Source organism: Zonotrichia leucophrys, chromosome Z (assembly GCF_028769735.1).
Source record: "Zonotrichia leucophrys gambelii isolate GWCS_2022_RI chromosome Z, RI_Zleu_2.0, whole genome shotgun sequence".
NCBI classification, from domain to species: domain Eukaryota; kingdom Metazoa; phylum Chordata; class Aves; order Passeriformes; family Passerellidae; genus Zonotrichia; species Zonotrichia leucophrys.
The window spans coordinates 29,257,703-29,329,791 of record NC_088200.1 but is presented as its reverse complement, the minus strand read 5'-3'; the positions used below and the strand labels follow the sequence as shown (position 1 = coordinate 29,329,791).

Below are 72,089 nucleotides of genomic sequence, written 5' to 3'. Positions count from 1 at the left end.
TGGGTGGCCTGTGGCTTCTGTCTGGTGTTGAGTATTTGTTCTCCTGATGGTAAGAGTTCTGTGTCTCAAATACAAGAGGCTATAGAGCTAGTTACATCAAATGTTTGAAGCAGCTGCTAGCTTTTTGTCTAGATACTTGTTGGATGAGGACAGAAAGTAAGGTGTGTTAGGATAGACACGCCTAGTCTTCTAACACTAGTTCACCATAACACAGGTGCACACTTACTCCACTTTTCCTATGCTAACTTTCTTAATAAAAAATACTTTTTTATCAAAAGAGTGACCTCAAGTACAACAACTTCCTCCTTCAAAAGATATAAACATGCAACCCTTGACTCTCCTCTCTGTCTTATACCTCTATTTATTAATAGAGCTTTCCTAGCTTCATGAAATGCTCTTGCAGAGCCTAAAGAACATGATGCTGTTTTTTGCCCTTAAATCTTCATGGTAGTCTACCAATGCATTTCAGTTTTATTATTGTCAGGTAACTATTTAACTTGCTGCTTAGACAGATGTAGTGTTTTTAACATTGCACTAGTGATGTATCAGCAATATTGGTTAGGGGATGTTGTGTAGTTCTTAACAAATGTGAAATTTGTTTTCTTTTTAGCTTCAAGTGGACTGGTGCAGTCATGTGGTCACATCATCCCAGAGTCACCTGTCCTGGCCCTTGGTTCCAATTTCACAGCATTATGCATTCTGAATGAGAGTTGTCTTGACTTCGGCAATATCTATGCCAGTCAGATTATCTGGAAGATTAAAAATAAAGTGGTACCCAAAGAACAGTATCGTGAAATAAACAGAACAGTTTCCAGTGTCACATTCAATGACACTTCTACACTGGCTACTCCTCTGACGTGCAACATTTTAGCAGATGGACAGATTGAACAGAACATTTATGGAATTACAGTTACAGTAGGCTGTGAGTATCATTTTTTTTACATTTTATTTTGGTCTTAAGAAAATTGCTTCTGAGAAATGGGAAAATGCAAAAAAATAGAAAATGTGCATATCTTTAGGCACTTCATTTTTAATCCCTCAGTTCCTGGATAATTGAGTAGAAAATAATCAAATTACATGCCACCACAGCTGCTCAATATGCACTGAAGAAAGTTTTCTGAAAAGTAGAAAGTACTCTGGAGTATTTCAGTGTTGAAACAAGACAAATGAAACAACAAAAAGCAGCAGATTTTACTTACAGAATAAAGTTGTGTATTTAAATGAAATAGGAAGTAAGAAATTAATTTTTCCTTACTTCTTGATTCTGTATCAGAGTTGGAGGAAATACTTTTAGGTGACATGTCCTGGTTTCATACTAACATTTTGGAAATAATGTTTTCTTCATTAATGGACTGAGCAACATTTCGTTCATCTGTATCACTAAAGTTAACCTGAATTGTCTTAAGGATGGAACATATTATTTGGATTCCTTTACCTCTATACCAAAGAAATTGCTTTTAGCTAGTTATAAGCTTCATTTATTCTAGAATGATAGCACTTGCATGGTTCAGACCAAGTGCTTTTAGAAAGACTGACTTGAGAAAGTCACGTGAATAAATGCTACTTCTTAATTACTTGGTATCCTGCTAATAATAGGACAAGTGTTGTAGTGTCCTAAGTATCATATGATATGGCTGATTATCCATTATCATATGATATGGTTGTCTCCTAGTGATGGCAAAAGGTACTGCAGGTGTGAATGGTCTGCATGCAAAAGGCCTGCTTGAGTTCACAATTTAAAATTATATGCTTCTAGCATGACTTAAAAAATGCTATCACAGGAAAGTAATGTTTTCCATTTCTATTTCTGAGGAATAAATACTGTACTAGAAAAGCTAAAATAAATGTTTTAAAAAGGTAAAATATATGGAAAGGTGAGGACAGATAAATTATTCTAAGATTATAATGTAATGACAGTGCAGATGACATTCCACACGTGTAATTCATGTTACAATTCTTGAGATGCATTTTTATTTAAAGCTATTGTATTTTGATGCTATCAATTAAAGAAAACTAAATAGTGAGACTAGCAACAGATTTGAGAAGAATACAGTCATTCAGGAAGAAAGCAATAAGGTTTTTCTATTGAAACTCACACTCTGCTTGAAAGCAAATAAAATTCTCTAAGTACACTATACTGTTGTAAATAGTGATATTATAGGAGGTAGAAACAAATTTGTATGTTATAATTTGAGTTTATGAAGGGAAGGAAAATAGTTTTGCTGCATTCTGAATAAGTTCCTTACACACCACAGTGCATGGATGAAGATCTCTTAAGCTTTCCTGCATGGGTTTGCAGCTCAAGCTTCTTCCATACCTCAGCTGGGGGAAAACAGACCTATGAAATTGCTTATACTGCTCAGGTTACTAGCAAAGTCAGTATGTGCCAATTCAGTAGTGGTTATTAATTTTTCTTATGTGTGAATTAAAATATATTTAGATGAGAGATGGTTAATACAAGGTTTTCTGCCTCAGAATGACAAGTCTTTGTTGTTCCTTACTAGCAAATGCTTAATCCTTCCATAGCCTACTGTTTGTCAAAGCAGCTATTTAAGCTTCCTTACTTTGATTGCAGGATGGTATCCAGCACTTTTTGCCACATCCTTTAGAGAGAAATTAATTAGATACTTCTGATGTTCACAGAAATCACCCTAGTGGCCCAGTTAAAAGGATTCCAGCTGGATTGAAATGCGTGTATAGATTAATTATTGCTAATTTTTTCTGTACAGTGCCTCCAGAGAAGCCTAAGAACTTAAGTTGCATTGTGCATCAGGAATCAAGATTCACATATGCTATGACTTGTACCTGGAACCCTGGCAGGCATACATTCCTGGATACTCAGTTCAGGTTGAGATACAGGTGGTAAGTAGCGCTCCACAGAATATCTGAATTACTCTGAAGAATATTTTTATGCTAAACCAACAGTCCTTGAAATTCCTGATTCTTTGGAGGAGTGCTTAAGGTTAAGTCCAGTTTTCTGAGGCATTGCTGTCTGTCTGGTATGAGGGGGAAGGGAAGAAGCTGGCATTCAAGAAATTCTAAGTCAGAAATTCTAAGTTTTGTTGCTGAACTTGTTTGGAGTGACAGTAATGTCATATTTTTCTATTCTTCAAATACATGATTAGTATGGCTTTAGTACAATACATCTCATAATAGGGGGCTATACCCAAACTCTTACACTTTTCTGGGTTGATGCATTTGTAGTTACTGGTCATACTGCTTTTGAGTGATTGTATCAGTTCTTGTTCTTTTCTTTTTTAAGCCAAGTCAGGTTTTTATACAAATTTGACAGTGCTCGAGCTTGTGCTTTTGAAGATATGTGACTGGAAGTCAAGAGATGTTGTTTTAGTTTCAGTTCTGATGCAATCATGCATTTCTGGCTGAAAAAGCCATTCCCACTTTTTCTTCCCCTCCCTCTGCTTACAAAGTTAAGGCAGAGGGGAAACATACAAGATAAACCAATTGCTCACTCTGATTTACTTTAAAATATTCTCTAATGGAAACCAAACTTACTGCTTTGAATCTTGTTTTTTCTTTCTCTTTTATTTAGGCCAGAACAGATCTTTCCTGACTGTATACCAAAAGATGTTAATAATTCTTGCACCATTGATGATTCTCAGTTCTTTGTTAATACGGAGATCTGGGTGGAAGCAACAAATGCACTTGGGAAGGCTGTATCTGATCCTCTTGTTGTTGATCCCATTGACATTGGTAACTATATGCCCCTTAAAGCTTTGATAGAACATAACTGCTGCTTCTGTATATATTGTTGAACTGGTATGTTAGTGTTTCTTCACTATAAAAATTATCACTTCATAAGTGTTGTTGACTAGAGCTTGAAATGTGCTAGACAAGGGTAGAGATGGTGAGAGATTTTTTTCACAATTCAGATAGCAACTTTGTGTTTAGTAGTCTTGTTTAGAAGATATTGTAAAGTAGCAGCCATTTCAGGTCCTGAAAGACTTTAATAGTAGTCCTGCAATATCATGTGCAGCTTCTAAAGGCATGGTAAAGTACAGCTGTTGAGTTAACTTCAACTTCTTTTCTTTTAGTTAAACCACTGCCTCCACAAAATGTATCAATCACCTCAGGATTACTACCTACTGTTCTGCAACTTGTCTGGGAGAATTGGATTTCAGACGCTGTGATGACGCTGAAATTCAATATTCGCTACAGAATTGTTGGCAACACAAACTGGATGGAGGTAATACAGCCAATGTTCCTTGCCATGATTCTGCCGTAATCCATATGTCTGTCAAACTGGAGTTCCCCCTGTTCCACTTCAGATAATTCAGTTTCATTTCAATATGTCTTACATGGCCACCCAAGGAAGTTTATCTGGCCTGTTTGTGGAGGCTGTAATCTAGGTAATTTTTGGCACAGTCTGAGTGTGGTGACCTTTTCATATCTTCATGGACTTCCCTGCTGTCCTTCCTGTCACAGTGCAGTATGTTTGTTTTTTAATTTTATTTTGCACAATGTGTAGAACATCAATGAATTTTCATCTTCTCATGCATGTGCAGAATGGGTGATCATTCAAAACTTGGGTAAATACTGTATCATACTGGAATGCTTTTTATAACTCAGTCTGTCTGCAGGTGGGCTACAAAAGGTCCAGACAGGGCCACAGGCTGGGTCAGAGTGGCTGGAAAGCTGCCCAGTAGAAAAGAACCTGGCAGTGCTGGTGACAGCAGCTGAACATGAGCCAGGCTGTGCCCAGATGGCCTAGAAGTCCAGTGGCATCCTGGCCTGGATCAGCAATGCTGTGGCCAGCAGGGCCAGTGATTTGTCTACCTTTATTTGTCACTGGTGAAGCTGCACCTAGAGTCCTGCCCTGTATACATGCCTCAAGTGTGAGGCAGTCAACAACAGGAAAAGTGTAAGGAGTAAGCCTTACCTGTAATGTACTATATGTTCCTGTCATCAAGATCTGTGAGGGTTTTTTTCTTTATAGATCAATCTTTATACATCAATCTGTTAACATATTTTTAATAGCTTCTCAGTTTTTCCTTCCTTTAATCCTTTTCTCAGAGCAGTAGTACTCCAGCAGAGGCCCAAATGTATTCTGAATTCTTTGAGTTCTTGGAAGGAAGACTGCTTTCGATTTTACCAGAATGCTCTATTTGGAGCAGGTAGCCTTAACACAGGTCTTTGTGACTAATGTGGCTTTAGATGCAGAAACTATTTGTTAAGATCTCCTGTACTGATATTTTAAAAAACACTGGCTTGCACAATCTAGTTTGCAACTCCTGGATTATGTGTATGTTGTCCTGATAGGACAGTAGGACAAGTTCTTCTAACTTGTCTTGCCCTTTTAACATACACACAAAACAAATGAAATAGTAGCTTTTAAGTCAGCTGAACTTGCTTAGCTGTGGTTAAATTGGACTATTTTGATAATTCTTTACTCTCAGGATTAACCTCTTAAGTGTTCTTAATCTGTAGTCATTCCTTGCAGGGGTCTCACTGTAAAAAGCCCTTAGTTGCAAGTGGAATAGTGTGAGGAGTCAGTGTGTTACCTACTTGCATCCGTTCTCCACTCCACCCTGCTTCCCTACATACATACTAAGAATACTCTTCTGGCATTTGGTTGCTCACCTAAGAAGAATAAAAGAGCTTATGAAAAGAATTTATTAACACGACTATAAGCTCCTCCAAAACTATTTTCAATTTCACTCAAGAAGTACTGTTCTGGATCAGTGGAAGCAATGATCCTGGACTTTTAACTTGTAGTAATCAATAATTTTGCAGTCAGTAATCAAACAGGTCACCTACCAAAGTTCTGAATTGTGAGACAGGGTACTACAGATCCGTAAGCAGCAGAATTATGTGGAAAGGAAGGAGAGAGATGTAAGCTTATTATCAAATAAAAGATGAAATTGTCCTGAAATAGTTGCCTAACTGTTCTAGTGTACGTATCTTCTTATACCTGGTCAAGACACACAACTCTGACTGAACCTTTACCAGACACTGTTTGAGAATTGAAGTTTTTGGAAATGAGAGGGAAGGAAAGCTTGTTTTTTTATGTGTGTGGTGGGGAGCCTGCTTGGATGACAACTGAAGGAGCGTGGAACTCAGCTCTACAGTATTTTGATCATTGCTTTTAAAATCTTTGTCACTTTTGCAGGTTCCTCCTGAAGATACTGCTTCCCCAAGAACTTCATTCAGTATTCAAGGTCTCAGACCCTACACAGAGTATGTCTTTTCCATTCGTTGCATGAAGGAAGATGGAGTAGGCTACTGGAGTGACTGGAGTGAAGAAAAGACTGGGATTACCATTGAAGATCGTAAGTAGTACATAAAAGTAGGTCACTGACTTCTCAAGTGTGAGTGCTCTGCAGTTTGGCGATGGCCACCAGAAATGGTGTATCCTCGATTGAGCTGCTTGCTTGTATAAGCAACAAAGCTCTCCTGAGTTACTTTCAGCACTAACTGACTTGACCCATGCATTCCAAGGAGCATAAGACTAGCTTCTTGTTAAGGTGGTGTAGAGGAACTCCCTGAAAACAGCTAGAACAGCAGCAGGGGAGAAGAGCCTTCTTCACAGGAAACTGTGTTCTCAAGGTCTTCTGGAAAAAATCTAGGCTTTATGCTGGTTTTTTATTCTGAAGGTTGTTCTCTGTAACAGAAGTTATCCTGCCTAGAAAAGGTTGTCTTAGTAGACCAACTGCCTTAGTTTATGAACAACTTGATGTTAAGGAGGCTTGTAAAAGTCATAGATGAACAATCATCAACAGTTAAGAAACAGAAGATCTTAGTCATAGGGTGCACAGATTTCTTCACAAACTTAATAAAGCAATAATATAAAATAATGTGCACGTGATAAGTGTAGCCTCTTATGCACTGAAGCATCCAAATAACACATCTTTTACATTTCAACAAAGTATTCATTTTGATTTCTTTTCCACTTCAGTAGCCTGCAAGGTTGGCTTTGTTTTTGGCTTATGCTGATACTACCCCATAGAAAGCCACTGTTGTGTACTTAATACTCAGTAGGGAATCTATTCTTGCATCCAATTGCTATAAGTAATTTGTAATAGCTATTTAGCTTCAGTGTCAAGCTGATTGGTATTTTTCTGGTTTTTAAATGTGCTTTAGCTTTTCTTGCTTACATCTTCATAATCTTGTTTCTGTAATATCCTGTATGTCCCAAGGCGTGTCTTTTCTGGGCAGTCTGTTCACTGCAGCATTTCAGTGCACATAATGTTAAACCAGTACAAGTTCTGTTATTAAAACAGATGGAAATCCTTTTTTTATCCTCATTGAGTTCATTTATCATCTTAGGTAAGGAATAAGAGGGATTATTGTAGTTTTTGTTTAAAACAAGTGGAATTTGTATCCATGTTTGCATTGCTTCAGTTCTGTTACTTCAGCTACTTTCTCTGGGGCAGATACTGTAAAATATGTCAATATACTCGTCTCTGATTTTCAACTCCTAATGATAGTATGACTGCATTTTCTGTTTCCTGTCTCAGGCTGAGCAATGATGATTTCAGGACTGCCTGCCTATTTAGATTGCATTGCTGTTCTGCTGTGGTGACTGGCTTCGTAAAAACACTGCTAATACTAAGTACCCATGTGTTACTTTAGCCTCAGAACAAAAGTTTTATAGTAGCAAATAAACATCAGACAGGTCATGTTAGAGTCATGATCTCTATTAGGCAAGATGTACAATTGCTTCTCTTTAATGTGAATCAAATTTGGATACTCAAATGAGTAGAAGAGCTCCCTTTGCCTCAATTCATAGTTCTCCTCTCACGATGTAAAGTATAAAAGATGCATGCTGTACACTTGGTACTAAGGGGTGTTTGAGGTTAAAAGTCAAAACTTCATAATAGACTAAATGCTATGAAAGAATTCTGAGAAGAAATAGGCTTAAAAGATTAAAGATGTAATTCATTTTGAGATCAGCTTTCTCTTGGGGCTAAGACCCTCACAAAAGATTGGGCACTTTTTATCGCTTTTTGCATTGGTTAGTTCATTTTACTTTGAAATGGAATTTGTTGTGGAGGTACCACTTTTTCATAGTACAGATGCCAAAGTGTACTGTAATATTATACAAAGGTACTGCAGTTTTGTTATCCTTTTAGAATCAAGGAGTCTTACTGCTAGGAGAAATTTGTCTCCTTGTTTTTACTCTTGTGCACTTTCCTTTTTTCGGGTAACTTGATATTGAGGGGTAGGGACAGTGTTGGATGCAGGCTGTAGCAAGGTTTGCAGGGTGCAGGGCTGTGCCTCTGGATGCAGGCTGCGCGGTGTAGGTGTGATCATGCCTCACTCAGCGTTGTCACCTTTAGTCTAATCTTGCAGATGCCCACCATTGTGATTCATACTTTTTTTGATACTGTATATTTAAAGCAGAACTGATGTCTTGCTCATCTCTTCAGGAAACTTTCCACTTAATATGCCAAGCATTATTTTCATTGAGAAAGCAACAAATGCTTTTTAATATGCTTTTATTTTTTTAAGAAAGCAAGCATATAATGATAATCAAAGGATGAATTCAAACAGATTAAATAAAAATGATTCTACTCTCAAGCATTGTTTGTTTCATCAGAGCCATCTAAAGGACCACCCATATGGAGGATCATTGATACATCTCAGTCACCAGCTTGCTGGACTGTGCATCTAATATGGAAGGTAAAGCAAATTGAAAAAAATTGAGCATTCTTTTAAAAACATGTGTTTTTAAGTGGAAGAATCTACCCAATAGCCTTGAGAGATGACTGGGATAGTATAGGGTTTTTTGATATGAGAAGTGACTTTAGTATTCTTATGCTAATACCTATGAAAAATTCAATGTACAGATGTAAAGGCCATCATTTAACTGACACCTGTGACCTGAAATACCCAGAATATACTCATATTCCTCATTTGTTGACCTTCTGTGGGTTTGGAGCTGTCACTTGAACAAAGCATAGCTTCATGTCGTGTCTTCTGCTGTAACCTAAAATGTGGCAACGCTGTCTGGACAGTGATACCCCAGCTGCAAAATCCATTAAGTCTTGAGGTACTGCGGAGGCCAAGGTTATTAAAAACAGCACTGTGCATTTGTGTGCAGTGAGGCTGCTGTGTCCAGCTGGATGACTAGTCCAGCTGAGAAGGGGAATGTAATTATGGTCACTCCCCAAACCCTGCTTTGTTTTGGTCCATAAACTGTGCCATGTTTGTCATATTAACACAACCAAAGGTGAGATTTCTTTTATGTCATTGTGTTGTAAAGTCATGTAAAACAGAAGTTTTGTCAACAACTTCTGCAGTCCTTACAGAATAGCTTTTATTAAATCACTAGGTATGAGCAAAGAAAAAGAGTATTTAAACAAGAAATGGACTTTGGAAGGGACTGCTTTATAGAAATACGCACTGGTTATTTTCCTTAAATGTGCAGGTATTTGATCTATGGAACTTGCCTTGTTCTCATATTTTTTAATTGTACCATAAGGACAGTAAGGGTTACATCACATTTGTTCAGTATCAGCTTAATCAAAGATGTTTCTGACAGGCACTGAAGCCATACGAAGCCAATGGAGTAATCTTGCAATATGAATTGACTGTCAGAGATAAATCATCCCTTTCCAGTCCAGTGAAGAAATACAATGTTACCAGCACCAACTATACCTTACAGCTGCGGGAAGGAACCTACGAAGTGACTCTGATTGCCCGTAACAGTGTTGGGCCATCTCCTCCTTCAGTTTTACTTATCCCAGCAAGTAATTCAAAAGGTGAGTGTCCTAGTAATGTTTCTGTCAGGTAAATCTGCATAGCCCTTTTTATAAGAAATCTTCAGTGTTGTAAAATAATACCTTTTACATGGGCACATAAAGTATTACTAAATTATCAGTACAGTCTCATGCCTTTTGTATATACTGCCATTATGTGCCAGGGAATGTGTGGATTTGTGTATTCACAGTGTCATTTGAAGCTGTGTGTGTTGTTCTGCTGGCTTTTGATTCTTAGAGCTTCTGTGTACTATATTCCTTGTTGTTTCTTTTCTTAGCATACCAGGCATTTTTGTGTCTTTCTTAAAAAAAAAAAAAAATCAAAGGGTTGGTATATGCTTACATATATACCATTCTGCCATTGTTCCTCCTTTAATTTTCTGATGTCCCTCCCACTCCTTTCCTTGTTTGTCCCAGTCTTCTCCTACATTTTCAGTATCTTACCTGGTTGTTTTGTCATCTTCTTCCACTATTTCTGTACTGCTCATGTTCTGTTTTATGTTTTGTTCATTACTCACTATAGTAAGGACAGGCTGGTTTATCCTTCTTTCCGGCCTTTTCTTAGACAATCCCAACACTACCAGGATAGGAAGCAAAAAAATAGGTATATGGATAGGTGCAGGTAAACTACCAAGGGAGAGCAACTGGTTCTAAAGCTATTAGATGAATTAGTGAAGAGTATAAATTCACACAAAGTAGTTTTGCAGCCAGGAGGAAGTACTTAGTAAGGTATAGATGTGTGGTATATAAGCATATAATATGTATAATAAGCTAAGATGGGAGGCACACACAGGTATCTCAGAGGCCAACTCCTGGCCCTGCACAGGTCACCCCAAGAGTCACACTGTGTACCTGAGGGCATTGTCCTAGTGTGTACTGTTGCTACTTGAACTCTTTCAGACTTGGTGCTGTGAACACTTCCTAGGGGAGCCTGTTCCAGTGCCCAGCCACCCTCTGAGTGAAGAAACTCATCCAGCCTAAACCTCCCCTGGCACAACTTCAGGCCATTCCTCAGATCCTGTCACTGGGCACTCAGAGAAGAAATCAGGGCCTGCCCCTCCTCTTCCCCTCTCAAGGAGGTTGTAACTGCAGTGGACTCTCCCCTCAGTCTCCTCCAGGCTGAACAGACCAGGTGACCTCAGCTGCTCCTCCTGTGGTTTCCCCTCAAGGCCCTTCACCGTCTCCATTGCCCTCCTTTGAATGCTCTCTAGTAGTTTAGTGACTTGATTATACTGTGGCACCCAGAAGTGCCCCCAGCACTGGAGGTGAGGCTGCCCCAGTGCAGAGCAGAGCAGGACAATCCCTCCCTTGCCCGGCTGCTGATGCTGTCCCTGATGCCCCCAGGACACGCTTGGCCCTCCTGGCTGCCAGGGCACTGCTGGCTCATGTTCAGCTTGCCATGGACCAGAGCCCCAGGGCCCTTTCCATGGCACTGCTGCCCAGCCTCTCATTCCCCAGTCTGTCTGTACATCCAGGGCTGCCCCATGCCAGGTGCAGGATCTGGCACCAGCCCTTGTTGAACTTCACATGGTTGGTGATTGCCTGGCCCTCTGATTTGTCAGGGTCTCTCTGCAGGGCCACCCGCCTTTGAGGGAGTCAGCTGTCCCTCCCAGATTTGTATCATCCGGGAACTTGCTTAGTGTCCCTTTCAGTCCTGAGTCAATATCAGACCACAGGGCTGATGATGGAGCCCTGGGACCACCCCAGTGAAGTCCCTGGAACAGGTCCCAGGTCCCCAGTCTGGTGTCACTGCCTTCCCTGTAACCCTTTGTGCCTGACCCATGAGCCAGTTGCTGCCCCATCACAGGATGTGTTTATCCGGCTCTAGGCTGGAGATTATATGTACTATTTACTTCTGTATGTGCACACTATACATACAGTATAAGTGCTTAAAAAGGTATTAAGTGTAACTGTTTGATACACTTGTAAATTCCCATTTTAAGTCTGATTTCTCTCTTGAAATAAAGCATTTTTTCAGAAGAAAGAAACATAGTGTCTGTAGGAATAGAGAAGTTGAGTCTAGCTTCCAGTTTTTAAATAGCCTGATACTGCTTTTGGTTCTCTCATACAAAGATCCATGTGTAAATCTCTGAATTTCAGAAAATGGCATCTACATTTACTTTAGTTTTGTCAAATTGCTACCATTACCCGAAAGTATCAACCTGAACAACTCCTATCATGAAAGAATTGTCAATATTCATCACTTTTTTCTTTCATTACAGCTCCCGTGAAGAATCTCAGAACATTACCTAAACATGACAAGTTGTGGGTAGGGTGGACTGCTCCTAACAATTATGTTCTTAAATATGTGATCGAATGGTGTCTGATGTCCAGCAGCTCAGACTGCAGCATAGAATGGCAAATTGTACTAGGAGATGTTCAAGGAATTGACTTAAAAGGTATTTAGCTCATAAATCTACATATAGTTTGTAGAACACTCTAAAAACTGTTTAGTGGTTGGAAGATGAGAAACGTTCTCAGTAATTAGAATTTTATGGTAGAACAGGGTTAGTGCTGAGGGTTTCAGTTAGTTTATTGGGAGTGGATGGAAGTATTTACATGTTTTTGTCAAACACACAACTCTATCTGATATTGAATTTTGAAATTTATATAATGTAAGAAGGGGTTTATCTCCATTTTGGTTATAGTATTGTCATTCTTGGAAACTGTTAAAATAGTGAAAAGGCTGAGTTCTTTCAAAATCAGTCAAGTTCTTTGGTTACTCAATTCAAACAGTGAAACTTGATCAGCTCTATTCTTTTGAGATTATGGTCAGTATCTAAAATCAGTAATCTAGGGACTTAATGCTGCACATAACTAAAGGCTTTCTATTTAAAATAATGTTTAAAAAAACCTGACTTGTCTAAATTCTACTTTTTAAATTTTACATTTGAATGTGAACCATTATATTGTTCTTTTAATTAATATTTTGAAGCAGTGTTTTTCCTTTAGTTAATATTTTGGAGAAGTGTATCAATGAGCTCTAGAAAATTCTCAGCTGCACTAGGCACTAGTCCTAGTTAGACAGTGCTCCTTTGAGAAGCCTGCATTTGAAGTAAATGGGAAGGATAGTAAGCAGTTTGACTGTCTGTGAAACACCAACTTTTAAATTCCTTTTATTAGATATATATTTCTTCTTTATTCCTTTTATTAGGTATAAAGCCTTTCAAGTGTTACTTGATAACTGTGTACCCTCTGTATGCTGATGGTCAGGGAAGTGGACAGTCTGTGAAGGCTTATCTTAAGCAAGATCGTAAGTATAAAATTATCACCTTGAAGCACATACACTGACCCTTTTTGACAAAAAAACAAAGAAACCTTTGCTTTGATGTGGACTGTGTAATGAAAAATGGTTTAGTGCTTGAGGGTCAGGTGACATCTCTGATCTTTCCCCATCTATTATCATCCATTGTGCTCCTTTGCAGTGTTTGAGTGTTTGGGAACTAGACCAATAGCTGACTATGACTGGCTCTTTGTTTTTCCAACCTTTATATAATAGATAATTATACATTAATTTGTTCTTTTAGTGATACATTTATTTTATATAGATTTTTTTATTTATTTATTATATATAATAGTGATATTTATATGCTGATTTATTTTAAATTTCAAGTGTAAAATCAAGACTTCATTTGAAGGTTTCTTGCAATGTGCTGATTTTTCTTTTCATATGTGTTTCTGAATTGTTTTTTTTTAATCGTCTTTGTAGTTTTTATGTTATTTGAAAACAGTACTTTCCAGATGAGTCAGTGAAACTATTCCATTGAAGTTTTTATCCTGTTACAGTTCAGTGCTTGTTAATATGTTGCTTCTGTGAATGCAAGATTGCCAAGCAGAAACTAATCTTCGTCTCCCATTACAGGTCCTTCAAAAGGACCTACAGTTCAGACAAAAAAGGTTGGAAAAGCTGAAGCTGTTTTGACATGGAGCCATCTCACAGTTGAGGAACAAAATGGATTTATCCGAAATTATACCATACTTTACAAAACTATTGATGGAAATGAAACAGGTACTAGAAAACAGAAGTGTTTTGGGGCACTGAAGTTTTTCATCTGTTTCCTTCCTAATGTTTGTTCCTGAAAAAATGCACAGAATCGGTTATAGCTGACAATCTGTTCTGAGAATGTAAAGCAGGTGTCTGAGCCATAATTCTCCTCCTTACAGAACAGAAAGTCCCTACTAAAGAATTCAGAGCATTCAGTCTATATATAGCAGGGTACTGAGTTAGTTTCTCAGAGCTGATTTTTGAGTATTGTGCTCCCATATTGCATCTAAATACAGAATGAAATGGTGGTATATCAAGATGATGGCAGACTATCAAAAGGAGTTGACTGCATTTAACTATGGTAAAACCTTAAGAAAAGAAAGTGGGAAGGAGTTTTTTTAACCCTTCTGGAGCTGTAGACCAATATATAATTATGTAAATGATCTTGTTTGAAGTGCATCTTAGTTTTCAGTAGTGTATATGACCTGCAGGCATACTACAGGCATCTGGCAGTATCAAAACTTTAATTTTTAGATTTGCTTAAATTGGAAGGGCCAGGTACTTATGCCATACCTATGTCTTACTATTCCTTGCCTTGTTTTTTTTCTAGTCGGTACTAGCAGTTCCTCATTAGCACTATCTATTTGGCTTACGAGGCAGACTTTAAGCCTCAATTATACTACTAGTTTAGTTTGTAGATGCATTCTGGGGGAAGAAATTTCAGAGGAAATGAAATATAGAAAGAGACTAAATTCAGACACCTAAACAGAAACAAATGAATCTCAGCATTTCTTGTACAAGTTTGTAGTCTTTGATTGTTCCGTTTTCCATCTGCTACATGTTCTGTTAAAACTATCTTTCACATCTGCAGTCTTGATGCCTTAATGTTGCTGTTTTTGTGGAGATGCAATTTGTTTGTAGTTTATAGAAAACTACAATTTCTTCTTCTCTTTAGTTGTGACAGTGGATCCTTCCAAGACAGAGTACACCCTCTCCTCTCTGACCAGTGACACGCTGTATACTGTGCGGATGATGGCATCCACAGATAATGGAAGCAGCACCGGTCCTGATTTCACATTTACTACACAAAAATTTGGTAAGGCAGTGGCACAATTGGTAGAAGTAGGAATTAATGTTGCAGCAGTACAGCAGGGCTCTGTGAAAGATGTGTTAGAAGGGGAAGGTGATTTTATTTTAGAGTTTCAGTTAGAGTCAACTTGCAATGTTCGTAATACCTGGGTGGTTTGTCTAGTGCTCTTTCACTAAGAGGTAGTTTAGTCAGGATTTTTCTGAATATATAGAGAACAAGATATGCTCTGCAAATCTCATGAATTGCAATTTTTATGTTATTAAGGATGCTGTTTTGGGTGTGTTTTATGTATATTCAGGTTATAATGTTTTGCCCTGACCTTTCAGGAGTCATTAGGATTTATCCAGTGCCCTTGTTTCTTTTGGTGTCCAATGGCATCTACCCCTAGTCAGAGTCTTTGTTTTAATCCTGAGAAGGTGTACTGAAGAAGCTGTAGAGATGTGTGCTTGTATCTTAATCTGCTGATGTAGGTACCAGTCAGCATTCTCAGAGCGCTTTCATGTTCTTTCATATCACTGTGAAAGTTTTCTGCAGGTCTTTACAGAGACTCATTTTCAATAGTTAAATTTATTGTATGTTCAGCTTTAGAGTGCTTCTTATATCTAAGGGTAACAGCAACATTACTAACTGAATTTAATTATGGAAGACACTTTAAATTTAGTGGAGGCTTTTTTTTCTGTGTAGTGTTGCTCTTCCCTAAGCATTCCCCAAGGTTTACTTAAGAATGTGTATTACATTAGAAGGAATACATAACAATAATGCAAACTTTGGTGTTGGCAGGCTGAGGAGAGCTTCATGTAGAGAATAAAGTGATGGATGAGTAGCAATGTTGTTTACTTTACTTATTTGAGTAGGACTGTGTTATGAGAGCCATGGGGCACTGAAATACCTTGGCAGCAGATGAATTGCCAAAGATGTTACTGTCATACCTGCCCAGCTACAAAATTATTTGTTCTGTCAGTATTACAGCTTCTAGATCAGCCCAGGTTTTTTGTTGATGCAAGGCACTAGATTGTCAGGGCAGATCTTTTCATGTTTCCATCAGAAGACTTTTCGTATGGTGAAAAAGTTCTTCTGAATGTGAAGCTTTAAGACTGAGCATTGACATGATTCAGGTCCTCCCTAATCTTTTGGAAATATGTACTGCTATTGAGTTTTATGAATGCCAAAGTGGGCTGTAACTGCTTCTTTTTGCCTCCTTCAGGAAAAGGAGAAATTGAAGCCATAGTTGTACCTGTGTGTCTAGCATTCCTGTTGATTGTGCTCCTGGGAGTTTTGTTTTGCTTCAACAAACGTGACCTGTAAGTACAAAGGAACTCTTCCTCTTATATTTCTGAACATAACAGAAATGGTAGTGATTTATACCAACTCAGTTAAGTACTCCTCAGTTAGATCAGAAAAATAGTTAAAACATGCATATATTGATTGGTTTTAAAAACTTCTGTGTTTTCCATGGGAAATCAGGGCCTCTTCTGATACTAAGTTTTTACTGTTAATTACACACATACTAAATGTTCTATGATTCAATAGTGCAAGAAATGAATGCTTTTCTTGCTGGATATAGCTAGGATTAGCTTTGTTAGATTTTGATCAGGATAAATTGTTTCTTAGTCATCCTGTGAATGGAGTTATGGTCCCTAGGTGTGAAGACTTGGAAATATCTTCCTTGTATTTGGGCTGTTTAATTACAGCATTAATGAACATGAAGCTTTATGACAGAAAAAAAAAATTAGGCAGACATCATGATCTGCAGTAACTGTGCCTGTTTACAGACTTCTGGGAAGCAACCTGCCTCCTCCTGCTCCCCCACCCCAGAGCTCTTGTCTGTGGCTTTAACCAGAATGTCATTGCTGCAGTGTTTCCCTTGCAAGGCGTTGCACCTCTCCTATGTCCCCTGCCAAGTTTCCTTTCTTTCTAATTGAAGACAGCATTTTATGCCCTTTTCCTTTTGACCTCCCTGCTGCTCCTAAAATTAGTACTTAATGGCTGTCAGTTGGAAAGCCCATCTCGAATTGTTCTTCAGAGTTCTCCTCCTCAACAGAGGATCTGTTGTTGGATCTGTTGGTTATAAAGAGCAGGATAGGTGCGTCGGTTTCAAAGCTGGTTTGCTTGGGGGTGATTTATCAACAGAAGCTCCTGGTTCTAAGTAACAGTACATTCTTAAGAGTTACAAAGTATGTTTTTCTTCTTTTTTTTAGTTGTGAAGTTAGCTTAGTTTTTGACCTTTGGTATTCGTTGTTATAGTGAAAGAAGTAGGATTGAATTTTCATGCATCATAAACTACCTAAGTAATAGCTCTGTACATTCTAGAGTGCTATAAATTTGAAAATCTCTCACTGTTACCATTAGTTGTTTTGTGTTACATTGATGGCCACATCTGATGTGTGGAGAAGTTAAGTGCAGTGCTGTGCTTTGCTAAGTATTACAGCCTCATACAAAGATGAAAAGTAACCCAGACAGCATTCTTATTTCGAGTACAACATTTCTATGTAAGGGAGTGGTGTTCTGGATTCTGCTGTAGTTGCTATGAACAGGGAATTTGGGGAGTGCGTCTTATGACTTTATTCCGTTTTTAATCCTTTACAGAATTAAGAAACATATCTGGCCTATTGTACCTGATCCATCCAAGAGTAACATTGCTCAATGGTCTCCTCAAGTTCCAGCCAAGGTAATACTCACCTTTCTGCATCCTGTATCTTCCTGGTCTGCAAGGTTTCAGATAAAATAACTGGTGGGAATCTTCTGTCTTTTAGCAGACATGGATTTCAAGGAAAAACTTGAATATGAAGTTTTATTGACATTGTGATACAATATGGTTAGGAGACATCTTTGCATCTGTAGATTCTGTATTAGATTTACATGGCTGTTAGCGCAAATTCACAGTCCAGCATGGGCTTTAAAGTTGTGAGTTGGTTTCAGCTTACTAGTTGGAATGGTCGAGTACTCATTTCTTTGCTAATTCATGGGAAATCAGCATTAAGTAAACAATTAATGATTCCCATTCTTAAAACCCTGAAGTGGCTTGTTTGCACAGTTCAGTCACAAATGAGAGAGAAGACTATAAACAGTTCCTCCTGAATAAGAAGATGGCAGCTAAATTTATGCCACATGTGGGATGAATGACCAGGCAAACTCTTTTCAACAAACTGTGGCTAATATCTTTAAAGAAATATTCTGATGTTGAGGACATTATTTGAAGTAATGTATGGTTCTCAGTATGCAATGTTCCTGTGCTGCACAACAAATGCTTCCTTCTTTACAGCTCTTAAGAACAATTAAAATGAGAGCAAAGGCTTGCTCACATATCCACTATCACTTTAGAATAGCTGCATAATTAAGACTCTGTATTGGAAACAAAGCTGTATCCTTCATTTTTTAACACATGCTTTGGAGATATTGCTGACTTAGTAAAGAGAAAACTTAGATGAAGAAAATCAAAGACATTATGAGTAAAAATTCACATTTATTGGGGCTTTTGATTTGTAACATAACCTTCCTCTTAGGCAACATCCATCTCTTTCTTTCAGCATAACATCAGTTCCAAAGATCAGATGTACCCAGAAGGCAGCTTTACAGATGTAAGCGTTGTAGAAATAGAAGCTGATGACAAGAAGTCTTTTTCAGAACAAGATCTAAAACCCTTTGACTTGCTTAAGAAAGAAAAAAGTACTTCAGAAGGACACAGCAGTGGTATTGGAGGATCCTCGTGCATGTCTTCTCCTAGGCAAAGTGTCTCTGACAGCGATGAAGGTGAAACAACACAGAACACTTCAAGCACTGTGCAGTACTCGACTGTGGTGCTTAATGGCTACAGAGACCAGACACCTGTACAAGTCTTCTCAAGGTCTGAGTCAACTCAGCCCCTGCTAGATTCAGAAGAGAGATCAGAGGATCATGCTGGAGGAGCTGACAGTACACCACAGAGGCAGCAGTATTTCAGACAAAATGGTGGTCAGGATGAAACCAACACAGACAGGCCATGCTTTGAAAGAACAAAGCAGATTACTCATGCTAATGAGGGAGATCTTGTTGGATTTGTTCAACTGCAGATCTCAGGTCAGAGTTCACAGCCATTGGGACTTGGGATGGAAAAAAATACCCAGGAAGCTGCTGTATCAAATGTTTTACAGACATGTACTGAAGGACAAACTGTGAGACCTGAAACAGTGGAAGAAAATCCACTTTCAGTTGATGAAATGCCAAAAAGTTACCTCCCACAGACTGTGAGACAAGGGGGCTATATGCCTCAGTGAGAGAAAAGACTGGCTCTGTTTAGGCCTTCCTTAGTGCCTGTTCACATCTTCCCCTGTGTTTCTGATAAAGTAAGCTAGGTATTTTTATCTTACTGCAGATAGAAAAACTGAAATTAAGCAAAGAGTAATTTGACAAAATACAGTAAGGACTGTTTTTGTGGAAAATTTCCAGTCCAGACCTACTGGAGATTTACTTTAATGCACTACATAAAACCTTACATCTGGATAGCTGAACAAGCCTTTGTGCTACATTGGGCGTTTTGTATCTCTTCATAACAGAATTTCACATGATTGAAAAGGTCAAGTTTTAGATATCCACATCAGCCAATAGACCTCCCAGAAGAAACACTTTGATGCGTGGCAGTACAAGCCTAAAAAGCCAGCTCTAGTTGCACAGTGCAGCTTTGTGCAAAAGTAAGACTGAAGCTCAGTATTCTGACATGGAAGAATACTTGTGTGAAACACTTCTCAGTAACTTAATTGACTTACTGAATTTTGACTTGGCCCAGTGTCTCAATTTTCAGCTTACCAGACCTGCAAATCATGTTTAAAACCCATAAAAATTAAATAGAACTTGCTATGTTGTACTAATAGGAAAACACCAAGATCACTTGAATCTGAATTCTACTATAGTAACTGATACTTTACCTACATTTAGATATATGTACATATGAACTATAGAGTAATTTGGCCTGAAAAATGTGCCTTGCAACTTGACGCACAGCAATTCAGTCTTATAGTCAAAAGTTTGGAAATCAGATGACAACACAGATCAGCTGTTATTTAAGGCTTTGTACCCGAGCCACTGTTTGATTATAGAATACTTCTGTGATCATCCATGCCTCTGTTTAATAAGTGCACCTTTGTTGTGTACAGCTCAAGTGACAAGCTGTAAGCTTTTACCATTTTGCTCAGTGCTCAGGAGAAAGGAAATTTGACCTTCTTCCTGACAGACTGCAGCTATTAGTGTGCTGTAACCTCGCTGCTAATACTGCAGGACATCCTTGAAACTAAAAGCAACCAAAGCATTGAAGTCATTGGTGCTCTTGGAGCTAACACCAAAACCTATATTCTGAATTTGAACTTTGCTGGTAGTCCATCTCTGTTAGCAATCATGAGCCACAAAACACACTTCAGTGGTTGTTAAAATTCCTGACTTTTTTCTTAGTGTCTCACTTTTTCCCTGCTCACATAGTTTATATTTTTTGAGGAAGCTACATTTCTTGGAAACTTCCTCTACCAGTGTTTAAACAAAAATTAAATTACAGGACAATAAACCCCTTTTCCCGTGATAATGAGAAATTTTATGGCATTCTTTAAGATTTTTTTTAATTAATTCTAAATCTAATATAGGCTAGTCAGCTTTCTAATCTGACACTAACAAAAATGTATTTCAAAACACTAAATGCTGTTTTGTGAGACTAAAACAAGTGTTTTATTTCTCCTTCAGCAAAATAACTATGTATTTAAGACCACCTGAAACCTTTTGTGCTGTGACCTCTGGTACTGCTGTTCTGCAGAGCACTTGCTAAAAGCCCTTGAAAGGCCTGTGTCAGTATCATTTCATCTTCCCTTGTCTGCCAGCTTGTGTGGAAGGATGGGTGTACATGTAAATGTCCACATGTGAATTATGCTTTTGTTACAAAGAAATCAAGTGCAAGAGTAAATTTGTAAGATTACTTCTTGGAGTTTGGAATATTTAAAATAGATAAAGAATGCAGAGTCTTTAATAGCATTTCAGTATTCCACAGTTCCTTTCTCCTGACAGTATTTTTCTGTATCTAGGCACTTTTTTTTAATTAAAAAGCTATGTTTCAGCTTACTATAATTAGACCTTTCTTCAGACCAGTCCTCTACCTTTTCATCACACTGCACCTCAGACAGAACCTTTAAACTCCCTCTCAGAGGGCAAAGGTGTAATGAAAACTGCTGTCATGAGACAGCAGAGAAACCATCTTTCATTTTTCAGAGGTTGAAGAAGCATTCCTTTTTTGGAACACATTCCTCTTGGAAGAAATAGCAGTTACTTTACTGGGGGACGAGTTCTCTTCTCTATGCAAGCTTCACAGTGACTGTAGAAACTACAAGTAAAAGGGAAAGTCTCTGTTGGGCAGTGTGCATGCTTATTAGAACTGCCCAGCAGCCAACTGCATTCAGTCCATCTTCTCATCTCTGAAGTATTATGGGCCACTACCTGGCTTCGTAGTTGTCCTGGTTTAGGGCAAATTTGAGAAGAAACTTTCAAAGGGGTCCCTCTAAAAAGCAAATGCAAGCAGCCCCTCCCCCTGCTGTTTTGGGAAAAGATTTCCTTGGAGAAAAGTGGGGAAAAAAGCTGTTTATTTAACAGGCAAAGTATTCACAAGGGTAAAAAATTAGTAATATTAAACACTAAAACGTCTCAGTGTTCTGAAGAGATGGCAAATTCGGAAAGTCCTTGTTGTGGCATGTACCTTGGCTTGCTCAGTCTCTTATCAGTCCCTCCTATGCTGGACAATGCCACCTCCTGCTTCCCAGTAGCCACAGGTGTGAGCTCCCGGTGTTTTTCTGGGTTTTCAGTTCAGAGCAGGGCTGAACAGCTCCAAGAAAAAGAAAAGCCTCAGTCTGGGGAACTTGTCTGCCTCAGCCAGCTAAAAACTAACTAAAAGCAAAGGAGAGCTTCCTCCACTGTGCGTGCTGCAGAGAGTGCAGTCTGTGAGGAGGATGCAGGGAGCAAGGGCAGTCCCTGAGAACAAACTCTGTGCTGCTTCTCCCCCCTCAGCTCTCAGAACCAGTCTTAAAGGTGCAGAACTTATACCCAGCATAAACAGAACAGACAACTGGGGATACAAGCATCATAAAGTCACCATAGGACAGTAGTCTAAACAGTGCTGCAAAGGTCTGAATGTTTTCAAAAACATGTTGATGAGTTTTTAAATATGTTTTTGTGATTCAGTAATACTAACTTTTGATAGCATATGTTATTTGAGGGAGAATGTCAGGTAGTCCTTAAGTTGCTACTTGTCTTTCTGTAAAGAGAAAGCATTTTCTTCTCAGTTGCTGTTAATCCCAGACCACTCAAAACTTTGCTGCTGCTTAACAGCAGCAAGAGATTCTGATTTTTAAAATCTGTGCTAACAAAAGTTCTGGCTGTCATTTCTGGTATCTTTCATTTAGGGGCCAGTGGTAACAAACTCAAAGAATTGAGTGGGTCCTCGAGATAGTTCTGGCTGGCTGGCAGTGACGTGCTCTCTTTTGAGATAGAGCGTTTATCTAGGGCTAAAATACTAAAGACTAAGCAGGAGCTCCTAGTGGGTGAACAGCTTGTAGAAGCCACAATACATATGAATAACAGGTATACAGCTAGTTCACAAACCTATGTGCCAAATACATTGTGCAGTGTTCAGGGTTTAACACGATTTTATCCTTTGGACTGTAAAAATCTAAGTGTATCAAACAGTTGCATACAGGTTTTTAAGGGTATCTGCATTGTAATTGTAGCAATCCACTGAAATTTTCTGAGCTTGGCGCTAACATAGGAGCTCAAGAAAAAGTTTTTTCCCTACCCCCTTCCCCAATGGCCATTGGCACACATAACAAAATAAAAGCATTAATAAAGTCACATTTCAGTATAGTCATGTCCATCTTGATTTCTTGGACTGGAATTTTTCAGGTACAGGTGGAAGACTAGTTGTAAAGACTGTTAATTTGGTGGTGAGGAAGGGAGGCTGGTAGAAATACATTAGCATATTTGAAAAACCTCTTAAATGCAGGCTGGTTAATAATGCTCCTCTGTTTACAAGAGAAGTGAATATATTACCCTTGTAGTTCTATTGTGGTGGTTCTGTTAGACCAGGAGATGATTGGTATTGTTTTCTGGAGTGTGTTGGCTCACTTTTAGGGCAGATAGTCTAGGAATGTCCTTTCCTGCTTGGGATTGCTTCATATGTGCCATTATAGAAAATTAATCTTCCTGTTCCACATTAATGTGGCAGTACAAGCACAGCAGAGTAAAAATTTTTTTAAACTTTGTTCTGGAGAGTTTATGACAAGTATGTGCTTGTCTGGTACAGTAGCAAAAGCTGTGAGAAATCTTGGCCCTGGGAGGATGAGGGAGTTTGCATGCTAGGGCTGAGTCCCATTCTTGGGCTCTGGACAACTCCTGTAACCTGGGTGGGAGCTTCAGCTCTGTAAATCCTGAGCTTTGTCAGGTGGTTAAAACATACATCAGTATGCCCGGTATGTGGGGTCACCTCTGCTGATTTAAATTAACTAATAGTTTAATTAGAGACAGGTCTCAGATACCCAAGATCCACATTAGTGTATGCTGCAATGGAATTGACTTCTCAGTGGGATCTGAAACTCCAGAGACTGTCAGATTGTTAATAGTCTGCCCCACTCCAGGACGTACACATTTTGCATTGTAATTGATGTCCATTAAATGGGACTAAATACACTAGTTTATTTTCCCCATTAGACAGTGGCTGTAGCTGAGATTAACTGTTATTTGAGTGCATTCCTTTAACTGAGTTTAAAAGTTCTCTTGACTGAGACTGTAAGAGTTCCTTGATCCCCATAACCTCTTGTCTGTCTGCAAGGATGAATACATATAACCATTTTTAATTCCAGGAGTTGCTTGTAGTATTATACAGGAGAAGTTTATATAAAAATGTTGAGTGTTCTGTCATGAAACAGCTGTTAGGGAATTGCAGCAACCCGAGTCTTCAGCTTTGCTTTTGATCCAGAAAACTGCAGTAAAGTGGAGGTATAAGTGCAAAAATCTGGAGGAAATTGAAATTAAGTATCTTGTATTGGATTCATGAATTTCCATTTCTCTTCCTTTAAAGTGAAAGCATCAGTAAAACAAACAAAAAACACCTAAAAATCATGTGAATTTGCTTTCACTGTTGTTTCCTTTGTAGGACTTGTGCAATCTGAGCCATTCTTGAAAATAAAAGCAGTGCTGACTTAATGCACAAGGATGCATTTCTAAGGCCACAAGATTTGATAAAACAAACCTAAAAATAGTAATGAAGGGCCAGATTTCAACAATTGTCTGCTTCCCTGCCTCTTAACTGTAGTGCAGAGAGAGGGTGGGCAGCGAGTGCCTCCCAGAATGCAGCCTTAGCCAGTACTTCTATTTATTTGCAAAGACAACCTGAAGGGGATATATGCAATAATGTCATTGCTACTCTGCAGAAGCACACTTCTGTAACAATAGATGAAAAACACTTATGGCACAACTGTTGACTGATGGCTGGAAAGCTCCACATCCACATCCTCCTGCTCAGACTGAAGTGTCAGCTGTTCTTCTCTGGGGATCACGGGCGTGGCAGATGGGCATTCTCTGCAGTGTGAAACTGTTAACACCTGTCACTTCTCATCATCAAAGCACATTTGTTAATGGATCCAGTCAACTTGCCGTGTTTTTTTTAATACACCAGTTTTGTTTACAGTGTCACATCTAGCCTGACACTTTGATACAGCCAGGGATTGTCTAGTAACCAATTGCTTTTATTTGGGGATAAGAAGTTACTGGTCACCCAGTTTGCTGTGCCAATATATGCATCTAGGTGAGCGGAGGTGTGGGACACAGGAACAGATGTACCAACAAGGAAAGTGCCTTGATGCTGGATTGGATGGCTAGTGAATGTAGACATTAAGTTAAATTTTGCTATGTACTTAAACTAAGTATGGCCGATTAAGCTAGTGGTAATTTGAATGCCAGCTTTAAAGGGCTTGCATACTCCGGCCAGAGGTTAAACTTGTAAATTGCTGCATAAGCTGTCTCTGTATGGAAATGTGTTTTAATACCTGTTCACTGTCTTTATTCTTTTGCAAGCTGCATGTGTATTGTCATATAAAATCTGCTTTCTACAATTTATTTTGATGGTCAGTTTTGAATGGCTTCCTCTTTGTTACCCGACTGAGCCTGAATGTTGCATTTCCGTAGTACATAATATGTAGAAAAAAACAAAACAAAATGCCACATTTACCTTTTGTGCTGGAGTCAGTGTTTTTCTAAGGCTGACCAAGTAGTAACCACAGAAGAAGGGTCTGGGCCACTGCTTCACACACAAGAAACAGAGAGACATGACCATGACATTCCTGGGTAAAAGGCTCTCTCATTGCACCTGTGGCCACGTTCAGCAGCAGGTGAATGCTCTTTAGTCCTGCCTTTGTAATTGCTCCTGGAAACAGGAACAATGCTCTGCCCACACAGTCCCATTTCCATGAAAGGCATCCCCGATTTGGCTGGGTCTGGCACTGCTCTCGGTCTCATGTGGGTTTAGTTCTTTTGTTTCTCATGGGTGGAGGATTCTCACAGATTTATATCTCAGTATTAAAAAGTACTAACGTATCACAGTTCTGAAAAAGCAGAGTTGGGTGTTCAAAAGCTGGTCACCTTCACAAAAGGCTTTAAGGTGGGCAGCTGGGGAAAGACTGCTCCTCCTTCCTGGCTGAAGTCCTCATTTGAATAGACAGATTCCTGCAAAGCTGAGGGGGCAGTGGCGTGGGAAAGGGGGTGTTCCATTACATGTCACCAGAAATTATTATTGCCACAGAAGAGCCATCCCAGATGTGTTTTGCATGAGTTAATGCTTGGTGGTGCTAGATGCAGACTCCTTTTCCAAAATGATGGTTTACTGCACAGTTGTTCCCTGACCACTGTTTCACTTAAGGCCCTTCACCTTTGTAGAGAGCCGTAGCATTTCTGTGTGTCCCGCTGCCCTGTGCTCACAGCTGATGAGCATTGGTGCAGCTGAGCTCCACAAGGAGCACAAAGTGTGTGCAGAAGAGGAGGCAGCAGTTTGTCCTTTACAGGCTGCTCCCTGCTGCCAGAACAAGACAGGAAACGTGCTTGGGCTCTGTACACTCAGAACTCCAGAAGCAGCTCGGTTCCTGGAAGGAAGCAGTTTTCCATCCGCATGGCAGAGTCTGGAGCACAGGAGCAGCAGGTGTGCCTAACCATGTTCTACCTTTGCAGCAGCCAGGGTGGGCACTGGACAGCAGCACAGCACCCTGAGAGGGCACAGGGCCCTGCCAGCCCAGCCCCAGCAGTGCAGCTGGGCGATCTCTGCCTTGTTCAGCAGCACTGAACCTCTCTGCAAAGTCATCTTACACGTATTTTCCAGTTATTTGTGCTATTCATGGCAAGGTGATCCAGTGCCTTTCTGACTTCCCAGCAGAATCCATCCACACAAAATAACTAGCAGAGCCAAAATATTCCTCCCACTCCCTACAAAACAGCTAGGAAATTCCTGGATCAGCCAAGGAAGCTGAGCACTAGTGACCCTGGTGACACACATCTCCAACTGGGAGATGCAGTATGACTTTCCCAATGAGTAATCTAACTCCAGGCTGGCCTGGAAATGGAAGTGTTCTGTGCACTGGTGTCCTGGGCGTTGCCCTGGCTTTCCTTTTGTGATGACTCCCGAGTCACGCAGCCGGCCTGGGCACTGAGCTGGGTCGGGGCCAGCAGCAGGTTTCAGTGGGAGCCACAGAGCTCCCGCAGCTCTCGGCTGGCCCTGCGCTGCTGGCACAGCCTGTTACCCGGCTGCAGTGTCATGCAGCAGGTTCTGGTGCCAGAATCCCGAGTGAAGCTGCTCAGGGAGTGTCCTGTAGGGCTGTGAGTGCCCGGGCACGCATTCCTGGGGTGCAGCTGAGCAGAGCCGTGCTGGGACCAGCGAGGGAGCGCCGTGGGGCTGGGGCAGTGGGGCAGCCTGGGCAGCACCTGGGGACCCAGAGCGCTGCAGATCCGCTGCTCTCAGCGCACAGCATGGCCCTGCACAGCACACCACGACACGGCACGGCATGGCACAGCACGGCACGGCACGGCACGGCACGGCACGGCACGGCATGGACAGCACAGCACAGCACGGCACGGCATAGCACGGCACGGCACGGCACAGCCCCACTCCTGGCCTCTCCCGGCACTGTGGCCCGTTCAGCCCGCCAGGGCCGTGCCGGGAGAGGGCAGCACACGCTGCCCGTGACAGCCGGCCGGCTGACGGCTCCAGCCCGGCTCCCGAGCGGGTGTAATATTTGTTACATTTATTTTCCGGCAGCTCAGCAGGTCCCCTTGGTTTCTCTCGTTCCACTCCGCTCCCGCGCAAAGCCTTGCTCAGGTTTTCCATCACCCTGAGTCACAAATCCCGGTCAGGGCAGGCTCATCGCCCGCCTGCTGCCGCCCGGATCGGATTGCCCCCGATCCCGCCCGGCACACCGTGCCCGGATGGGGCCTCACAATAGCGGCTCCGCTTGAAACAGCCCCAATCTCCGGTTCCTTGTCCCCACGGGGCGGACCTGCGATGGATGGGCTGGAATTGCTGACAGGAAGCCTGTTCTCATACTCGGCTGCAGCCTGAATCGCTGCCCTGCTCCGCCCAGATAAGCAATCACCGCTTTGGGAAAAAACTCGAGGCTCCTGAAGACCATTTCTGGACTAAACCTGTGGCAGCACAACTCTTCCTGCTTGATCAGATAAAGCTTTTTCCCGTTCTGAGGAGATGTGCCATTGGCAAAAAAACACACGTGGCTGAACGTGCACCAAAGACCCCCGGGACCACCTCCCCATGCACACTGCCCATTTTGGTACTAGGCAACTTCCCTAAATGGAGTCACTGTAATAAACTTTAAAAAGTGCTCTGGCTGTCCTCTATCATGCATTACACAGAACTTGCTGCGTTCAGCCAGACTCCTGAAGAGGGCCCCTCCTTCCCTCCCCAGCTTCTTGTCTCAGACACCAGAGTTTGCCGAACAGCCCCAGGGCAATAGCAGATGTCTCCAGAATATGCTCAGGGCACAGCTCTTGTAGCACATCCCCATTATGCTCCATTTGCTGCATGTGTTTTTACTCCTCTCTCTGCTGGATATCTTCCTTAAGCGAAACTATTAACATTCTTGCATGTGTCAGAAAGCCTCTCCATTTTACTTATCTATATAAATTAATGCCATTTAGATAGATAATGCAGAGATACACATCTGTAAATGGAAGCAAATCGAATCATTTTATGAGCTTGAAGAATAAGAGATCTTGTATCAGTCTTTAGAATTAGGTTGTCTGTAATGTAGGAAAAAGGTCAGACTCTCTGAAAGTGCAACATGTGGAATAACTTAAATAAAAATGTCAGCATAGAAACACCAAAAATAAATAAACATTGACAGAGTAGAAATTCCTTTAAAGGCAGTGAAACTCAGACTTGGCCACAAAACCCCAAGTAAACAGATAACCTTGCACAACATGTGGCTCTAGAGAGAAACTCTAGTTAGCCCTATCATTAAAGAAAAAATCAATCATTACAAAATTTCCCAAGACTGACCTCAGTCATGGGAAAAGAACAACCACAAGCTGGAGACAATGCATACAAGAATTTACCTGAGGAGACAGCAACAAAAGAACCTAAGTCATCACAAAACAAGCAGGGTTGTGAGGGATTTACACAGCTCTGTTTCTGTCTGTATTAGACAGGGCATTGCCAGCTCAGTTCCTGAGAAACGAGCTACCTTGCTGCTACCTTAGATCAGGAACCTGGTCCATATCCACAAATGAGCAGACCTGCTAATAAACCCAAGGCTTAGGTAATTTCACAGCAATTTTTTTGATGGTTTTGCATCAAGACAGCGGGGTTGGGGAAGCGAGGATGTGCACAGGAAAGGTAAAAAGGAATGGGAGCAAAGGATGGTGTCAGCCCCTATTTGAGCTCAAGCAGCTCCCCTCCCTCTCACTGTGGAGCATCAGGAGATGCAATGCACAGCTTATTTCCAGGATTCTCCTTTGCTTAATAAAGATAGTACTTACAAACAAAGAACCAGCCCTTTGTGCTGGAAGAAAGGTGAAAAATAGCAAAATCTAAACTCCTCTGTGTTCTTTGTCACCCAAAATGATTCAACACTCCCCTGCTTCCTTCCTTCCTTGCAGATCAGATGTTGGGAAACCTTGTCTGACTCAAGAACTGTAGAAGACTTTAATCAGAAATGTAAAACAATTAAGCTCCCAGAAAATAAAAGCAAAAACAGAAAAGAGATGCAGACCCTAAAGACAATTAATAATCCAAGCCTCTTTGTGAGCCAAGCTATAAAACAAAACCAAAAAAATAGCTAGAGATGAAAGCAAATGCATGGAGCATGTTTGAAGGAGGTGTAAGGTCATGGGAGAGAGAAGCAGGCAGCAAAGGGAGCAAGCCATGAACACAGCTGGGTATGAGCATTTCTGGGCAGTATTCTGGTGACAAAAATTCTTTATGTTCAAAGCAAAGACACCATCCACCACTGCTCAAACCTTTTTGTGTTCAGATGATTTAGAAACATATTTTGTAAATAAAAATATCTGTAGCTCATAAACTATTGATGCTGGCATAAATTCCTACACTAAAAGAGAGCAAAACATAACCAAACAGGAGAGAGAAACAAAAACTAAACACCTCCCCCAACTCAAACCCTCTCAGCTAACTTTTTAAGACAGTAACAGTAATACAGCATGGAGTCCATGTCCAGACTTAGCAGACACTGGCTATGAAAAGATTCACTGCAGAATTGTACTAGGCTCATTTGGTATAATAAAGGAATTTCTTACATTAGGACCTGATTTGCCATAGTAACATTTTAGAAAGTCTTTTGTGCTCTTTTACTTCAGAATAAAGTGTTCAGTTCAGATTAGTGATGGTCTAAGTGGACATCCAGAGCATTAACTGTGTTTATAATCTTATGCTCATTGTCTCTGACACCCCTAGATACTCTTGCATAACATTTCTGTGGTTATGAAAAGTGTTACTTCTTTGTTAAATTCCATTAGACATTCAGTTGCTCATGTAGTCGAGAAAATTCTGCAGAAATTAGCCTTGGCTGGGCTACTATTGCATTCTGAGCAGAGCAATGACAAACCCAGGAAATATAGGGCTACTTTTCCAAGAAATAAGTACTCAGAAACTTCATTATTATCAGGTCATACACTGAAACAGAAACAATGTACTAGTTGGCTCAGCAGACTTACTACTCATCAGTGTGGGGTTGAGCAATGCCTGGAAATCAAGGCAGCCCAAGGGACTGAGAAAAATGTTGGTAGCAGACATTCAAACTCAAAAGTCTGGACCTCACTACTCAATTGTAGCACTAGTCAATGCTAAAGCAGCACTTTTAAAATATAAACCACCATATTATAGCATAGTTTCTTTGACAGCTTGAATTGTGAAACAAGCCCACTGCAGCCTGAGATGTTCTGTTCTGTTACTGAGCTCCCACGGGGAAACTCTCCCAGAACCTTCATCCCCCAGTGAAGGAGCTGTGGGCCAGCCCTCCACCCTCCTCCATGCTCCCAAAGCTCACTTGAATAACCTGAGTAATTCAGGACCCTGGGAAAGGACATCCTCGATCTGTAGTTGGGGCATCTCAGGACAGCCTGCACCCTAGCATGTTAACCTCTCAGGTAAAGTTAGATACCTGACTGGCTTGAAGCTGTGCCCCTTTCTGTCTGCTGAGAGCATTTTCTACACTTTTCTCTTTCAAGAGCTGAAGCAAGTAGAGTGTGGGAATGGTGTTAGGCCCCCTGAACTCACTTGGTGAGTGTTTGAAAGGGCTGCAGTATTTCAACACCCTCAGCAGAAGACAACAAACTTCTCAGGAGGTTGAATAGATTTTATTTGCAAATTTTAGATAATAAAGTACTTGGCAAATTTTAAAGCAACATCCAATTAAAGCAAGGCACTTCACAAAGCACTCCCTTAGCAAACTCCAATTTTAAGTGACGCAGATTTTGAGAAAAGGAAGTCGTGGGGCTGGGGGCTGGGAGGTGATGGCTCGGCAGCACCACCTACCCAGAACTTGCCCTGCTCCCTGCTCTGAGCTTGCACTTCTGCTGTTTTGAGCCATCAGTCTTTTGTCCATTCTGCTACAAATGGGCAGCACTAAATAATCACACTGTTTACTTTTCAAGTGTCCTGTTAGGATACTGAAAGGATAAATTTACAGCATAAGTATGCACATCTGTTTCTATTAACGTTTTGATATTCTTGAACATCAATCTATTTTTAAAATATTGAGTCACAGAAGAATGTGTTAGTCAAACATCTGTTACAATTTTTTTATTGTTACTCTTCATACTCATGTTCTGAGTTCAAGAGACCTAGATAAAACAATAGTTCTTAATTAAACAGTGAGGCAGCAGTAAAATGACTATTTATTCTTGAGGAAAAAAAGCAAACAAAATAATCATTAGAAAGCCCAGTAAAAGAGAAGGCAAATTAGTTCATGTTCACCAGAATAACAACATTTTGGTCAAATACTAAGAAAAAAAATTTATGCAAAGTAGAAGAAAGAAAGACATAACCAATGAAATTGACACTGTCTTGCTCAGACCCCTCTTCATAAATTCTCAGACTGCAAAACACATCGTGTACACTAGAAGTATTTTGGAATTGATAATAGTATTTTAGAATAAATACATCTAATAAAGAGTATGACTAAGAACAAGTCATGGTGTAAAAACAGTAAAACAATGCTTAATGATTTTTTGTCAGCTCTATTTACAAATGCCATCCTTTGTTCACAGGACATATAAATTCCTTTATTTATGCAAGGAGGCAAGAGTAACACATTTTCCAGCCTGTCCACAGAAGCACCATAAGACTGCAGCATATTTTATTTACATTGTGCTGGGAGACAGAAGAGACTATACTTGCAATAAACTCAGATTATTATGGGCTCAAGACTCACCTGCAGTGAGATTATGAGACTGTACCTTGCTTCCTGTTATTGACATGCCAGACATTAACACAGAGCAGTGGAACAAAACTTTCACTGGCTTTGCAGCAGATTGATACAAGAACAAAGCAACATAGACATTAGCTTAAATTAGTATCCATTTCAACTGTTTACAAGAAGCTTTCATATAGCCTTAAATAATTTAAGGTATATAAACTATGTGTGTTATTTTCAAGTGATCTTTAGCAGGAGATCTTATCTGACTGTTTCAGAATAGCTACTAGCAAAAGAGAAAACTATTGAATAAATATTTGCAGATTACCTCTTAAAAGCTTAAGGAGCATGATTTTTTCATTCAAAACACTGTTTTGTGTGACCACTGAGATATAGAATTGCACTGCTTGCTATACAAACTACTTCTCAAGCACTGTGATCTTTGCTATTTTGTACTTTGACATCTAGATAAGCAAAGCTAAAATATTACAACCCAATACACAAAATCTCTGTTACAACAAAGGTGTCTTACTCTGATTCATCAAGGGAGCATTCAAAATTAAAATCAGATATTTCTCTGAGGTAGAACTTCAGCTGATTCATTATCTTGTAATATTTCTAATCCTTGGCAATGTAAGGGCAAGGAACATGGTACTGTCCAACTGCAAAAAAACACGAGACAAACCTTGCCTTCATGACCCCATCCCAATGTGGGCACCACAGTTCATCTGAGGCTGCACAGAGCGTGGTCTCTGACATTTGTTCCACCCAGCCCTTCAGTGTCATTTAAAATGTGTGATACCTAGCTCAGCATTAATACCCTGTGGTGGTTGCTGTGTGTGCACAGATCTACTCAACTTACCCCTGAGAGCTGCCTTGCCTAGCACAGCTGCAATCACAAGGCATCAAAGTTATCATCTTACTACTGATCTTAGCAATTACCTGTATCATGGGAGCAATGGGCGATATTCCTACCCGGTAGCTGTGGACTCCAGCCTCCATGCACCTAAAGCTTCCTGAGCATCCAGATTGTCCTAGTGTGAATGGAGGGAGCCAGTCACCTCCTCACACACTAAACTCAGCAGCAAGGAACACCAATCTGAATCAACAGACACAGCCCAAACATGGGCTAGGGCTTCTGGTCAAGGGCCAGGACCTTGTGGGCTGTTATGCCAGACTCTGTGCCCAATGCAAAAGAGAGGATCCCAGCAGTGAAGCATCCTGTAATGCCTTCTGTGCTGGTGATTGGCACTATGCAGCAACATAAATCACATAAACAACTTCCTTCTCTGCTAGTACTCCTGCACAAACTAGCCTGACGATGACACCTCACTGTGTCTGGGCTCAGGCACGTGCACACACGAATATGCTCAGGTGTACACAAGCACTTCAGCAGCCAGTTCTCAAAGGAATCAGTGCAGTTACACAGATGCATCTATGTATACACACATGATATATGTGTGTGTGTATATCTGCATAACTGTATCCCTTCTGATGAAGCTACACCACCTTGCAGCAGTGACAGGGCTAACTCCTCTCCTTTCTACATCCAGAGGTGGTCTGCTTCTGCAAGTACTAGGAAAAGAGAGTGCATTTCGGCTCCCTTTAACTGTGCCTTTGAAACATATTCTCACAGCAAGGATGCCCGAACAGCTGAACAGCTCCTGATTTAAAGTCTAACCACAACTAGGGAGACAAGAAAGAAGTTGGAGGGGAGAGCAGATACTAATAAAAGTAATGGACAACTAGCTGAAAAGAAGCTCTGAACAAGCAAGAAATCAGTGTGTTGAGTAGGTTAGAATGGCACAGAGGTAATTCTAAGGTAATCTTTGTATTTAGGAATGGTATGCATGGGTGCACCTACAAAAAGTCTGTTGACATTTCAGATCTCATTAAGTTCTCAGCTCCTTTCTGCCTTGGGGAAATACATAACATCAATAAATTGGATAATGTTTTGAATGTGCCCTTTATAGTCACAGGCTTCTTTAGGTTGGAAGGTACCTGTAAGATCATGGAGTCCAACTATTAACCCAGTACTACCAAGTTCACACTTAACTATGTCCCCAAGAGCCACATACACTCATCTTTTATATACCCCCACATTGGTGACCTCAACACTTCCCTGGGCAGCTTGGCCAAGTGCATGACAGGTGGAGAAATTTTTCCTAATATCCAATCTAAACCCTTCCTGTCACAATTTGAGGCTATTTCCTCTTATCCTACCATTTGTGTCTTAGGAGAAGAAGCCAATCCCCATCCAGCCACAGCCTCCCTTCAGGCAGCTGTAGAGAGTGATAAGGTCCCCCCTGAGCCTCCTTTTCTCCAGGACAAACACCCCCAGCTCCCTCAGCTGCTCCTCACAGCACTTGTGCCCCAGACCCTGCCCCAGCTCCATTGCCCTTCTCTGGACTCTCTCCAGCCCCTCAGGGCCTTTCCTGCAGTGAGGGCCCAGCCCTGGGCACAGCACTGGAGGTGCGGCCTCAGCAGGGCCCAGCACAGGGGGACAATCCCTGCCCTGGCCCTGCTGGCCACAGCATTGCTGATCCAGGCCAGGATGCCATTGGCCTTCTTGGCCCCCTGGGCACAGCCTGGCTCATGTCCAGCTGCTGTCACCAGCACCCCCAGCTCCTTTTCCATGGGGCAGCTTTGCAGTCCAAGGCTGCAGTGCTGCCTGGGATAGCCTGCCCAGAGAAGCTGACTTAAGTCGTGAGGTGGATTGTGGTGCTGCATCCCATCCTCCCTCACCAGCCACACCATAAGCTGAGAAATGCCCGTTACTCCAAGGCTCATTAGTCCTTGACAAACAGCACCTGGGCTGAGCTCCTCTTGATTTTTTTCAGACCACTGTCTGCTCCCAGGAATTAGTGCTGTCTAATAAGTACCTGTTTCATTAACAAGCTGATGTGGAAACTTATTTTTCTTGCCTGAATAACAACGCAAGTGGAATAATACTTTTGTGGTTGAACATTCAAAGGAAGTTACCAACTCAAATTGTGGCCATAGAAAAATACTATGATTAAAGCCCACTCTCTTGCGACCCTATAAACAGCAGTCCAAAGTGAGACCTATTCTATATGAATATGAAAATCTAAAATGTCTAAATGATGCATTTAGTAAAAAATCAATACAATAAATTTACACATTTTCTCAGTTTTAATTTTTTAATGGTTCACAGTGTTAGTTTGAAAAAAACATTGCAAAAAGTCAGAAAGAATACAACTCTCCATGCAAAATAAACAAGTACAAGAAGCTTTCTTTCCAAAGCATGTGCAAAAGGCGGCCTTCCTTTCTGGAATGTATTGAGCCCACTTCCAGCATTTTGCTTTTTCTGAGAAAATAATGGGGAAGGGAAGCAGAAAAACAAGGAGAGAAAAGCAGCATATCAATAGGGAAGAAAATAAAGTGGGATAAATAAGAAGGACATACTTACCCTCCAGAACCTAAGAATTTTTACAAAGATAACCTAGCCAAGCCACCCAGCAAGAACCTCCCCTCTCTAATGATCCCTTGAAGGTTGCATTATTTTCACTTTTCACCTGTCTCAAACACATAACTCAGAATATACAGCTTTCATGTAGCTGCTAACCAATTCCTAGAAAGGCCCAAAATATCTCTCCATGTGTTTATTTTTAGATATTGTGATATTAAAACAAACACTGAGATTTAAGGGAAAAAATTGCTGTGAATTGGATCAGTGATCTCTGAGCCCAGAGAGACAACAACATCACTGTAAGTGAGAAGTGTAGAACCAACTGAAGAAGCAGGAAAAAAGCACTGACCTAACCAAAGCTTTGTCCTAATTTCAGAGTATGACTCACCTAAGTGAGCAAGGGCTTATAAGAGCAAGCATATATGCATTTCATCTTGGAGCACTGTGGTTGAAAAAGTGATCCAACAAACAGGAGAGGTGGAAATCAGTGTTGCTGGATAAGGAACATTTGCAGAAATTGTTTTCCCATCCTTTCTTGGCAACTAGAGGAACATTGTTCTAAGTTAAAGCAGCTTCCAAACTACAGAAAAAGATCCTAAATGCAAAACTTTACACTGTTTTCACCAAAACAATACAAGTAATAGCCACAGCATCCAGGGAAAGGCTCAGCCTCCTCATTCATGCTTACAATATATTTTCCATTCCTACACTCCTCTTCCTGTACAGAAAGGAAATGCTTTCTAATCCTATTCACATTTGTCTCACGTTTTTCTATCCCCATAACTCCTGTATTTTTTTTACCCTGAAATAAATCTGCAGTTGTGCAAACTACAATCTTGTGTAAACAAGACTGATAACATCAAGTCTCTAAATGCTGTAAAAATAGCTCAAAGTCTTAAAATTGCCATATACCCCATATGTGGGGTATATGTTCAAACTGAACATCCCCTTCAAATACAATTAATTTGACTCTATCTTTTTAAACCTGTTATTTAGCAGAGTATTCACTAAGAGCTTTACAATAATGGCCTCTTTCTTGTTAAAAAAATTAGTGTGATCGAGTGTTTTACTGCTTAATTGCTGATCTGTAAAATGAAAACTATAATTAGATTTATGACTTAACAAAATCACAAAACAAATGACAAAAGTGATATCTTTCATGTAGAAATACCTAATCCTAAATCATTTACCAGAGAATATCTCGGAAGATTTTACAGACTTAGTGTTTTTTCATTACCTCCCTGAAAAATAACTTTCTAACTCAATGCTTATTCTAACACAAAGTGACATAGTTAGTTGATATTTTTTTCAGTTCAAAATATCAAAACCTCAACAGGGAAACACACTTTTAAATTGAAACAAATTAGAAGGACAGAGCAAGAAGATAAAACTGCATATTGAAGGATAACTTCTTAAGTTTTGTTTCTCCTGTTGGTTTTTAGGAAACAAACAGTAGAAACAAAAACAGCACAAAATGCTGAGCACTATGAAAACCATGAGAAAGGAAAGGAAGCAACATAGCAAGCATAAAACATTTTCCAAAATGCGGGTAACATAGCAAATATACTCTCATTAAACATAAGAAACTATAAGCCAAATTATTAATTCAGGAGTCAGGATACAAAAAGACAACTCCTGAAATGTAGAACATATTTGTAAAACAAGAGGAACATTATATATAAAACCAGATGAAAAACAATCAGGGGAAATAAGGACAGGAAAGTAGCTCTGCTCCATGTAACTGAAGGAAGGATTTGGCAGATTCTGACACTGTTCAAGTCTGTCCAGGTTTCCCCATCAGAGCTGAGCCTTGGGAACTGGTTGTGTGGGGAGCAAGAGAAGAGCTGCTTGTACTGCTGGATGCTCCTGCAGCAAATATCAGTTTGTTGAGCAGGTTGAAACAGGAGAACTAAGAAGAAATAACAAAAGCTATTTCTTTTGTCTCACTACTGGCATGTCTGGTAAAAAAAAAAAAACAAACCAAAACAAAACAAACCAACAAATACCTCAAACATCCACGCTGAAAGTGAACTCTGACATACACACACAGCATAACAAACTAATTCACAACTATTTGAAGGAAGAGGGTGCTCCCATCCAAATTAACCGAGCTCAGCCACCTCAGAACATGTGACTGCCTGTGAGCAGCAGTGCCCAGGGATATCTCACAGGAGGATTTTATAACGGAGCCCTCTCACACTGCTGACCTTTGGCCACCCTGAACATGTCCACTGTTATGTAAGACTGTGCCAGAACATTTGGTTGAAAAGGAAGTAAGGCACCTGACTGGCTTCTGCATTCTTCTGTACTGTGCTCTGGCAAGCTCTCAGAAATAAGAAATTCCCTTGTTTTAACTGAATTTTTAAGGTACGGATTGAACAGTGTCTTTTCATTGAAATCTTCCAGGTTTAAAACTTCCTCATTGTCATTTTCTTCATTTTTAATTGGATTCTGCTGGCATCCACACAAATCACTTGCCACCATTTCTATGGGCTGGACTTCCTTCACTGGTATGAAAGCTGAATGCATTTGACTTCTGGTAAATTGATCAGTAATTATATAAGGCATGGATGGGGAAAAACTTTTAGCAGCTTCATTCTCTTCATTATGCAGTATCTTTTCATCTCTGTTAGTTATGCCTTTTGTATTAATACCAGTACATTCAGAAACATGGTTGTCATAATTTATTAGTAGGGACCCTTCCTGACTTTCTTCAGGAAAACAGTATTCCAAAACATTTATTTCTTCAAAGTCTACGGTTTTGGTCTGAGATGACATTCTCTTCAAAAAGGAATTATTCTGTCAATACAAAGAGATAAATTGGAGAGTTACAAAGGGATACATAATGTATCAGTTCATTTTTCAATAAATAAATTATTGCTGTTTGAGCTCTGTTTAACTCAGAATTTCAGACGTGCACCAGTGAAGAGTTTAGATGCTTTTCAGATGGGAAGCAGTTACATGTGAATGAGTACTAAAAAAGGCAATGTTATTCTGTCCATTTACTAAATGCTTTCATATTAGGTTTTCTGTAAGTAATGAAATAATGAATTTCAGTGAAGGCTCAGAATCAGGTTTGAATTGTGTCCATGTTTTCTTGTCTAACCAGACATTTTGGGAAAAAAGCTTAAATCCCATTATCTACAATTTACACTTTGTGCAATGTGCAAACCTGGTCAACTCCACTCCATTCAAATAAACATTGAAACTTTAATAAGGAATAAATATTCAAAAAATAAAAGGACAGAACTGTTAGTACAACTATATACCAAATCTTATTATATGTTGCAATACTGTTTTTGTGGAGAAGAGAGGAGGTGTGGAGATGTGGAAACCTAATTTAATAGACTCAATAGCCTGTGCAAATTTAATTTACTGCATTAAATGAACCATAGCCACCAACCACTTTGTCACTTCAAAACATTATTTCCCAATATCCTATAATAATTAGATTAATACACTTTATGAAGATGCATCTTCCCTATTATTTTGGAATACTACAAAGAGCATTTTGTAGCACTGAAGAAGAAGAATGAAACTCAATAAAGGTGGGGGGGGGGGGTTGGCTAATGAAATGACTGCCAGAAAAGGATTTATTTTCCCTTCATTTGATCCCTTCTTTAACACATAAAATTTCAACTACTACCACAGATGAAGCAAGAGGCCATTCCACTGCAAGACTTTCTTCAGGATTTGGTATATCAGGCCAGCAAACCTTTTTAAACCTATAATTGAGAAAGGAATTTTAGCCAAATTATGAAATAAATAGATTATTAAAAATTTAAAAATCACCAGAAATTCCAAAAACTGCTGAAGTATCAAACTTTCAGAAAGGAAATGTTTTCTATATCAACATAATGCTTTTCAATAAAACTGTTTCCCTATACACTGTTTTTTATTACAAAAGATCTAAACATGATCTCTTGGGTTACAGAGACATTGCAGAAAAGCCATTTTATATTATATATTATATTATGTTTTATTATATTATATTACTCAATTAAATAGTGTATGAAATAAGAGCATGCCAAATTAAGACAGTACACAAATTCTATTATCATTTTTCAGGGTGTTTCTTCAGTGAAAATCCACCTCAGGTGTATTTGTTCATGGAAAATGACCCTAGCACTATATCACATTAGAACTACACTGAGTTCCGAAATCAGCAGATAAAGGATGCTCACTCATTTAATCACTCACTGACACTGGGTAGTGGGGCAAGGGAACGAAAACCAGTCCTTAGCTTGACTTTTCTCATGGCAATTTTATCTACACAAGAATATAAACATTCTACTGCATCTGAAGTATTCTTCAGAAAAAAAATTAGTTTTTGCTATTGTAAAAATTCATTATACTCAACACAAATGAAGATGTAAAAGGGATGGAATTTATTTCTTGAGTTGTACTTACTACCTGATGCTTCTCAACTTGACAACAGTATTGGTTCCAGTAGCTTAGAATGCCCCAAAATTGTTCAGGTTTTTAATCTTCTCATCAGCCAAATAACACAGTCACTTTTCTTGTGAAAATATTTTATAACCTTAAAAACACCCTCACAGTCATCTTTGCAATATTACTGGATCTCCATGCCCAGAAGAGAAAAATTTAAGTCTATCAGGGGACATTTGTGACAGCACATGAAAGGATTACGAATCATGTGCAGATACGGATCCACACTCAAGGATCAAGCATCCAAAGATCTTCACAGAATGTAATTTCTAGGTTTTTTCCTCATTCCTTTGCAGCTCAAGAGAGGCATCATCAACTAGTAAGAGTTATAGGTAAGACAAGCAATAGGGCCTATGTCCTAGTACCATCCTAGCATTTTAAAAGTGTCTAGAAAGCTTTATTTCCTGGAGTTATTAATTTTTCAGAAACTGACTTTAAGTTTGCTCCCCTCACTTACATGACCATGGAACTGCAAATGGCATGTATGTAGCATTTTACATAAACTGATGTAGGTGATACATAAATCTGTTTCTCCCATTTATTTTGTTTCAATTTACTAAACTTTCTAAAATTAATACTTATTTTTGGACTACAGCACATAAACTGCAGTCAAAGTATAACCTGTACACTTATTTGTTACTTTAATTGCTTGTCTTCTATTTAGACCTCGGTTTTGAACACAACAAAGGCATTTATAAAATAAATAAAAATCCAGTAGGAAATATACTCACACGTGTTTTTTCAAAACACACGTTATCCAAAGGCCTATCAGACACAAAATGCTTATCTCAACAGGTATAGCAATAAAAAAGATATCTTCTTTATCTTTGGACAAAAACAAAGAAATAAAAACCAAAACACCAATTAGTCCACATTGTTGTTTCTTCAGGTATTCCCTTAAGACAGCTAATTTTTAATATCCAAGTCACTTAATTAGCACAATTCTAAAGAGCTCTGTCAAAACCAGCCAAAATTACTCAGAATACTGTAGGATACCCATTCTATGACAAGTTAAAAGACGAGTATTTAGAATCCAACAAGCCACAGTTACTGAGCCAAAAAACCAGATTGTGATGAGATTTTTCAGGATGTTTCAGGAACAGATTTATTGCATTTTAAAATTTCCTTTATTTAACAGAATCACACAATAGGGGGTATCTGTAGATCACTTCATGCAACTTTAAACCTAGATCAGGCTGCTTAGGGTCATACCATGCCAACCTTTGACAGCAACCTAGAATGAAGGCTCTACCACCACTTGGTCACCACGTTCACCTAAATCTGCTGGTCCATGCCACTTCTGCCAGTTACAAAAGGATAAATAGCAAATTGAGTGCAGGAGATAGATTTAAAACTACAAAAAACATTAGTTACTCTGGCTGAAACACTGCTGATTTCTGAGCTAATTTCAGAGTACCAGAGGCATTTAGGAATATACTGAGAACATTCTTCCTGAAGTTGAAATGAGGAAATGTTATTCTGATCTGTTGTCAATATACCTTGTCAAATCTGGCTAAAACAAATAGTCAAAGATAGGAAAAGGCATTTCCCTACACACTCGCTGGCCACAACTTCTGCACTCATTTTCTAGTTAAGCTTATATACCAGAATAGGTGAAACACAATGTGTGGTTTTTGTAAATCTCTCAGATGGAAAAGTCTACTTTGTAATGGACTGTTAGGCATCCCATCCCATAGCTGCATACACACTGCTGCTTCCACAAACAACCATAGTACTCCACTGCTTTACTGACAAAGAAATAAAGATTTTTGGGGTTGACTTCTAATTCTGAGGGTTTTTTAGTCTGTGAGATTGTCAGTGAAATTAAGTTAAATTCAACTACCAATTTGCCAGTTCTTCCTTGTTTGGTCCAACACTACTTAAAAAACAAACAGAAGTTAACAAATGCCAAGACAACAATGTCCTGTATTTCTTATTTCCAAGCCCATTTTTTAAAATAGAAATAAGTAACTGGATTATTACTTACCCAGTTTTAAAGTCTTGAAGGTTTTTGGCTCTCCAATGGTTCCCCCAGCTTTGTTGCTTGCCATAATCTGAACAGTATATTGTGTATTAGCCTGTAAGGACTTCAGTCTGTATTGTAGAACATCAGAGTTCACTGTTTCATCTTTTTAGGAGATTTATGTAAACACACAAAAGTAATGTTATATCAGGGAGCTGTACACTTAGCAACTTCAGCAATAACAGATCACAAACTATTTTAAAGGTAACTTGAAACACAAAGCATCCTTACTAATCCTTTAAAAGATGAAACCTAAATTACTGAACAATATTTATCAATACTACTTAAAAGTTTGAGGCAAAAACCTGAACCATTACGTATTTAGTTTTAAAAATAAATACAAATATTTTTGCTAATATTAAAGGTAGGTGAACTATATTCTCCTGCAGATTATCAATGAAAATTGATAATCTTCAGGAGAACACAGAAAAGAAAGTGCTTTGAGAACTTTATTTCCTCAAAATAGTTGGCTCAGAAATTAGGAACTTCAAATAATTTCTGTAGCTTGTGAAATTCAACTATATTTCTACTACATGCAGTTAGACACTGATCATCCAAAAGGATGTCATCTATCAACACTGGGATACCACCCCAATAAAGTCAAAGGAAAGTCAAAATCAAAAGGAATTTTTTTCCAAGTTTCAAAATGCTTTTATGAATAGAACACTGTTTCCAGTGTATTCTCCAGTATTGAAATTAATGTAATGTGCTTCACCTGTAATTTTTTTTAAGCAGGACATAAAAAAATCCTACTAACAGTACCAAATGCATCTTCATAAAAAATCCTACTAACAGTACCACATACATTTTCATATAAGAAATTACAGTCACTAAAATATTTCCTGGTGCATAACATCAAAGGCAACTCATTTCCTCAGTCAGTTCTATTGAGAAACACCCAGGAAATAGTTATGCTGCAATATGTCCCAAGTTAAAATAAACTGAGTTTCTCTTAAGTCAAGAGTGGGAAAGTGAAGTTCTAGTGCTGGAAGGCCATTAGTGAAGTCACCTTGGCACACACCCCCACATCCTATTATTATCAAGAACACATGACATCAGAGAAGCCTCAAAAAACATCAGTACAGCATGTTTTGCCATTTAAATTTCACTCCCTTGCGTTGGTATTTACAACTAATTTTCTAAAGAAAATAATCTGAATTTCTAAAAGGGACACAGCCTGCTTCACATTACGAGTAATATGGAGAAATACAGCTCTGTACCATGAGGCTCCGTGTCTCACAGATGATCCTGCACAAAGCAGTCAGCGTTAAATTACACAGAAACCAACATAATAGGAAAAACTGTGTGCAGATGACTAAATCTCACAGAAGTAATTAGCTTTCTCTTTCACATTTAAAAATTACTGGGAATTGCCATGGTCTGAACTGGATACCCATAAGAAACAAGCATCACAAGATTTGTAAGTCTGAAAACTTTGCAAAAGAGATTGTGTTAGGTGCCTGATTTTTAGACAATGACGTCTAAAAAAGGAAGAAAAAACCCCAGTTCTGAAGCACTGAATGATCCAACAGCTTTCTTCATAAACTATATAGGAAGAAAAGTTTAGGTCACCCAAAAACTTTTCATGAAAGCTTCTGCTGAAATTTAAACTACAGGAATTTTGAACAGATACCGTTACACTGCCAGATTGTATGGACACTATTCCTGAGGTAGAGATTAGGAGTATGCTCAAATTTATGCTATCAGCCTCCAGACCAGAAAAGCCATGGCAAGCACAGAAAATCAAACACATCTGAAGAAACTGATCTAAAATGATGTCCATATAAACTATTCCTTGACAGCTTATTTTAGTGTTATTTCCAAATTTGCTTTTAATATAAAATTGACACTAAAAATACTTTAGCAGAAGATTTCCACCATACTTTTCCAGAAACTGAAGGCATATCCTTCCAAGGACAATTATGAAACCTATCAATTCACTGAACCCTTATGATCTATGACTTCACACAGAATCTATGATTCTCCAATATATTTCAGCTTCTCTACTCCTGTCAAGACTTTTTTCATTGACTTTAAAGGTGCCTCAAGGTAGAAGAGAGATTGAAAATTTCATAACCCTGTTGGAAGTATTGTTGTTTAATCTGTACTTACTCAATTCTTTTCCATTTTTGGGTTTATAAAATATTGTATAATTAGTGATAAATCCATTTCTTTTAGCCTTTGAAATCTCATTCCACTTTATTGTAACTTCATTTTTCCCCAGAATGCCTGTATCAGCCACAGGTCCTTCTGATGGCTCTACAGAGAAACATTATGAAATAGCAAAAGTAGTAAAATAGTCATTAGTGTTTTCTGCCTATGTTATTTTACACATATCAGTAACATAAGAGAAAACACATGCATGAGAAAATACGCAAACTTAGTGCTCTGACACTGTCCTTAACTTTCCTCACTCTCTTTAATGCAGAAATTCTTCTGATAAAACTTCCCCTCGCCTATTATGGCATTTGCATAGTTTCAGATGTTATTGTATTAAAATATTTAGATGTCATTAAAAGGCTTTATTGTTACAACATCAGGGAGAGCTCAAGAGGAAAATTATCCTTTCTCCTGGGGGGGGACTCAGGCGCAAGGCCAGTGCCTTTGCAGGAGATCTCTGGCTGAGCTGGGATTCAAGTGGCATCTCCTGATGCCTTGCCCATCACACTGAACAAAGCCTTTCTGCTTACACAATACCATCTCAACACCCTGCTCATAACTTTGAGGAGACTTTCTGAAGAAAGAGTTCTCTGTGATGCAGTTTTAAAACTTCCTTCCCCTTCTCTAATAACCTTGAGTGTTGTCACAGCTACCTAAAAACAGGAAAGCACTCAAAACCCATTTCTGACTGTGCTAGTAATTATCACTGAAACAAAAAATAATCCATTGCCTCCCCCCAGTCATTAATGCTCTTTAGTGGTGCATTGTACTATGTGTGCCTGCACATTTGCATAGACACACACACCAATCAACATTTTCACATGGAATCTTAAAATTACTGGTAAACTACATTCTTACAGCTGGTTGTATAAATCACTGAATTCACAATAAACTTCTACAAATAAAGAAACTTTACCCCTTCCTCTAGCAAAACACTAATTCATCCAAAGTTTCTGTCCAATTAAAAGCACCATGTCTTAACATTTTTTACATGCAAGAATACAAATGTTTTATTACATTATAAAATCTAACAAAAAGTAGGCTTTTAAAACCAGCCATTTTATTTTATGAGTAGAATTTCCTCATATATTGACTGACAAATGTAATCAAGCATTAAAATCAAGTATAATTACATATCTAAATGAGCTTTTAAACATTGAAGAGATAGCTAGTTTAAAAAATTCTTTCATGTTCGTAGTTACACTTTTTCCAAATGCTTTGTATACAATATGTAAACTTCACAGAAAATTAGTGGGTGCAAGCAGCAATGTACCTGTATCACAAGATGAATACTTTCTTATAGACAAATTTTATTGCTGAACAGAACAGAAATTAGGAACCCTGAAATCTGGGGGTCTTTCCACCACCTTCACCTCTTTTTCAAATAACAGTAGTACCACATCACTAAAAGATAATGCATCCTGAGAAACAGACTACAACACACATTTCACAACGTGATTACTTTAAAATACCTACTTTTTTCTTCAGCATAGATTTGTGTGTAGGATGGAGCTGCTACATTACTTTCATAAAGAGGATACACCAAGATGTTATAGCATATAAATGGTTTGAAGTTTTCTATAAAGGAAAGAAAAGAATATTTACATACAATCTCTATGTGATATTACTACAATGAAAATAGACTAAATCACAAGAGAATTCTAAATATTGTGTTACTGACTATTTGCTTCTACTGTCTAGCAAGCACAATATGCAATTATTGACTTGAATGCTCATTACTAGCTTTAACACACTTTTTTCATAGCAGTATTTGTAAGACCACATGGTTTCTGCATCATTTCTCACTAAAAATACTTTGAATGGGAAATTATACTTCAGCATCATACAACTTCTCTATATAAATCCACTTACTCATCTCTAAACCCTCTATGGTTTTAGAGGAAGTCTCTATTTTCAAATCACCAGTACAAAATTACACTTGAAGGTAGCCTTTTTAATTTCACATATATCGATGTTTAATGTTTTGCAAGAGACAACTTTGTCTCATACATCAGATTGAAAAGCAGTGGGGTCCCCCACTCTTACCACTCAGGACCTGAGGGAATGACAAGTAACTGTGTCAGGAAGGCTTAGGCTGGATATTAAAATGAAAGGTTCTTCACCCAGCGGGTGTTTGGGAAACTGGAACAGGCTCCCCAGGGAAGTGGTCACAGCACCAAGCCTGGTGAAGTTCCAGAAGGGTTTGGACAATGCTCTCAGAAATATGGTGTGATTTTTGGGGTCTCCCATGCAGGGCCAAGAGTCGGACTTCAGTGATTCTTCTGGGACATTACAACACAGAATATTCTATTATTCTTATTTCTACACTGATGTTCTAGTCATGTCAACTGCAGATCTTCTGACCAGCCTGACTCAAGGGTACAGTTGTTGCAAGTGAGATCTCTCCAGCAGAATTTCATGTTTCAAGACATAGTTCCAGCTTCTGGACATGAAGTTTTGAACTCTGAACAATCCAGGAGCCAATTAATCAGCTAGGTGTACCCACCACTTACAACAGCTCCCATCAGCTCTGAGAGGACATATCTGTAGCTTTACATCCCCTGGCATGAAACCAGTGTAAAGGGATTCCTAGATCATTCCTCTCAAGCTCTGCACCTTGCTAAACAAGAATAATGGCTACCAACAGATCCCTGCATGATATCAACTTTCTGCTGCTCTTTCAGTCTATTACACCTATTGCAAATTATATATACATTACTCCAGCTGGTTTTAGCTAGGGTAGAGTTAGTTTTCTTCCCAGCGGCTGGCATGGGGCTGTGCTTTGCATTTGTGCTGAACACAGGGCTGACAATACAGAGATGTTTTTGTTATTGCTGAGCAGAGCTCACACAGAGCCAAGGCCTTTTCTGCTTCTGCTGCTGCCGTGGTGGTCTGGGAGGGGACTGGGGGTGCCAGGGAGGCTGGGAGGAGACACAGCCAGGACAGGTGACCCAGCTGAGCAAAGGGACATTCCAGACCGTGTGGCATCATGCTCACTACATAAAGTGGGGGAAGAAGGAAGAAGGGAGGACATTTGGAGTGAGGAGTTTGTTTTCCCAAGTCACTGTTACATGCAATGGGGCCCTGCTCTCCTGGACTCCTGAACTCCTGCCTGCCCATGGGAAGCAGTGAACTCACTCCTTGCTTTGCTTTGCTTATGTGCAGGACTTTTGTTTTCCCTATGAAACTGTCTCCATCTCAACCCACAAGTGCTCCTGCTTTTACCCTGTTGATTCTCTCCCTGTTCTCACTAGCAGGGCAGTGAGCAAGCAGCTGCCTGGGCTGGGCTGTTTGCTGGGGTTAAACCACAAGAGTCAAACTGAGGTGATGACAGATTTGATTGGTATGTACTAGACTGAACTCACAGCTGTCAGTGCTGTTCAGCTAGTGATAAGCAGGCTCCTGCACTTGCCACGGGGGTCATTTGCCCGCCTGGGTATTAGAGTCTGTCAGAGTTTTGCTTTTGCTGCTTGCGGTAGTGCTGCACTACTTAACACATTACTGATTTGTGCCTGAGAACATTTTGATAACAGCCATGGGGATGTGCCAGGGCAGTGCTGCTGTTTCTGTGCTGATGTTGTGGACAGGCTGGAAGTCAGCGTGAAATTGAGCTGAAGTGTGATGTGTGATGGCGTCCACAAGGGAGCCTGCATCCTGTGGAGGACTCCACACCGAAGCAGGTGGATGCCTGAAGGAGAATGTGACCTCAGAGGGGAGCCATACTGGAGCATCTGGGGGTAACTGCAGCCAGTGGGAAGGACCCATGTCAGAGAAGTTCAGTAAGGACTGTCTCCCATAGGTGGGAAGAGTAGGGAATGTAAAGATTCCTCTGCAACCTGTGGTGAAGATCATGGTGAAGCTGGCCGTCCCCCCTGCAGCCTGTGGAGGAGAGAACTGTGATGTTCTCTCACTAAAACACATGAAAGAGCATGAGTTTTTCCCATATTCAATCTTTTTTTTAAATTCTAGATTTCTCGGATAGAAGAGTCACATCAGTCACAGGCCTCCCTACTGGCAGAAAATCAAGCCACAGAACTGCTTTAACACAAATTCTGTAGCCTAATCTCATATGAGAGCAAGCACTATCTTGGATGTTGCATGAAAATTTGTAAGACTAAAAAATGCTATTACATTAGCAGCAGAGATTTCAGTAAAGTATGTAATAATACTCTTATGTTTAAAAACAGCCTGAGGAAAGCTGAATGAGTTCATCCTTTCCAATCTACCTATAAGTACATGTACATCTGTACATTGTTACAGCTGTAACTGATAAACATACTTTTGTTAATTTTCCACTTTGTAGAATTTGATACATATTGCCATGATCTACCAAAAGGGTCCATCTCCAACTCCTCATACCACTCAACCACGTATTTGGTTATTTCTGGTTCAGAGGTTTTCCACTGCACCACCACTTCTTCATTTGTTGTAGAGGTCACCACTTTTTCAATCATCTGAGAGGCTAAAAATTTAACAGAAAATATCAGCAATTGTCTTCAGAAAAACTTGAAAAACACATACAGAATTCAAGAACCAGTCTCTCTTTCAGAATCCAAATTTTGCAGTGTGTAAAACTTTATAAACCAAATTACTACCAATTTTGCAGGTAGCTTATAAGTAATTTTGATTGAGATGACAAAGGCAATGGAACAGGAAAACAAGTCAGCAAGGTCAAGAATGACACTGAAGCAAAGGTGAATTCTGCATCAGCCTGCAGAATAGAGGTAATGAGAGTCTAAGTGAAAATCCAACTTGGCAAAGCAGAGGCAAAAAAGACCTGATGAAGCAGAGAAAAAAAAGAGATGCATCTGGTGGGGGGAAAGCACATCACAGCGTGGAAAAATCAGAAAAACCTTTGTGGTGGGATGCAAAAGTGGATAGGGAGGTAGTCAGCAACCTCTAGGACAAAATTACATTAAATCCACATATCCAGTTTTCTGATTAGAAATGGAATTTGATTGATTGAGTTCCAGGGGGACACTTGCACTTATATCATGAACAACTCTTGTTAGAAGTGATTCAAGAGTGTCAAATACAACCTGTCTGTCAGATCATGGCTGGCAGCAGAATGTTGCAACACAAAGCAGCATCAGAATTAAACATAAGAGCCAAAGAGCAACTCTTGTGCTAGATCAGGCCAGCTTCCTAACCCTGGCAGTGGGTGGGATGGGTTCTCTGGGAATGTATATGAAATGAGAATGAACACAAGGCTTCTCTCCCTGCTTCCACTAACGCAACGTAGAGACTTCTATTTATCATATCTTTGAGTGATTGTTGAACACTCTGCAATAGTGCCCTGTGGTAACCAATCTTCTGAGCTAACAAAGGGATCCAAAAGAGTTGGGTAGCATTCCTGTCACCCTGGTTTTTTAAGATTTTCTAAGCCTTCTGATTCTTGTAGTGAACTTTCTCACACACTTTCTGTAAATAACTCATTGTTTTGCATTCCTTTATGGAGGAAGAGAGAGTTGATGGACTGTTGGTTTGACCAGTGTCATTGGAGAGGTGTCATTGTCACCCTCCAATCCGCTGTCACTTTTGTAAAACTATAAATATTGCAGTCAGAAAATAAACTTCCCTTTTTTCCTTCACCTTGAGAGGAGTGGTGTGCTTGTGTTCTTTCGTGTTCTACAGCTACACATTCCATAAATTTATTTGGGAGGTGCAAAGTTAGGAAAAATACTAAGCCAACCAAAAAAAACCCTAAGAAAGTAGTACAACAGAAATTCAACAAGACATCACAAAGTATTCATGTCTTAACAACTGTATTTCAAAACAAAAGCCCCAACAATAATTGTCTGTAACAGAAATATGATACATGACAGCAAAATACAAGATACATATGACAGAAGCCCTTAGCATAATTTTGCTTCACTATATCAGAACTTAAAAAGATGTAATGAAAATCACTTTTTCATTAATGAGAAAAACATGACATTGAAAAATCTTACATTTTTCATCAGGGGATGGAATCCTCAAAATAGCTTCAGGAGACTCTCCAGCAGAGTTATAAGCAGTGACAGATATTATATGTGCCTCTTCATTTAAAAGTAAGGTCATTTTCGGTTCAGTAGAATTGTTTGTCCTTTTATGTGCAGCCTTGTTTTCTGGAAAATACTGTATTTTGTAGCCTAGAATTCTCCCAGAAGGCGGAAAGCTTTTTAATGGCTATTAAAAAAATACACAGTAGTAAGTGTTTCGCAGTGTTACCTGCACAAGCAAAAATATATGCTGTATTAAAGATCAAATTACAAAACTATTATACTGTATTTAGAAAAGCAAGGTATTTTTTTCAGGCCCATCTTCAGGACAAACAGCCACCAGAATTTCCTTGATGGATTTCAAAAGTCAAATGCTGAGATTTGAAATGTGAAGAGCCTTTAGACACTTTACTAGAAGATTAAAGTGCATTTAAACACGGCTTTGGCAAACTGGATTATTTAAATGCAGTTTAACAACTTTCAATGAGATTTTCCAGTGATCTGAACACAATTAAATGCTCCCTTTCCACACAGATTACAAAACTCCATTCATCTACCATTCAGTAAACAAAAGCCTTTTCAATTCTAATTTAGTTCAGTGAGCTTTTTTTGTTCTGATAACATCAAATGCCTCTGGCAGTTATATGTCCTACAACACAGAAATACTTAAATACAACATCAGCTACAGGATATCAATACGATTACCAATTCACAAAAAATCGCATGTACCTTCCACATAAGATGTACAGATCTATTTCTAGATGAGCGTGAAGACTTAATTACTCTCCACAAATCCACTTTTCCTGAAGGAGCTGTTTTAAGAAAAAAAATCCACTTGCAATTTGTTGCTGTATTAAAAAGATTGTTTAATATGGTGAAAACAATCAAAAGGTTTCTCTAATATGGTTAAAAAACTCAAAAGGTATCAAACATAGAGTCTAAGAGAAAGAAACTTACTAAAAGTTTTATCTTCTGTAGTACAATGCCTTTTTTTCCCCAATTAGGTACTTCTTTCTTTCTATAAGTTTCCTGCTGCTTGCTTTTATTTGTTCAGTTCTAGAGTCTCTCAGAAGAGATTTTCTAGTCTTGTTTTAAAACTGGTATTTTGATTTCTCTATTTATAATTTATTTCATTGAACACTCATGCTGCACTACTTTTCTGCTACTATCTTAATTTGCTTTGTTAAATCTTCATGTACACTCTTAATTTTCCCTCTCTTCAGTGTCTACTCATCTGCTTTCTTCCTTAGTCCTATGTTGTTTGAATCACTTTTCAAATCTCCTCCAATACTTGCTGTTGTCGTTCAGTTTTCCTCTTCTATCTTTAAACAAAATACACATGTTCTGTTTAAGCAACAGGATTCTAAATTCAATAGAGGATAATAGGCTGTAACACAGTTTTTCCCTACTAAATCCTAATGCCTCCAAGTATAATAGAAGAAAACTTCCACAGGTAGGCAGCTTACCATTTTCTTCTGTGCTTCCATTTTTCTCTCCACTCCATCCACTCCAAAATGCTGACTCATTATTGACACACCGAATGGCAACAGAATAGTCTGTGGAGTCCCACAGACCTGTGAGATTACACGATCCTACTTTCTTCTTAGAATTCAGTGAGACATTGACAAATTCCTGGAAATAGGTACAAGAACAAAAACTATTTGATATAAAATTTAGTGCAGATATATTACTTATTTTTTTTATTACTTAAGAAAACACAGAAGATGCAGCTTTTGTGTATACCACCTCACTTCTCTGCAACTCAAGATTCCTTGTTTTAAACTCCATTTTTCTGTGCAGCACCTTTGTTCCTCCTGTAAAACTCCAGGGTTTGAAAAACTTGATCCCAAACCTGTGGCTTGAACAGGGAACAGCTCACATGTGATTCCAGAGCAGCTGTGCACAGAAGCTGCTGGAGGGAGGAATGCAGTTCCCACTGGTGGGAAGCAAGTGGTTATTGCTAAAGCCATTACTACAATAATGTCCCACAGCAGCATCCTGGGGGACGCAGTGATTCCCCCAGTGATTCCTCACAGTTTGTGAGTCAGCTGGATACTTGTCTCCTGTCTTGTGCATCTTTTCTGAGTTACAAGGCCTTCTAGCTGTTAGCCATAAAACAGTGTAGCTGTGGGCTGCCCCAAACATTATCAGCACAGGATTAAAATGAAAAGGTAAACAAAAGGACAAAAAATTCTGGTACCAAGAGGTAAAAAATAAGACGAAGCCTGTTAGTGGTGAAGGAAGATGGGAGTGTAAGAAATAAATTATGTGTTATCTTTTCAGAAAAGTAATGACAATGAGAGTCATTTCTTTGTCTTGAAAGGAACTTCACTCCAACACCCCCAAGAGGGCTAAAACACAGTGAAGAAATTCTTGGCTTCCATCAGTTGAACCTTCCAATGAAAAATGAAACAGTCTATAACAATGCAGAGTGTACTATAACAACTATAACAAATGCAGACACTCACTCATAAGAACAACATAATGGGAAGTGCCTAATGTAACTGAATATTTTGGTCTGTTCTGATCTCAAGAAACTCACTGTCAAAAAATACCTGCTGCTAAGGGAGTGAATTCAGGGGTCTCCAAACTACTGTAGGTGATAGATTCTGCAACAAATCTAAAATTAAAAAGGCTCCAAAATTATTATCAGCCTCTGGCAGAACCTGACATAGAACTAGAGACATGTTGTACTAGGTTTTAGTTAATTGCCAAAAGGCTGTTAATGATATTGCATTAAAATCAGAAACTTAGAAATTTAGTATATGCAAGAACAAAAACATGTCACATGTTTTTCACTCAGTAAAAACAGTTCACACCAAACTATTTAGACTGGTTTGGTCAGATAACTTTAAAGGCCAAGAAGGTATTTGTCATTTGTGCAAACCATTTTTCCTTAGGTTTTTCTGGGGGTTAGTTTTGGGTTGGTTTTTGTTTTTTGGTTTTTTTTTTTTTTTTTTTTGCCTATATGTGCTGGCAAAGAAAAGCTCCTAGGCCTTTACTAGTCATGGATAGCTCCTGCTTCTTCTGAAATGTCTGTGTGAAAATGCAGGTGTGAGCTGAGGAAGCAAATGGACATAGGCTGTATTTGATAGCAAAAAAAACAGACAGGTTTTCTAATGCAGGTGCTGAAAACTAGACAAAATACACAATCAAGCTGTAGCCCTCCAAGGACTATGAGGTCCTTTCCAAATGTTGAAAACATAAGGACCTCACAGAATGTGTCACAAGGATGCCAGTGCCTTGGTTCCAAAGAGATAAACATCTCAAATAGGTCTTTTAAACAATCGTTAGTTCCATTCCTACTACCCCAACTGTACCTGAGCCATACTGCCCATCCAACTATCCCGAATCCAAGAACCAGTATGTCATATTTACAGTAATGATGCTTGAAAATATGAGAACGATGCTAAGTAAGAAACATCTTTAATCTTATAAATGTTTTTAAAGCTCCGATGACTACTTTGATGAATTTTTCTCTCCCAAAATTATACATGTGGTACAAAAAATAGTAAGATCAAGGCAGAGATCTCAGTTCAATGAACTTTAAAAAACAATCCAAGAAACTTGGGCAGTTCTTTAATCTGGAAGAAGAAACAGTAAAACTACAAATACAATCCCTTCCACATTGAAGACCATAGGAATAGATAATCTGAAATACGCAGATACTGGGGGTTTTACAACCATTCCATTTAAGTGCCAGAGAGACAAACTATGAAAAGAACTTCCCATATTTTTCATCTTGCAAAATTTTTATTTTCATTCACTTGAAAATAAATTTAACATCATTCCATATTAATCAGATTCAAATGCTGCAGTTCTAAGTGAGTGCTGTTTTCAACACCAGAATGCAAGGGAAAAAAAAATATTGTTACTGACTGCATGTGTAATCCCTTGGCCTAGGGTCATGCCTCATCCTTCCACAGAGTAATACTGAGAAGCACAATATGTATCAAAACAGATAATGACCAAAAGAAAAAGGACAAATAACCCTAGAAAACCAAACTGTGTTCTTAAGACCATGCACCTCTGATAACATTCCAGTAAAATAACAAGGTTATTATCATTATTTCAAACACTTGTTCCCTTTTTTCAACTTAAATTCTTATAATATTAAGAAGTTAGTCACAAAGAAGTTGCCATGCAAAAGAAAAATGACATAACTTACGGTAAAGTTTGAATACAAGTTTCTGTATTGAACCTGGCAAATAATATGTTTTAAAGGGATAATCTTCTCAGGCATTTTCCAGGTTACTGTAAGTAACTGCTTTATACCAGGGATTTTTTTAACTGAAATGATTTCAGGAGGGGCAAATTTCTCTAGAATGAAGAAACAAGAACATTAATAGAGGAAAATGCTTCTATAAAAGTTCAGAATTTCTCTGTCTGTGTGTGTTCCAAGAAGTTAAATCCTTATCCCAGTAACACACATCCTATTGGAGTATTTATGTGATGGTTTATTTTATAGGCATAGTTCTACATATGGGAAATTATCTGTAAGAGAAATTACACATTAACTGATTTAATTACACTGAATTTTGAATAACCTGGTCTAATGGAAGGTGTCCCTGCCCACCCAAGCCTTTCTATGATTCTGTGATTCTATTCACAAACCTGCTCTCAAATAGATGTGCAGACATCTTTCATTTGTATCAGCACTGAAAAATATTACCCAGAGACAACAGCAGAGAAAACAAATGAAGCAGAGCTGGGGCGCCAAAGACAAGACTGAACTGCAGATGAGGAAAGAATTCAGCTGGAAATTATCTGATGGGGAGAGAAGCGTAAAGCAGAAAATGGAAAAAGAATGGACTAGCAACAAGAAAAGACATGTCTGGCACAGAGAGTGTAGAAAGTGATGAAGAGTCACAGTAGATCACAGTAGTAGAATACAGAATAAAGGATGTGACTGATGATGAGTGCTGCAGCAAAAAGTATTCCATTATAAGGGTAACTGCTTAACTAGACCACCAAAATGAACAGAGGAGAAGCACAGGACAAACGGAGAAGAGGCAGACAAAATATTATTATTGATCCTGTGTGCAATTATTACTGCACATAGAACAGGTGGGTTTTTTTAACAGAATGTGGAATAGCTGAGCATATGATGGGTGGAACTTGAGAAATTATAATACCACTACCCACTGCAGCGAGGAGTTGCACTGATACTTGGTACCACTCAGAATTATTAAAGTAGAGTCCAAGAACCAATTAGTTTGACAAAAAGTTTTAATATATGGCCTTTACTTCTCAATAATTAAAAATTAGTCATTTATAATGGATATATTAGACATTAGCCTAAAGAAATATTGTTGCAGTTAGATGTTGCCTAGCATGAAAACAACACTCTATCATTTTTCACCACCTCACAGTAAGATCAAGAAACTGTTGTAAATTACTGCTGTAACACCAATTGGAAGAATTTTACATGGAAAGGTCATAAATTAAAACTTTATTGATTCTTTTTTGATTACCTATTTTTTGCAAAGGTATAGGGACACACTCTGTTAAGGATGCACCCAAAACATTTTTAGCTTCCACTTGAAAACAAAAATCATTGCTATAAACATTGTCAGCATAAGAAAGTGAACACGACTCTGTTCCAGCCGGGCAGGGTTTAACTAAATCTGGAGAAGACATCCTGAAAAAGAAAAAATAAAAGCAGTTAGAAATGAAAGGATTTTCTTAGAATAATTCAAACAAATTATTCAAACAAATATAGGCTATTGTTTATATATCTTTGAGGATGCAAGACTTTTTCACCAGGGAACATTTTTAGATGACATGTTTGTGCAAACGAATACCCTTAGCTAATTTCCCTGTCCCCTTGGTACCAGTGCTTTTGTAGTCACAGGCTAGGGAGATTACTCAGCTAGGGAGACACTGGATTAAAATTTATGTTTAGATTTGGCTGCCAACAGTTCTGCAATACAATTCACTTTGTGGTTAATAAGAAGTCTGTGCTTATACAGGAAGGAATAATACTGAAATGTGCTTTCAATGGCTGTTTTAACTTCTGCTTCACAAAAGCAGCTAAGTTATAAAAGATAGAAACACCAGAAGTAGTAAGAAAGTTCCACATTAAAAAGATGGAAGCTTAAAATGTCAAAGCTAAAATGGAGATAAAACTAAAAAGGTTTTCCTAATCTACCATTTAAATTACAAAGAGAGTATACGCTAGTAAAATATTAAAAAGTACCCTCCAGAGTCTGAATTCATTGCCACTCTCAAGAAAAACTTTAGGCATTTTAGAAATCTTTTCATGAGACAATATTACCTGGAGTCTTGGATAGGCAGAAAAAGAGCACCACCAGAAGCAGCACTATAAAGGAGAGACTGATAAGTGCATCTGGGACAAATCTGGACTATCACCTTCAAAATCCTACCTGAGATCTGCCTTGGAACAACTCTGATTTCACCATTTTCACAGTCACTTATGAAAAAGCAAGTTCCTAACCAACATTTAAAATCTAACTGAAATTGAAAGAACTAAGTATCTGTGCTTCTACACTGGAAAGCATGAGACCACTAATTTGTATTTGTAAATAGAAATCCACAAGCAATCCAAAAGGACAACTCTGGATTTTTTGACTGAAACCTTATGACTCCAAGGGTCACTAGGTTAAATGCTACTGGAGTTAAGCAGAATACTGCAGTAAAGCAGTGGCTTAATGAATTTTGATGGGAATTTTTTAAAGCAGATGAGGAACCAATATTTTTTTATGCCCCCAAAATTAGGTTAGTTCATTACATAGAAAGTTTCTGGGAAACTGTCCCATAAAATGCCTTCATTCACCACGGTCACTCAACCTTCAATCTTATTAGTAATGTTACTTCAAAGAACAAGTGAATATCAGCTATAAATATAAATATTTCTCTACTGAATATTGGTTGAGAATTATTTCTTTTGGTTGAGGCTTACTTCTTTTATACAGCACACTAAAAAGGTATCAGACTGCAAGTATTTTCAACAATTACCAACCCTGGATTAATCAATTAAAATTACCGACAAACGCCAAGACTCCAATCTCCATGATGATTTTAAGTTTTCTTTAAACAGAAGTCAGGGTGAGAGAGAAAGGGAACTGGCTGCCACACCCCAGCAACCCAGTGCCCAGTATATCCAGTACTTACAGTTTTCGGTAAAGAGTATAGTTCGTCATAAGATTTGTTTCTCTTCCTGCATTCCAGGAACAGGTGAGGTTAACATCATAGAAATAAATGCAGGAAATATTTTCTGGCACGTCTGGACGAACTACAGTGACAAAGGTTAAAAAAAGCCAGTAAAAATAAGTAACTTTACGCACACCTGATTCTGTTGGTCAAAAAGCAATTATGGCAAACATCAGTGTCTTCATAGTGCTTCATTTTATCATCCCTCACTGCCCTCAGAACTCCTCACATTACAAAAATCAAAACCATTCTTTCTTACCCTGAGGAGACAGCAAGATTTTCTCCAACTATTTCTCAGAAATACTTTACTAAGTGTGCCTAAAGACAGTAATTCTAACTATCATATATCAAACCACTGCATACATTGTCTTGAACACCTAAGCATACACACACCCCGTCTCCCCTCTGCAACACACCTGTAGTTTGAGGGGAGTCCAGAAAGTAAGAGGTAAACAAAAAAACAGCAAAAGCACAAAAAAAAAAAAAAAAACAAAAAAAAAAACCCCAACAACAACAACAAAACAAAAACAAACAAAAATCCTCTCACAGACAGAACTCCTTTTGGTTCTCTCCCAGAATATCCAATTTTTTACCCTATGAAAAATCCAAATCTGAGAAACATGCACAGCCTAAAGAGTGCAGAAGACAAGTTCCTGGAAAACAGATCTGTGTGACCCCGATGATATCACTAATTCTGGACTCTCTTTATCTTATAAGCAAGATAGCACAAAGGAAATAATCTTCTGCAATCTCTGTAGTCTGAAGTCATCCATAAAAATTTAACACCCTAAAAGACTTTCTTGTTACAGCTCAATTTCTTTACTGTTAGAAGAAATTGGAGTGGAAGAAAACTGTGTCCAGTGAAATCAACTGGTTGACAAAGCCCTCTTTTCAAAACAGTATTTTTCTGTCCCATCTAATAGAACTGTCAAAAGATCTTTTATCAACAATCTTACAGCACATTAAGCTTTGCAGACATGCAAGATCTTTTGCTGGATATTTTTCAACAGATGTTTTGCTTTTATTGCTTCTTTATTAGAATGGGACACCCCAGGCATATCTTAGTATACTCTGGACTTAATCTGTTCAATAAATTATAAAATTTGTATACATATTTTAATGTTCTTCATAAGAGAGTGGATTATAACTTCTTTAGAAGAGAAGATTAGAGAGGAAATCCTCTCTGGAGAAAATTGAAGTTGGCTAGGCTGGAAAGAAGATATAACCAAAGGAACAGACCCACTACCTTTGGAACTCAACAGAAAACTTCAGCTAGGCAAAATTCAGGGTCTTTTATAGGTTACAGACCTGTATCAGTAAGGAATGCTGGTAATTTCATGCTTTATTTAAAAAAAATATATATGTGTATAAATATATATGTATGTATATATACACTTGAATACATGTAACACAACAAAAAGCAGCTGTTTTAGAAGTAAAATTATTATACTAAGTTGTTAAAAAGAGTTAAGATTATTTTTTCTGCCTTTCTACTTACAGCCAGATTTAACTTCTGTGTGAGCCAAAGGTAGTTCCTTGCCCAAGTACTTCATTAAACATTCCACATTAGCTGTGCTGTAAGTGAAATTATGGATGGTTATATTAGATACAGTCTTATTCACAATGTTATAGTTTTCTGGAGCAATCAATTCATTATTCAATTTCCAAATGATGTGGCTTGCATTTCTCTGTGGCGTGTAGTTGTTTCTAAGAACACAGGATAGTTTCAGGGAGGATCCTCTTTCAATTTCAGGAGATGAAGGAAAAATGTCAGCATCTCTGATGGAGTTTTCATCTAAAAACAAAATCAAAGACATCACATAGCCATACTCCTCTTAAAATACTAGTAGAAAAATAGTAAGTTGTTTTGTTGTGAACAGATAATTAAATTAATTTTTTATATAGAATTCAAATAAAATGCCCAGTTAGTCATTCAAATCAGACATTCCTGTTTGAAAATGCAGTTCACATTAAATACTGTATTACAATAGGTTTTACATTAGAGTGATGTTTCAACAACTTCACAGAAATAATGAGGAAGTTTCCATTCAGATACTTTTTAATAGCCCTAAATGAAGAAAAGAAAGTCTTGTACTTCAAGCCTGTTTTTATAAAACATTCCTATCAGTAACAGCTATGCATGTAATTTACATGCATTTATCACTAATACTTGCAATATCCAAAAATACATTAAACAAGTAAGACTAACATTTACAACTAAGCTGCAATATATTTCAGAACTCTTCAAAATTTCATTTGGAGAATGTTATCTTTTGGAAAAACTTCGTACGGCAAGACAGGTGCTAATAATCCAGAAACATACCTGTTACAGAGATGCAGAGCAGGACAAACATCCAAATCAAATTGCTGAACATTTCCTTCTCAGTAAGTATGGGCAGAAAACACTGTCATAAAATAAAAAATTTAAATGATGTTTTTTATTTTTAGAAGTAAAGTGAAGATGCCCTTTTAATATTTTGTTAGCATTTGTGTCAGAGTTAATAATGTTATTCAGCTTTTCTCACTTGATCCAAGTGAAGTATTGCTTTGTCTAAGTGTTACTTTTCTGACCGATGCAGTTTTACTAAGACAAGTTGCACACATTTACGAAAAAAAAATAGAAAGATAAGCATACCTAAAACACGGCTGAGGGCAATCCAATCCACACAAGTGTTTAACCTTCCAAAGATCATGCAAGTAACTGGTAAGAAATGTATCTCCATTCACATGACATTCAGCCTGCCTAGTCTTTTCTAAGCAGATTCATCCAGTGAATTCTTTTGAAAATGAGGGCTCCTACAGGAGAAGGAATTATCTGCCTCTCTTGTTCATCACCTCCTAGTAAAGAAATTGTTCAGGAAGTGGACATCAGTCCAGGCCACCTTTCACCCAAAAGAGGGTGAATTCATATTGGTTTTTTTCCCATTTTGCCCTGGCAGCAGACCTGAGTGCACTCTGCAAAGACAAAGGAAGGCACCTCTCTTTGCCTTTCTTTTTGAAGAAAAGAACTACTGAACTACTGTGCAGCCAAAAAACCTCAGACTCTGGGTTAAGAAGGAGGAAAGCAAAGTAGTAGACTGATTTCTTCTAAAAGGACAGATGAATCTAGGGTTCCGTATGAAAAAAATTACAAAAATCAAACACTGTCCTTGCCTTGAGTGCTGCTATCAGCACTTACAGAATCACAGAATGTTTGTTTGGAAGGGACACCTACTGACCATCTGATTCAAACTTACAAAGAGCCTCCTACAGCCAGTTCCCCAGGACTGTGTCCAGACAGCTTCTGAAGATCTCCCTTAATGGAGAGTCCACAAACTCCCTGGGTAACCTGCTCCACTACTCATTCACTCTCATAGCAAAAAAAAGTATTTCCTGATGCTCAGAAGGAACCTCCTGTGTTTGAGCTTGTGCCCACTGCCTCTGGTCCTATCACTGGGAGGGTTCTGGCTCTTTGGTACTGCTGAGACTCCTCTGAGCTTTCTCTTCTCCAGGCTGAATGGTTCCAGCTTCCATATGGCAGATGTACCAGTACATTAACCATCATTGAGGCCATTCCCTGAATCCTCTCCAATATCCATGTCTCTCTTGACATCAGGAATCCAGAATTGGGACAAAATACTCCAAGTGTGGGCTCAGCAGTGCTGAACAGAGGGATCATCATTGACCTGCTGGTTGCAGTCCTAACACAGCCCAGGAAACCAGCATTCCTTGTCACAAGGGCACATTGCTGGCTCATGCTCTACTGGGTGTTGGGGACCACCAGAGCATTTTCTGCAAAGCTGGCTGGTGGAGACCTGGACAGGCCCCTGTGCTGCTGTCTGGGGTTGTACCTCCCCAGATGAAGGACTTGGCACTTCTCCTTATTGAAGTTCCTGTCAGCCCATTTCTCCAGCTTGCCAAGGTCTCTGTGGACAGCAGCTCAGCCCACCAGCTTATTTCTCATCCCTTCCAGTTTTGTGTCATCAGCAACCTCACTGAAGTCAGGCTCGGCCACAGCATTCTAATCCAGAACATGCTGAACATGACTGGAGGGCCCAGTATGGCCCACTGGGGTACATCACCAGTGACAGGCCCCCAGATGGACTTCACCACTGATCACCACCCTGTGGGTCCATCTATTTAGCCAGTTTTCAATTCACTTCACTGGTCACCCAGCCTACACTTCATCAACTTGTCTGTAAGAACCTGTCTGTAGAGTGGACCAACGCCACCATGAACGGCAACCCACACTACTCCTTCGGCTAGCAAGCAGATCTGCCTGTAGAAAGCAGAGGTCCCAGATCCCCTTAACCACACAAGGGCCTAGAGCCCAGTATTCCTATTTCCTGGACAAGTAGCTCTAGTTACCATGCTCATAAGCAACACTTGGGCATTAGAATTTTGCAGCTAGTTGGGGTCCATGTTTCACATTAGGTTTGTCTGGAATTTTCAGCTCTCCATCAAACCTGTGTATCAGGAAGGCTCCAGGTGGGAGGCAAGTACTATCTCCCTAGAACAGCCACACCAGTAGCTTTCAGTCCCAACAAAGTATCTCCTCCTCCCACAGGTTCAGATAATGCCACAAAGCAGGTGTGCACCAGGTCACTGGACAGAGATCTAAGTGGGATATAGGCAGTAGGGGTTATGCCCTATGCTATGGTTCTTTCCACAAAAGATTCTTGGATTTGCTAAAAATTTAAACTTTACAGTAATCTAAAATAGAAAAACATGGTAAAAACAATGCATTAAGCTCAGTTTCTGTCAGAAATCAACTTAAATATTATTTTAAGTTTGTCTTGGGAAGCACTTTACAAACTTTAGGGCTATGACAGTAAAAAAACAGGAGGAAAAAAAATGAAAAGCACATGTGGGATACAAAGAAAAATGCGGAGGAGTTTGCCCAGTGACATATTCCTAAAATACAGCAGTAGCAAGATGTGTACCAACAAGAAATGAAGCCAGTCCATAAAGAGAATATATTACTTTTTCATGTAGGGTATATGTTCTTGTTCTCAAAGAACTAAAGATGAATTACACATTCCATGTGGCAATTAAAACATAGCAGTTGTTCCAAGTATTCTGTTCCAGCACAACACCAGAAGCTTTCCTCATTGCCCTTGATGTATCTGGCCAGATTTAATTCTATCAGGATTTTAAGCTTTCCTAATCTGATCCCTGGTTTCTTTTTGCATTCTTCCCAAGCTACCTGTCCCTGCTTCCACTCTGTATAGACCTTGTTTTTGTGTTTGAGCTCATCCAAGCAGCCTTCCCAGTGTTTTTGACCAACTTTCTCTTTGTTAGAATGCATCAATCCTGAGCTTAAGGAGGATGATCCTTGAATACCAGCTCTCTTGGGTCCCTCTTCTCTCCAGAGATTTATCCATGGTGTTCTACCAAGCAGGTTCCTGAAGAGGCCAAAGTCTGGTCCCCTGAGTCTGGGATTATGAGCCTATTGTCCTTGCTGCCCTAAGGACCTCAGGCAAATTCAACATTTCATACTCATGGCAGTCAAGATTGCCCCTGAGCTTCACCTTCCCACCAGCCCCTCCTTGTTGGTGACAACACAGTCCATCACAGCACTTCTCCTCACCAACTCTACTGTCACCTGGAGAAGGAAGTTACCACCAACACATTCCAAAAACCTCTTGGATTGCCTAAACCCAGCTGTGTTGTCCCTCCAACAGATACTGGGCAGGTTGAAGACCCCCATGAACACCAGGGTTTATGAGCACAAGGTTGCTCATATGCAGAGTTTCATCTGCCCAGCCCTCCTGGTCAGGTGGCCTATAGCAGACTCCAGTGCAATGTCCCCTGTCCCCTCCCTCCCTTTAACCCTGACCCACCCCTGTCTGTCAGCTCCTCACCCACCCCAGGCAGGGCTCTGTCCTCTCCAGCTGTCACTGACACAGGAGGTGACACCTTCCCCTCATCTCCCTGCCTGCCCTTCCTAAAGACCCGGCATCCTTCCATTCCAGCACTCCAGCCACAGGAACTGTCCCACCACATCTCCACTGAGACAACAAGATCACAGCCCTGCAGGCACACACCTGTCTCTAACTCTCCGTTTATTCCCCATAATAAGAGCTAAACCTTCTGCTGATATCCTACATGCAGATTTACTATTTTTGAGGGGATATGAGACAGAAGAGGCTGCATTTCAGCCAAAATAGTCCAGCTCTTTCCAAGAATAAAGCAAAAACTAAATTTATCAGATTCCTTTAACTAGCTCCAGCAATTCCATTCTTTCTTAGAAAGGAGATGGAATTCAGAAGCATTGGCAAACCATAAAAACATTTTTGCATAATGCTTAAGCTGAAAATACCACATGACATATCCCATCACAGTGGAGCACAGAACTGCATGAGCAGGCATGATCAAGCTGGCTGCAATGCCAAGTTAGAAGCCTTTGAAAAATTTCAGTTTCCCATGCACACCAGAATGCTTAAACAGTTGAAGATTCCATCCAGACTCGGTGCTCCTCATCCTGTATCCATTCGGTACCTTTTCCCCCTCTTCTAGTTCTACTCTAGTACTCAGCCATACCATAAGTCACTTCCACTTGCCAAAACAGCAGAAGACTAAGAAAAAAGGTATTTGTACTACATTAGCAAATGTAAGGAATTTGAGTCAGTGAAACAGAGGAGATAACTGGGGAGAGAGACCTCCATGACTTTTCCCAGATGTGAGCTGGTTATTTTGTTCAGTCCTCCTGCTTCTACTTTGTCCAGTATCAATTAGCAGCTGTTTATATGGCATGACAGTTACTACTTGCCAGAAACCAAGGTAGCGACTTAGCAGGTTACAGTGCTGCTCAAATCTTATGTGCTTGTCAGGACACTGATAAATGATATGTGACAAGATAGCTCGTTGGCTGTTTACTGAAGAGTTGTATATGTAAATGTGATCAAAGAACGTGCCTGAGTGAAAATTTCACCATATGTGTATAACTGTTTAACTTAAAAAGTCTATAAAAGCTGCCTTCTTCAAGTGATGAAAAAATTGATTCATCAAAGCAAGACTTTTCCCCATATTGCATTTAAGACCATTTATTAATTTATTAATTGCCCTTCTTCCCCATTTCAGGACACGAAACTTTTTTCCCTTCAGATCTTATTCTAGGATTGCTTTCAACTACATGAACTACATGCCTCTGGTATACAGTGTACATGTTACACCAAGAATAAAGAATATCTATAAATGTAAAGACAGCGTGTCATGGAGTCATTGAATCACAGAATGCTAAGGGTTGGAAGGGATCTTAAAGACCATATAATCCTAACCCTCCCTTCCATGTTCAGGGACACCTCCCATTAGACCTCGTTGCTCAAAGCCTTATCCAACATGGCCTCAAACACTTCCAGGAATGGGGCATCCACAACTTCCCTGAGCAAACTTGTTCCAGTATTTCACCACCCTCACAGTAAAGATTTTCTTCCTAGTATCTAATCTAAATTTCCCTCCTTTCAGGTGTGTATTTTGCCCTGTCACTCCAGTTCCTGTCAGAGAATCCCTCTCCAGCTTCCCTGTAGGCCCTTTCAGGTACTGGAAGGTGTCTCTGAGGTCCCCACACAATCCTCTCTTCCCCAGGCTGAGAAGCCCCAGCTTGCTCAGCCATCCTCATAGCAGGGGTGCTCCAGCCCTCACCAACCTCCTGGCCCTCCTCTGGACTTGTTCTAACAACTCCTTGTCATCGTGCTGGGAACCCAGAGCTGGATGCAGTGCTGCAGGTGGGCTCTCAGCAGAGCAGAGCAGAGGGGTAGAACTCCTCTCATCTGCTGGCCAGTGCTGCTTTGGATGCAGCCCAGGATTCCCATGGCTTTCTGGGCTGGGAGCGCTCACTGCTGGCTCATGGTGAGTTTTTCACCAGCCACTACCCCCAAGTCCCTCCCCACAGGGCTGCTCTCGATCACTTCTCTGCCCAGCCTGTGGGTGTGCCTGGGATTGCCCAATGCAGGTGCAGGACCTTGCCCTTGGCCTTGCTGAGCTCCCTGAGGTTTGCAGGGTCCCACCTCTCAAGCCTGTCCAGGTCCCTGTGGATGCCATCCCTGCCCTCCCCTGTGTGGACAGCCCCACCCAGCTCAGTGTCAGCAGCAAACTTGCTGAGACTGCCCTGGATCCCACAGTCCACGTCCCTGACAAAGGTGTGGGACAGTATCAGCCCCAGGACCCACCCCTGAGGGACACCAGTTCTCACTGGTCTCCATGTGGACAAGGAGCTATTGAGCACAACTCTTTGTGTGTGGCTATCCAGCCAATTCTTTCCCCACTGAGTGGTCCATCCATCAAAAGTCTCCAACAAAGAGACAAAGATGGCAAGCGGGACTGTCAAATTCTTTGCTTAAATTCAGGTAGACAATGGGAGTTGTTCTGCCCTTGTCCACCAAAGCTGTAGCACCCTATCAGAGAAGGCCATCAAATTTGCCAGGCATGGTTTGCCCTTAGTAAAGCCATGTTGGTTGTCCCCAAACACCTGCTTGTTTTCCATGTGCCTTAGCACAGTTTCCAGGAGAATCTGCTCCATGATCTTTCCTAGCACAGAGGAAAGATGCTCTGTAGTTCTATGGGGTTTCTGCATTCCCCTTTCTTAAAATGGGTGTTATAGTTCCTCTTTTCAGTCATCAGAGACTTCATTTGACAGCCACAATTTTTCAAAAATTATGTACAATGCTTTAGGAGCTTCTTTCTGCCATCCTCCCCTCAGGACCCACAGATGAATCTTATAGGATCCCATGGATTTGTGCACATTCAGACTCCTTAGATGGTCTCAGACTTGATCCTCTCCTACAGTGGGTTTAGGGTTTTCATTCTCCCAGTCTCTGCATTTGCCTCTTGACTTGATTGACATGGCTGGAACTCTGCTGTTTAAGACTGAGGCACAGAGATTGTTGAGAACCTCAGCCTTCTCTTCGCCCAGGGTATCCATGTCTCCCATTTCCTTTTGAAGAGGGCCTAATCTTTCTCATCCTTGCAACATATCCATGGACACAAGGTGCGCAGTGCCCAGCACAGGGGGACAATCCCTGCCCTGGCCCTGCTGGCCACAGCATTGCTGATCCAGGCCAGGATGCCATTGGCCTTCTTGGCCCCCTGGGCACAGCCTGGCTCATGTTCAGCTGCTCTCACCAGCACCCCCAGCTCCTTTCCAGCCACTCTGCCCCAGCCTGTGGAGCTGCCTGGGGTTGTTGTGACCCAAGGGCAGGACCCAGCACTGGGCCTTGTGGAACCTCACACCACTGGCCTCAGCCATGATCCAGCCTGCCCAGATCCCTCTGCAGAGCCTTCCTGCCCTCCAGCAGATCAACTCCTGCCCAACTTGGTTTCACCTGCAAACTGACTGAGCGTGCCCTTGGATCCCCTTGTGAGGATCTGCAATAAGGATTCTGAACAGGATGAGGCCCCAGTACTGAGCTCTAGGGAACCTCATTAGCAACCAGCTGCCAAGTGGATGCGGCACCATGCAGCACTGTTCTTTGTTCCAGTCATTCAAGAATTTTTAACATCTTTGCTGATATGTGACAGGGAATTCTTCCCTACGAAGTTTGACACTCTTCTAACAACTATGAAGGAAGAAGCTGAATAGACACTCCTCCTTTTTTTTAGTCTTTACCATCCATTGCTACAGCTCTCCCATGGTGGCTGCCACATGGAGAGACAGACCTTGCCCTATCTACAGCCAGAAAATGCTGAAAGACAGGAGCCTAAGCCTCTGCTCTAGTCCACTGGGCCACTCAGCTGCAGTGTTCTGCAAAATGCACCTGGAAAAGCAATAACCATGAGTTTTCAGAACTCCAAGATTCAAATCCATCAGCACTTATACAAATTCTAGAGAGAAAGAGGACATTCAGGAAAATTATTCAAATATGTACTTCAGCATCCTTTTTGGTAACAGGGTGCCTCAGATTCATGATCGGTCAGGACTGCAGCAAAGGTGAGCACCAGTGAGCATCTGAAGAGGAAAACAGGGTTTCCTACATTGGTCAGAGAAGACAATGACATGTGAACATAATAGAAGAAGCAGTAAACTCAAGGGACAGCTAATGGGTATTTTCAACTTTTTAACCCCTATGACCTATGCGCTGACAAGCCCATCATGAGAAAAAAGACAGATACTGTGATGAAAGATCCTGGGCACACTGATTCCATAATCCACAGTCTTTAACTGAGCCAAAAATAGTCAGCTGAACCTCTGGGCAGGATGAATAGCAGTCAAACATTTACCTTTAAATAGAACTCGATTGAAACAGGTGTTAGGTGCACTTTCTTCTGGAAAATAAACCTATATGTATTTTAAATTATGATGGCCTACCAGAAAACTTAATGGTATATCATAATCTACTAACACAATTTATAAATTCAAACACTGCATATCTATTCAGAAAACTACTAAACTTACAGACATATCTGAAGGACCCACATGGTGAGGCTCTGGAAATGCTGTATCAACTGTTGACCACAGAAACTTGTTCAAAAAACACAGTAACATCAAAAAAAAAAAAAAAAAAAAAAGAAAAAAAAGAAAAAATATAAAAAAATCATCATAATGTAAAACGACGTCAATTTAAAAACTTCAAACTAACTGGAAACTGAAAAGCAGGAAAACCATTTTTCCTCTTTCAGTCTCTAAATAGCCAATGCAGGCACAAAAGGATAAGATACATTTGTTCCAAAATTCTGAAGGACACAGTTACCAGGAAAAGTCAGTTTTGCTAATAACTGCTGATAACAGTTATTTTGCTTAGTATATCCTGGAGTTACAGATGCAAAACATCTTCAGAGAAAGCCTTTTCTTTCTTATAAAACAGCACACTGAATATTCATACATTATAATACAAAATACTGTTACATTGGAATTTAAATAAAACTTTTAACCGCATGAGCTTGGTACTAATTGGTAAAAATAGAATATAATTCATTATTCTCTGAACAACCCTAACAAATAAGCCTTTATATAAATCTTAAGGTATAAAATGCTCAGATAGATAAAAGAGCCTCAAAACAGGTGTTCCTCTACTAATCAATGCATTGTACCTCATAAAAGAAAGAGAATTTTTATGCCTTAAGTTACAAACACAAAACAAGATTTACTTTCTTTATCTTTACATATGGGTCACTTTTTAAATTTTAACTATATGATTTCATCCAATTTGCCAATGCTCACTAAAAGAAAGGTCAGGCTATCAGGATCACTAGAACTAAATGTTGGTTATATTACCTGACGTAATTTTGCTTTCAGGCACTATCCTCTCCTGTTCTTTTTTCACTGATGAAGAAAAAACAGACAAGCTAAGGTTTAAAGAGAGTTCCTGTACAGCACTGGTCTTGGAGCAAACCTCCTTTGGCTCATTGTCTGTGTGACTACAAAGCCTATTTGGGCTGCAAGGGTCTACTTTGAGAGATGATTTTGCATCAGATGTTTCAGCAAGTAAGATGTTATTAGACAATGGTTGCCTCCATGCTCCTGTGTGTTGGTGGAGAACAAGCTGTCTCTGGTGTGGCAAGCAACTAGGTGAGCAAAATGGATGGGCAGGGTAGGAGGATCCATGCACTGAACTCTAAAGAAACATAGAGCTCTCACTGAAAAGAGGGTAGCCAGATCGAAATCTTTTGCATTTGACAGATTCAGGTGGCTTCAATCTGTAAAGTACACCTGTCAGAAAATCATAAGGAAGAATCACTCTACTGCTTCAGAGCATTAGTTTACCCTCACCAGTCTTGCCTTTCAAACTAAGAGTGGAATTAGATGTAAAACACACACCTACTTAAATAATGTTAATAAAACATCTTTTGGAAGAAAGCAAATATGTTTCTGGACTGTTATGGAATCAGCTACAGCCTCAAAATGCATAATATAGTTATAATCCCTGTAGTACTGCAGTGCTGCAAGTAGAAGAACACAGAACACAGTGCAGGTAATACCTATGCTCCACAGACATGAGAAGGCAAGAGAACAAAATAAGCACAAAACTTCACTTTCATACTTTCTTCACACTCAAAAAATATGACCATGACCTTGAAATGTACCTGTCCGTATATGTTATATATTAAATATCTGAAAAAGATAGTTGATCATGTTATTTTAGAAAACATTAAAACTCAGATTCATTGCAGCACCATAACCCTGCTGCTTCAGATCAACTCCTAAGGGTTATATATCCGGCTTTTCTTTACTATCTATGCTGTAAACTTTATTAACAATACTTTTGTATCTTAGTCAAAACTGCAAGGCAAAATATGGCATAGTAGTGAGAATCAGGCTTGAAACACTACTAAACACATTTATGTTTTAACTTCTCCTAATTTATGTTTTAACTTCTCCTAATATGGAATTTTTGGATTGAAAATGCCCCCTACAAGCACCAAATCATGCAAAAATCCTCAGGTTTAAACGACTGTTATAGAAAAATCAAGATCTTTAATCTTCAATACTGCAACCTCTATGATATAAGCCCAAAACTTCTTTCTCCCTTTTTCCCCTTTTGAGACCTGTTTTGTTACAGATTAGCCTCTGACAGAAAAATCTGAACTGACCACTCCATTCTTCCGCCCAATACACAAAGCTTCCTTCAAGCACAAAAACATCCTCTTGCCCAATCAGTTTCTTAATTCACAGATAGAGTCCAGAAGCTGCATTTCAACTATTTTAGACAATCATAGAATCATTTTGGTTCCAGAAAACCATCAAGTGCAACCATTAACACACCACTGCCAAGTCCAGCGCTAGCCCATGTTCCCAAGCACCACATCTACAAGCCTTTTAAATACCCCCAGGGACAACGACTCCACCACTTTGCCAGGCAGCCTGTTCCAGGGCTTGACAACTTTTTCTGACAAGAAAGACTTCCTAATATCCAATCTAAACCTTTCCTGGTGCAACTTGCAGCAATTTCCTTGTCTGTTGTTTATAGCCTGGGAGAAGAGACTGACCCTCATCGCAGCACCTCCTTTCAGGCAGTTGCAGAGAGTGATAAGGCCATCCCTGAGCCTCCCTTTCTCCAGGAAAAACACCCCCAGCTCCTTCTCACAGGACTTGTGCTCCAGACCGTCCTTTCCCAAAAGACAAGTCATGCAGTCCATTACAAGTAAGAAGGCAAGTGACACTCCCCCAGTGTAAGCACGAGGGCATGGAGATGATATTCATTATGGATATGTACACAAACACATTACAAAAATATTTTTCTCAGAAGGCAGAAATTGCAAACATTGAAGAAACCTGGGGCCAGTACATTTAGATCTGATTCACCACTTCGAGAAAATCTGTGAGTACAAATTAAGCAGAGAGCAATTAAGTAACAGCTTTTCCTTCCTTTGATTACATACACGGCAATCATTTTGAGAACTGACTCTTAACCATTACACACACAAGGAAAACCACTGCCAAACATCTGCATTGCATTCTTTACAAACTGAGACAAATGAGATAAACAAAGTTTCAATTCTTACTATCTCACGGACTTGAAAGAAAGAAACTAAAAGAATCTTTTCGGCCCGAAGAGACACAGAAGCAAGTCCTGCCCCAAGTCTCGGACGAACGCCTGGAGAGATGCGAACGCAAGCAAGCTTCACTGCTAGAGATCCACGCGAGTAACAGTCCGGGGAAGAGTTTCACACTCTCCCACACTTCATATAAATGAACGCGAGCAGAGACCCCTCTGCTGAAAGCATCTTTTTCACTTACCTCAGCTACGCTTGTTTTAACAGGGGCCTCTGCCTCCCCGCGACCGCGAAGGGACGGACAAAATGGGAAGTTGCCCGGCAGAGCACAAATAACGCTTTTTCCTGTAATTCCGAAGGCCAGAACGCCCCACGCCCGCCGCCGGCACTAGCGGGGCAGGGCTCCGCAGCAGCTGCTCGCACGGCCCCGGCTGCCCGCGAGCGGATGCTCTGCCCTGCCCGGAGCCGAGACGGGAGCCCGCCCCCGGAGCCACCCCCCAGCCCTGTCCGGCCCCTCCGCGCCCTGACCAACCCCGCCCGGCCCCGCCGCGCCCTGATAGCCTCCCGCCGGCCCTGAGGCCGCTCCCAGCTCCCGCCGCACGGGCTGTGAGGGCGCGCCCCCGCAGCCCCGGCGCTCTCTCGGGCGGGAGTGTAGGCATTGGCATTTTGGTGCCCGTGGATCAAGTAAAGAGCGTCTTTAAATCGCACAAAGACGCGCAGCGAAACAAGGATTTTGGGTTGGGTAACAGCCACCGCCGAGGAGCACTCCCGCGTAAGCACCTCATGCATCATTCAGCGCACAGGCAGGGGAATAAATCAAGGGGTGATCCCTTTTAAAAGTTACAAAAGTATTTCACTTAATGCCTTGGAAGAAGAGTGCAGCCAACAACAACATAAGTGACTGCAGCAATGGGACTGAAAATCAGAAAGAACTTTGCAATTAAGATGCTGTGAATTTAGTAAATGGAAATCCAAAGTCCATAGTTAATGTGCCTCCTACTAAGCAGCAACAGTCCTTGCTAAGCAGACACTCCCCAAGAACAGATACTGAATTTTAATAATGCAGTCAGTACATCAAGAAGTCTTGGTCCCAGTTCAGGAAGAGATCCATTATAGACAGCAAGTTGTTTTTCCTGCACCAGTGTCACACACAACAGAAGCTGTAGATAGACTCGTTTCGACTTCCATGATGTGTGCAGCTCAGGTATTTTCAGGCTATTTTAACATGCAAGCTCAACACCCACTCCAACTTCCAGATCACTCATAAGATTCACCCTCTTCAGCCAGTCAGCCCATTTGCTTCCCTTTTATTTTTGAATGATGTTGCCATCTCCCCATCACCCATAACCTCCGTGTGAGGCTGCACTGGAAACTGCTTTAATGTTTTTAAATTCCCCTTGCTATTTAGAAGTATACATTAGCATGGATAGTGTTATTTTGAAAACTTGTGTTTGTTTTGCTATGAGGTAATAGATTAAACAGAAATGTATGTCTGCCTCTGAAGCAGAACCAAACTGTAATCTAAGTGCTCTTTGGTATACCAGTTTTGGTTTTTTTCTTTACTGAGAACATAAGAAAGGGCAGGATCAAACCCTTAATTATGTTTAATTATTGAACCTCTACTCTAGACTTGGTCGGATTCTCACACATTAATACATGGATTTCACTGACACACTGGAAGTTGGCTGCTCAATCTTTCAAATTCATTAAAAGCTGCACGACACCTAAAAGACTAGTTAAACATTTC

At 39.8% G+C, this 72,089-nt stretch overlaps 2 protein-coding genes across 3 annotated transcripts in view; one reads left to right on the top strand and one right to left on the bottom strand.

Annotated features, from left to right (window-relative positions):
- Positions 1-24,907, top strand: part of IL6ST (interleukin 6 cytokine family signal transducer) — a 32,127-nt gene extending 7,220 nt beyond the window's left edge. Inside the window, exons 2-16 of the mRNA XM_064735411.1 lie at positions 1-49; positions 611-922; positions 2,730-2,862; positions 3,551-3,711; positions 4,053-4,204; positions 6,128-6,287; positions 8,558-8,640; positions 9,503-9,722; positions 11,942-12,118; positions 12,874-12,972; positions 13,582-13,728; positions 14,660-14,800; positions 15,999-16,095; positions 17,381-17,462; positions 18,322-24,907. The exon at positions 1-49 is cut by the window's left edge and continues 32 nt beyond it. Coding sequence (XP_064591481.1) covers positions 1-49; positions 611-922; positions 2,730-2,862; positions 3,551-3,711; positions 4,053-4,204; positions 6,128-6,287; positions 8,558-8,640; positions 9,503-9,722; positions 11,942-12,118; positions 12,874-12,972; positions 13,582-13,728; positions 14,660-14,800; positions 15,999-16,095; positions 17,381-17,462; positions 18,322-19,047 — 2,739 coding nt within the window. The 3' untranslated portion in view covers positions 19,048-24,907. The remainder of the gene's footprint in view (positions 50-610; positions 923-2,729; positions 2,863-3,550; positions 3,712-4,052; positions 4,205-6,127; positions 6,288-8,557; positions 8,641-9,502; positions 9,723-11,941; positions 12,119-12,873; positions 12,973-13,581; positions 13,729-14,659; positions 14,801-15,998; positions 16,096-17,380; positions 17,463-18,321) is intronic.
- Positions 24,908-37,169: 12,262 nt separating this feature from the next.
- Positions 37,170-70,778, bottom strand: IL31RA (interleukin 31 receptor A). 2 transcript variants are annotated; one of them, XM_064735784.1, is made up of 17 exons: positions 70,587-70,778; positions 59,256-59,337; positions 58,431-58,727; positions 56,894-57,014; positions 56,037-56,081; positions 55,234-55,400; positions 53,928-54,079; positions 51,226-51,391; positions 50,489-50,571; positions 49,730-49,946; positions 48,058-48,240; positions 45,255-45,356; positions 43,731-43,877; positions 41,583-41,723; positions 40,327-40,420; positions 38,793-38,871; positions 37,170-37,945 (listed from the first exon to the last, which is right to left on the bottom strand). In XM_064735784.1, the coding sequence occupies exons 2-17, from the start codon at positions 59,305-59,307 to the stop codon at positions 37,325-37,327; spliced, it is 2,667 nt and encodes an 888-aa protein (XP_064591854.1). In that variant the 5' UTR covers positions 59,308-59,337; positions 70,587-70,778; the 3' UTR covers positions 37,170-37,324. The 2 variants fall into 2 exon arrangements, with proteins under 2 accessions (XP_064591854.1, XP_064591855.1); XM_064735785.1 differs by lacking the exon at positions 56,037-56,081.
- Between the last annotated feature and the right edge of the window lie 1,311 nt (positions 70,779-72,089).

What these genes read in the sequence shown, in the direction of transcription:
- IL31RA (XM_064735784.1), bottom strand. Translation starts at nt 59,307, where the DNA reads ATGTTCAGCAATTTGATTTGGATGTTTGTCCTGCTCTGCATCTCTGTA. An exon ending in AATCTATGCTGAAGAAAAAA is followed by an intron (nt 43,878 to 45,254) that starts GTAGGTATTTTA and finishes GTTTCTCTGTAG; the next exon opens with AGCCATCAGAAGGACCTGTG. An exon ending in CTTCAAGACTTTAAAACTGG is followed by an intron (nt 40,421 to 41,582) that starts GTAAGTAATAAT and finishes TTTTGTCCAAAG; the next exon opens with ATAAAGAAGATATCTTTTTT.